The sequence below is a fragment of the Globicephala melas genome, chromosome 1 (genome assembly GCF_963455315.2).
Source record: "Globicephala melas chromosome 1, mGloMel1.2, whole genome shotgun sequence".
Classification (NCBI taxonomy): domain Eukaryota; kingdom Metazoa; phylum Chordata; class Mammalia; order Artiodactyla; family Delphinidae; genus Globicephala; species Globicephala melas.
This window is the reverse complement of record NC_083314.1, coordinates 13,067,907-13,139,995: the sequence shown is the minus strand read 5'-3', so window position 1 is coordinate 13,139,995 and position 72,089 is coordinate 13,067,907.

Sequence of the window (72,089 nt, the reverse complement as noted above, 5' to 3'; positions counted from 1 at the left end):
AGTATAATTGTTTTAAATTGAAATCTCATTCTTAACTAGTATAAATTAATGTATGTTTAATAGATGATATTGTAGTGGCTAGTAAGGAACTGCTAATTCTTTGGTTTGATATGGCTTTTTTCTTAAGTAATTATTTTATAATTAGTACTAATTTATAGTAAAGAAATGTCTTACTAATGAAAAAATACTGAATAATGTATTGACTAAAAGCATAATTAGTCAATGAATTAATGATTTAGCACAATTTGAGAGTAATAATCATTAAATTCATGTTATTTTGACTCTGACATGGAAATATATCATGTACAAAAAATTTTGGAGTACATGGTATTTTTTACAGAAAAATTATGCATTTATATTTCAAAAGCAGAGACAGAAATATTCCAAGTATATTATGGAAAAGCTCTATTTTCTGCTGATTTACTATGCATTTGGGACTTATGAATCTAATTAGGTAAACATGTCAGCCATTCAATCCAGTTAATGTCATTAAACATTATACAACTTAAAAATATATTCCTTGTTTGAAAAGTTAACCATTAATGATAATCATCATCATCATCCTGATTCAATAATCACAAGTCAGGGCATGAATATAAGGCTGCCTAGAATATTCAACCCTAGATTTATTTTAGTTTTGGTGACAAAAATAGGTTTCCTTTACCAGATTCTATTATTTCAATATATGGATTTAAGAATTTCATATTTTCATAGATACATAATACATAATAAGGTTAGAAGAGAATTAAAATATAACAATTTAAAATAGAGAACAAGAACAATCTGTATTAAATTAGAGAATATTATAGTACATGTATAATCATGACCTAATTGTAATCAGTACACAAAAGGTAAGGGATGGATCACTGTGGACGGACTTCTGAAGTCAGCTCCAATGAATGCAGGCTTTGAGCTGGGCCTCCAGTGGTTACATAAGATTCACAGGGAAAATGAAGCTGCTTCAGATTTTGTGAAAAGCACAGGCAGAGGGGGAAATGAGCACAGGCTAGATAGAGTAGCACTGTCTACTAGAAATAATAATGTCAGCTGTAAATGCAAACCACATAGGTAATTTTCTATTTTCTTTCTTTTCCATTATGGTTTATTACAGGATATTGAATACAGTTGCCCATGCTGTACAATAGGACCTTGTTGTTTATCCATTCTATATGTAATAGTTTGCATCTGCTAATTCCAAATTCCCAGTCCATCCTTCCTCCACCCCTCCTCCTTGGCAACCACAAATCTGTTCTCTATATCTGTGAGCCTGTTTCTGTTTTGTAGATAAGTTCATTTGTGTCATATTTTAGATTCCACATATATGTGATATCATAAGGTATTTGTCTTTCTCTGTCTGGCTTACTTACTTAGTATGATAATCTCTAGGTCTATCCATGTTGCTGCAAATGGTATTATTTCATTCTTTTTATGCCTGAGTAATATTCCATTTTATAAATATACCACATCTTCTTTATCCATTCATCTGTCAATGGACATTTAAGTTATTTCCATGTACTGGCTATTGTAAATAGTACTGCTATGAACATTGGGGTGCATGTTATCTTTTCAAATTATAGTTTTGTCCAAATATATGCCCAGGAGTGGGATTGCTGCATCATATGGTAGCAGCATACGGTAGCTCTATTTTTAGTTTTTTGAGGAACCTCCATATTGTTTTCCATAGTGGATGCATCAGATTACATTCCTACTGACAGTGTAGGAGGGTTCCTTTTTCTCCACACCCTCTCCAGCATTTGTTATTTGTAGACTTTTTATTCTGATCTGTGTGAGGTGATACTTCATTGTAGTTTTGATTTGCATTTCTCTAATAATTAGCCTCATAATTTTCCATTTTATAGTGGTCACATTAATAAAAGTTAAAGCAAACGAATGAAATTTAACTTAATATACTTTGTATAGCTCAGTATATTCGAAATACTGTGGTTTGAACATGTGATCAACATGAAAATTATCAATGAGATATTTTGCATGTTTATACTAATGCTCTGAAATCCAGTAAATATTTTACACGTATAGCACATCTCAATTTGGACTAACAATATTCCAGGTGTTTAATATCCACATGTGGCTGGTGGGTACTGAAAGTTCAGCCTTAGATGCTTTCCTCAGGCCTGGCTGGCTATTCGTTCTCATCGACGTTTTTGAGTGAAGAATTTCTTAGTGGAGTCATATAATGGGTTTATGAGAAAATAAGAAAAGCAGGAAATATCCTGATAATTTAGAACAATGTATAAATATTATAAAAGCCTAACCCAAAGGGCTCTTTTGGGACCCTATCTTATTGGACCCTTCTGCTGCATTTGCCACCATAAATTACTTCTTCCTTCTTAAAACTACACACTGATGGTTCTCTCCTATTTCATCTGTTACACATTTTGTGTCTTAGTTGGGTCCTCTTTCTCTGCTCTTCAATGTTGACGTTTTACAGGGTTCTCTTTTTTGATCCCCACTTTGTCCTCACCCCACAGACTCTCCCAGAAGTAGCTCAAGCTCTTATATATGCTGATGTCTCTCAAATCTTATCTCTAGGCCTCACCTCTTTTGTTAACTTTTATTTCCAGATGCCTGTTGGATATGTCTAACTGGCTGTTTTACAAGCATATGAACCCATCATCCTTCCTTCAACACACATATATTCCTCTAGTCCATAGTTCACGTTGTGCCACCACCATCTACTCAATTAGGAACATGATGGTAGACTTCATCAAAAGTCTACAAATAATAAATGCTGGAGAGGGTGTGAAGAAAAGGGAGCTCTCCTACACTGTTGGTGGGAATGGTTGAGAATGTAAACTGGTGCAGCCACTGTGGAGAACAGTATGGAGGTTCCAGTCCAAGCAAATTTCCATCAGTACTTTTCTTCAAATATCCAGAGATGACCCAGACTACTGTGGAAGGGTCCCACCTGAAGACCAAAGTGGTGGTTGCAGGACCCATGTTTACGACAATATGGTGGTTGATTGCCTCAGAATCCTAAAGGAAGACCTTGTGGACCTAGTGGCATGGGGTATTGGGATACTGTGTATCAAGGTGAATGGCCAGAGAAGGAGTTCATCATTTGTAAAATGTGGTGACTGATGTTTTCTTCCATGCTTTTGGCTTCTAAATTTATCTACCTATTTTAGTCCTTTGAATTTCACACTTATGTTTAAAAGTGTTAAAAAGATATAGATAGAGAGAGAAAGAGAGAATTACTAAAATGAGAGTATTGACTATGAATGAGAAAGCAAAAAATGTTAATTGTTATGAGCAGGAGAAAAATATTGGATTGACCAAAAAGTTCGTTTGTGTTTTTCTGTAACCTGAACGAACTTTTTGGCCAACCCAATAGTTTGCTATGCTGTGTTTACAGTTTTGTTCCTCAAGGTTATTGTTTCTCCTAATTTAAAAAGTTTTATAAGACAGAAGTTAATATAGGATATTTCATTTCCTTATTTCAAGTACCTTATCCTTTAGAAAGGAGCAGATTTAGAGATTGCATTTTAAAAAATTTTCTAATGTGAATTCTTTTTTATATTATTAGATATTCTGAATATTTGATTTAAAAGGTTATCTCCAATAAAAGTCATCAATTACAATGCTTATGAAAGATTAGTTTCAGAATTTGGGTTGTGAAAGATATCTCAGATATATATTTTGAATGAATATTGTTTTCCTTTAAAGAAAAAGGAATATATTACCTGTGGGCAAGAAAACCATTTTATGCACTGAGGAGAAAAAATTCAGGAGGTCAAGAAGTTTGGGTATATAATGTTGCATTGAACATATCTTAACACATATTTAACAGTTACCTTGCCTTCAAAGTAGTTTAAAAATTCTGATGTTTCATGTTTCACAAGATAGCGTTTTGACAGGACATTATCAAGTTGTTACCTGCTGATAAGATTTTGAAAACTACTAAGGGAGAAATGAGAAATGGAGCCGAAAAAATTAAGATGACTGAGTAACAGAGTTCTACTCACCTCAATCAGATCGGAATGAACTGGAAATTTAACAAGCACTGGTAAATTCAGTTTAAGTAATTTAATCCCAAAATATTAATTCTTGATCTTATTTAATTGGAAAATAAATTAGTATTATACATGAAAAATTCAACTTGGCATCACCAGCTGGTTGTACCTAGGCTGAGTTCTACTTACATATGTATTTTCTTTGGCTAGAGCAGCGTTTTATTTATTTTGTTTTAAATTTGAATGTGTTTAAATGAAGCATATCGTACCTGCTTCAGCATGTTTCAAAATTTGAAAGCTGCTCACAATATAAGACACATATTTCACATTGTTACACAGACTCCTCCTTCTCTCTCTCTCCCTCCCCCCTGCCACACACATGTACACATGCACGTGCACACACATAAATACAAAACGGTACTTATCCTTACTACATCCATGGAATATATTCTGATATTTCTATTCTATTCTATACTATCCTATCCTACTCTATCCTATTCTTTCATTTAAAAGGGCTGGTTGTGGCCAACTGAATTCAAACTGAAGTCTGAAAAATATGACCTATTCTCTTATCCTTGGCAAATGTCAACATTTTCATTACTTTCCTTGCCCTCAAAGATATTTCCTTTTTTTTTTTTTTTTTTGTGGTACGCGAGCCTCTCACTGCTGTGGCCCCTCCCGTTGCGGAGCACAGGCTCCGGATGTGCAGGCTCAGCGGCCATGGCTCACGGGCCCAGCCGCTCCGCGGCATGTGGGATCTTCCCGGACCAGGGCACAAACCCGTATCCCCTGCATCTGCAGGCGGACTCTCAGCCCCTGCGCCACCAGGGAAGCCCTATATTTGCAGTTTTGAATCTCTAAATAAAGTACAAAAAAATTGTCCTAATATCTGGAGAAAATATTCTCAGAAACTGGCCATGTGGCCAGGGTGACACTAATAATGGTGTAGGGAGAGCAGAATCTTAGATCCAGGAAGGGAAGATAAATAATGTAAATATTACTATTTACAATTAAGCACCAGGATAGCCAATAAAACTTCTACTCTTACTTTTGGCTGCAAGAATAGAAACCCCCAACACAAACTGCCTTAAACAGTAAGGGTATATACTAAAAACAAACTGGATTAAGCAATAAAGATATTTTTTATCTCCTGTGTCTAGAAGTCCAGAGGTTGGGTGACTTTCTTCATGATGGTTCCATGATGTAACCAAGCAGCCATCTCTTTTCCTGTCTTAGCGTTTTACTGTATTGAATATTTGATTAATCCCAAGGCTTGTTCTTATGGCTACCAGGTAACTGCCAGAGATAATGGCTTGCTTTCTTGGTCACAGTAGAACAGAAAAATATATCCTCCAGGCATGGAACACAAGTCCTTATTGTAAACTAACTGGGCCTATTTAGATCATTTGCTCATCTTTGGACTGATAACAACCTTCAGGGGATTGCCATCAATTGACTGACTTCAACTAATTCATATCTACTCCTAGAAATGAAAAATGAGAATGAGATCACCTTCCCCTGAGTCCCACAGTGGAGTAGTAGATGGCATCAAATCCGGGATTCTGTTGAATTCTGTTGAGATTCATCTCTGTTTTACTACCAAGTCCTTCCAATATTTTATTTTTTATTCCCTCATATTTCAGTATGTATGATGAAGATCAGCCTAATTTCTTATTATATTTAGGACTGTAGTCTTGTCTTGTCCAAGTCAATCTCCTTACCTAGGGGTTTGAGTCTCCCCTGATACCAAATTTTGTACATAAGACCATGTTTTCTGCTGAAAGACATCTCCCTGCCTAGTTGGATCTCTGAATATTTCCTGGCCTTTATTTTCCAGTTTCCATGGTTATGGGTACATTGTTGATTTCTGCTGAATTTATTTAATAATGACTGCTTTTCTTTGAATTCTCTTGTTGCATCTTGCCACAATTTCTAAGAACTACTATCTGATCAACTGGAATTCTTTTTACAGTCTGTTTCATATTTTCTCCAAACTTTATTTGTGCTTTACATATTTTTTAATTGAAGTATAGTTAATTTACAATGTTGTGTTAATTTCTGCTGTACAGCAAAGTGATTCAGTTATATATATATATACACACATTCTTTTTTATATTCTTTTCCATTATGGTTTATCACAGGATACTGAATATATTTCCCCATGCTATACAGTAAGACCTTGTTGTTTATCCATTCTATATATAATAGTTTGCATCTGCTAACACCAAACTCCCACTCCATCCCTCCCCCACCCCTCCTCCCCCTTGGCAACTACAAGTCTGTTCTCTGTGTTTGCGAGTCTGTTTCTGTTTCATATATAAATTCATTTGTGTCGTATTTTAGATTCCACATATAAGTGATATCATATGGTATTTGTCTTTCTCTCTCTGATTTACTTCACTTAATATGATAATTTCTAGGCCCATCCGTGTTGCTGCAAATAGCATTATTTAATTTTTTATGGCTGAGTAGTATTCCACTGTGTGTGTGTGTGTGTGTGTGTGTGTGTGTGTGTACACACACACACACACACATACCACATCATCTTTATCCATTCATCTGTTGATGGACATTTAGGTTGTTTCCGTGTCTTGGCTATTGTGAATAGTGCTGCTATGAACATAGTGGTGCATGTATCTTTTCCAATTAGAGTTTTCAGTTTTTCCGGATATGCCCAAGAGTGGGATTGCGGAATCATATGGCAACTCTATTTTTAGTTTTTTGGAGAAACCTCCATACTGTTTCCATAGTGATGCCTTACATTTTTAACACATTTACTACAAGATCTGAACCCCTTCCACGCTTACCCATCTAACGGCACTTCATCCTCCAATGCCTGGTATGGTGCATCAGGTAGATCTCCTTTGCCCTTTCTGAGATGTCTGGACTAAGTGTGCCATTTGGACCTATAACGTACCATTTTAGAAACCATAAAATAAATCCTAAAATTCTACTTTCTGATTTTTGTACAAATTACTTAGCGGTATTTAAGAAATGTCAGAATGGGATTATAGTTCATTAATTTTTTTTACCCCACTCCCTGCCACAGAGTTTATCCTTGAACCTGAAAAGACATTCAGTCAATATATATGCAATAAATGAATGAAGCAATAAATCTTTTGAGCCATTAACCTTCATTGAGTTCTGCAAATATCTTCCAGTACCTATAGGTCTGTTCCAGCTATTCCTAACGTCCTGCACTAACTCTAGACAGCTCTACTCTTTAGAGTCCTAGGTGGTGAAAAAACGGATGCATTTTACTCCTGGAGGCACCAGTGCAATATTTAAATGGTGCTGATGCACCCAACCCTGCTACTCTTCATTGAAGAATATCCAACCCCCAAGCCATGGCCCTGGCATAAATGAAAAAGTTTTTCACAGGACTGGCACTTTCTAAGTAAAGTACATGAAAATATTACTTGTGAGATCAGTTCTAGTTAGTGCAACATCCAGTAACCTCCTTAAAGGAAATGGATTGAGGAACTTCCTTCAAGGCTAAGTGACATACTAACACGATCTAAAGATTGAAACAGTCAAAAGGGCATGACAGGATTATTGATGTTTCCTGAACTCAACCTCAAATCATTTGTTCCAGGTTAAATCACAGAAACACTGAATACATCTTCAGCACATATCTAAAATACAGAGAGCTGAAGTGAGAAAAAAATTACAAACTTATGACCATTTTTAGGAATAGTATGTGAACTAAAAGCCTTGATATTGTAAATTCTTCTTCATGCAAGGATTAAAGTCTCTATGTGGATGTCCAGGAAAGAGCTCAGGAAGATTTTGTTTACTTGTGGAAATATTCAGAGCACACTTTGGAATTTTCATTCAATAGGGTATGTAAGGGAAATCTCGTTTCTATATAACTTTCTTGCTTGTTTTCCTATGATTTCTAACAGAAAAATAATTCCATGATAGCAGACCTTTGTGGGAGGCACAGAATAGGAGAATGAATTACAAGATTGACAGACAGATCCTCATTTGAATAGGCAGTGGCACAAGCTGGAAAACTGTTGAAACCAAAAAAAAAAAAAAAAAAGTTTGTTTAGGATTAATGCTTTTTATGGTCACATTTAACTGATAGTACCAAGATTGAAGAAAACACTAGTTTAAAAAAGCATTTTACTTCTCAAAACCTTACTAGTTTGAGAGATTTAAATGCCCCTTTCTCCATCTCAAGTGAAAGACCAGAACATAAGTAATCTTTTTATTAAATCTTGGTAGATAATCAAATGCAATTTGATTTAGCAACTAAATATTCTAAACATGAGAGTCCTCATTTCAAGTATATTTATACCTATCAATTCATATTTCCTGATTTGTATTATCAAAACACATTCACTCTGCCAGAGATAACAATACTCACAAAAGGATGGACTTTATTTTTATAACCATGATCTTGCTTTGGAATCTTCCTATTTAAAACAAATTTTTCTTCTTTCTCCTTCAACTACATTTCTCCACTAAGAGTTAAGACGTATTGCTAATAGTTGTTATAATCAGAAATGCCAAAGTTCTAATTTTAAGGCAGTTCCAAACTGAATTTCATGATAGACTGTCAAGTATTAAAGAAGTGATATATTGTGGCATTTCCATTAAACACATTCATAATTGTATGTTTTGCTTTTTGTGGGTTCCAGCTTCAGAGAGAAAACTTTCATAACCTAAGCCAATGAATTTTCCAAGAAACAACAGTCTGCATTGTAACAACGTAACTTTTGGGGAATGAAAAACTCAACCTGAGCAAATTTTTCATAAAATAAGAAATGATCAAAAATACTGCTTTCCTTGCTAAATATTATGTTTTAAAATCAAATTAATTTGTACATGTAACTAGAGGTGACATTTCATTTTACAGTTACTTGTTCATGCAGTAAAGAGCTATATGCATATTAGAAATTAATATTGTTAGGAAAAAAGAAAAAATGCCCAAATTTTGTTAATTTTATACTTTTAACCAAATCAAAAGAGGAAGTATAGAATTAGGAAAGGAGTATAAGTAGTTTAGGTTAGCGAGTCGATTCTGAATGCATTCAGACCTGCTTCCCAATACTGGCTGTGTCACTATGAACTGTCAGGATGTTAGAAACATCTTGTAAGCAGGTTGTAAGGATAAAAAGAATTACTGTATCTAAAGTTTTTAGGGCATTGAAAGTATAAATATAGTTGTTATTATTACCTACTCTGCAGTTATGGCACCTATAAGATAGGAGTACAGAAGTAAGCATCAGAAGTGTGGTGGCCATGGTTCCCTCACCGTGGAGAAAGTCATGGTACAGTGAGAATGATGAAAGCAACATAAAAATAAGCAGAGATAAGAGACTAGAAGATTCAAGTTCATTATTTCAGTGTTCCTTATACCTACTTGGATCCCAGAATCTCTTGCAATTTGATTAACTTTTTCCCATGACCAAGTTTAACTGGCTTATATTTCTACCATTTGCAGCCTAACAAGTTCACGTGAAGACATACTGAATGAGTTTAAGTATAAGAAATTGAAAAGTGCTACATAAACACAGTTGGTAGAGCCTGACAGGAACCAAAATTAGTATCTTTTTCTACTTCCATGAGTTTAGAACAAATTGAGAAAGAAGCACATGTTTTTGAAAGACAGAGATACAGATATTACTTATATTACCAAAAAAAATCAAAATTGATTGGATGTGCATGGACTTCCTAATTCTGGACCCAAGAACTAAATTTTCCATTGGTCACAGTCAGAGCTGAGAAACCACATGGTCTCTGAACAGATGGCTCCTGAAACTTAAGATGTGAAGTGGCAAAAAAAAATGTATATTCTATAGTAGCATGGCTGATTCAAAAAGAAAACATAGAGGGAAGCCTCTATCTCCACCCAGGGGGGAAGATGGAGTGAAATATTCAAAGAAAAGCCAACATTATTATTTCAACTGAATTCCTACATGAGGCCATGACATATAGTTGTTATTCCCTAAAATAAAATTATATCCTTGAAACTGGATCATATAATGGGAAGACTTTGGAATTGGATAGAATTTGAATCTTCCTCCTTCACTTCGTAGATGAACCATTTAACTTTTTGAGTATCAATCAATGAATCTTGAAAATGGAGAATAATATTGTCTATAGTCATGCAATTGTTGTGAAGCTTATATGAAATGAGTGTGAAATATTAGATCTTCTATTACATAAAAGTTTTGGTATGCATAATTAAACTTTTAATTCAATAGCAATTATCAAAATATTACTTGACGTGTTAGATACACTTTATACAGGAAGTCATAAATATTATGACTAATATTTATTTTTCTTAAATCACATTGTATCAGACTCCAAGCCATTATATTTTCTAACTGGTGAAATTCAATTTGTCATTATTGGGACTCCTTTTTAACCCCCAAGGTTATGTGAAGATCTTCTATGCTGACATACTTATTACTCAAGACTGCTTACTTGACATTGGAAGATCTGTCACTTGCTTATAGTTCATGATCTTTGCTGAGTCTGGGGATCCCCATACCTTAGGGTTCAGCCAGCCTAGGTGCTTCATGCAAGCTTCTCCCCACCATAAAGAACGGTCACCAACCTGGGGAAGCATAAAGGAAAGGAATCTACAGAACCGCATCTCTAGAAAAATTATGGGATCTCTCACTTCCTGAATGCCTTAGCCTCTCCCCCCTTTATTCCAGCGTGCTTTTGCAAAGATACAGGAAAGCTGCAACGCAAAAGCTGGGTTGAAATGTTGTCTATCGGTAACTGTGTTTTGGCATACAGTGAAAAGCTTTGCTGCAAAGGAGTTCCATGTGTTTAACTGAACTCTTGGAAAAGGAAAAAGGATATATGATTGAAAAGTAAAAAAAAAAAAAAAAAAGTAGAAATTAGTATGTCCATGAATTATCCTGGCATGGTAATATTTCATTTATTTTTCCTATAGACCTTAAAAATGTAATGGTCACATGTCATCTGTCTTATAGAAGATGAAAGTTAGTACTGTATTCCTTTTTCTCTACTATGTTCCTCTTTGGGTAGAAACCCCATTAAGGGAAAATCACATTTTAAATATTTTTGTTTTGCAATTGTTTTAAAGTATGTAGTAAGAAAATATATACTTATCAAAATACATCAAAATTTAAAAATTTAATCCTGATGTTTAGAATGACTTCAATATAGTGTATTCCAGATCACTATGAAATGGAAATCATTTTTAGTGATGTGACAAAAACTCATAATATCTAGCTTCTAAAATTGTTTCTAAACCAGTTGTTTTTCCTTTAAGGGGATGCTGAAATGTCCTGGGTTAAAAGAGAAACTCTACACTTTTAAACATATGTTTTAATCCTTGACTATTTGAGCCATCCTGAGAGAACAAGAGAAATTTTAAACTAGCCAAAAGAGAAAAACAAAACAACCACCACAGCTAAAACTTTTTCTAATATCGGCTGAAGCAGAAGGTTCTAATTCATTGGAACTTATTTATTATATGCTTGAGAGAGTCTTTGAGCTGCAGGAATCTGGGTATTAATACATGGGCGAGCACAAGACAGGCGGGGCAGATGTTGCATTAACCAAAACTCCCTGGAATTCGAGAGCAGCTGTGAAATTTGAGTTGGTCATTCTGGCACGTAATTCATGCAAGCACCAAAATAGATGCTACTCTATGTTAAAAAAAAATATATATATGTATATAAAAAGAAAGAAACTTAATGAGAGAAAAACTATTGTAAATTGCATTGTAAAATTGCTAAAACTAAATTATATCCCCCTAACAATGGAGTAGTCAATCATACTTTATGAGAATTAGGGTTTTCCCCGGGCAATAAACCCTAAATTCCCAGTCAATTGAAATGTAAATCACCTAGCCATCATTTTAAAATCTAATATATCTTCATTAATCTAAATGTATAGCTAGCCAGTGCAGAGTCCATCTCAATCATAATTAAGAATTGTGCTATTACTTCACAAATGACTTCTAAATTCTCATCTGTCAAGAAAATTAAGACCCTGGCATCTCTAACATTCTGTATGGTAGGCTGCATGCTACAATGGAAAGAATCTGACAGAACCGGATTCTCTCGACATCATTAGTTAATAGGAAAGTTTTGGGGGGTAAATTTTTTCTAAATGTCCTGATCCTCAATCCCCCCAACTCTAAAATTGGAATATCTATACTCGTTATGTCCTCTGTCTCCCTCCCTTCTTTTTTGACCCACACTGATCAGTCTTTCATTTCTATCACTCCATTGAGAGAACTCTTGCCCAAGTCACAAATAACCTCTGTAATACTAAATCTGATGATCAGGGCTCCATCCATATTTCACTTCATTGCCAGCAACATTTCACAACTCATTTAACTTGATTTCCTAGGGTGTCACTCTTTTGGTGAAACTCTTATTTCACTGGCTATTCTTTCTCAGTCTCCTTTTCAAATTATCTTCTTCATTTTAAAACAAATAATACAAAGAATCTAAAATACATGTTGCTTTATATTTCGAAAACATGCAAAGGATCTGAGAGTTTTATTGTTTACAATTTAACTATTAGCTTGCCAGTTTTATATATATATTGGCAGAAGACATGTGAGTCCGGGGTCAGAGACAAAAGACAGTTTATTACTCACAACAACAGCAATAGCCAGAGAAGCAGTTACCCCAGCCCCTAATCCCCCAAGGGTGATGTGATGGGAGCTGGCTGCTGTCTTTATGCACGATAGACTCTGTCACAGGAGAGGAATGCTGATACTAGGAAGCCCTAATCTTATACAGGAAGCTGCTAGCAAATCTGCCCATCCTTCTGTCCAGAGAAGAACATTATGTTTATTACTCTGTAATGTAAGCATATATGCAAGCCTTGAGGGAAATACTGTTTCTATCATACTGGAATGGAAGAAAATCTATTGGGGGCAGGAAAAAGAGAGAGAGAGAGAGAGATGGAGGAAGGGATGGAGGGAGAGAGAGACAGAGAGAAAACTCTTTGGGGTTAGAGACATTTCTCTCTCCCCTGATGGCTTGCTTATACAAACATACTTGAAAATGCCATTTGGAGCAAATTGGGCGTTAATGCCTACATACGTGAAACCAGTGGACGTCGTCTCCCAATACATAAACATTTCCTTTTTAAGTGATGAAACTGTGTTATCTGCTTACTCTGATTTGGCTTTGCCATTAAAATTAATATCACTTTTGATGAGTTTCTGATTTCATGTTGGACAATTCCACAATAATATCCACATTTTTCTCTTCGAAATATTTTCTTTTAAAGTAGTTACAAAGAATTAAAGACTATAGTAAATATTCAAATACTGGAAAACACCAGTGGACATTATTAGGTAGATTTTTGAATAATGTAACATTTGGATTGCCTAGAAAGTTTAATAACATTATACAAAATTACTTGCTAAAATTACCAGTTTGAAGACGTATTATTCTCACCAAATATATTAATTCTTGGAACACCACTCATAGGGTTTTCAAAAAGCACATGATGCACTTAAACTTATTAAAATTTATTTTACTTGCAACAATGAATTATTGTTAGCAGCAGATAGAACCACAAACTCACACATGTAACATGGCAGCTGCTATCAGCGTGTGAGAGGCACTCACCATGCTTATAGCAGTTGCCATAGTGACTGCTTCTCACATGCTTCTGATCTAGTTTACACAAATGGTGACTTTAAACCTCATGCCTATGTGTTAGTGTCTTCCATTTTATCTCTCAATTTGATATTAGTGGATTTATTCGTTTTATCATTATGTTGATTGGAAAAATTTAATACTTTCAGGGTTATGATACTTTTTTCACATTTTTCCAATCTCTCAACTGATTTTTCTTAATTTTTGAATTTGGAGAAAAAGCCATATACTAAGGATTACTGAGAAAGAATTCCTGTATAGAAATGCTACCTGACGCCAAGGCTGAAAAGTTTTCTCTTACGTTTTCTTCTAGAAGTTATATAGTATTGTCATCTGCATTTAGGCTTATAATCTATTTTTTAAAAGCAACAAATGTATTATTGTACAGTTTTGGAAGTCAAAGTCCAAAATGGGTCTCACTGGGCTAAAATTTAAGCATTATTAGGGTTTCATCCTTTTGTGGAGGCAGTAGAGGAGAATCCATTTTCTTACCTTTTCCGGCTTCTGGAGGCTGTCCACCTTCCTTGGTTCATGGCTTACTTCCAAGTTTCAAAGCCATCAGTGGCTGGTGGAGTCTTTCTCATATGGCATCATTCTGATGCTAACACTTCTGCTTCCGTCTTCAACATGTAAAGGCCCTTGTAATTACACTAGACTGACCCAGATAATCCAAGATAATCTCCTATTTTAAGGTCAGCAGATAATTAACTTTAAGTTAATAATTGAGTTAATTTTGTGTATAGCATGAGGGAAGGACTGATGTTCATTTCTTTCTATACAAAGCATTTCAGTACTATCTATATGTATAAAGTAAAACCTGTACAAATCTTAAAGTCTTTTATATTCCCACTGAATTACTGTGGTACCTTTGTTGAAAATAAGTAGTCAATATATATGTGGATTAATTTTTGGATTATTTCTTATTCCACTAATCTATATGTTCATCGTTTCACTAATTCCATACTCTCTTGCTTACTACAGCTTTAAAGGAAGTTTTGAAATCAGACAGTTGAAGTCCCCCAATTCTTGTTTTTCTTTTAAAACTGTTCTGGTATTCTAAATTGAATTTTTATATAAATATTAGAATCAATTTGTTAATTTTACAAAAAAATATTCAAATTTTTATTGGTGTTGAATTTTATCAATAGATCAGTTTGTGGAGAATTGATAACTTAATATATTGAGGCTTGCAATTGATGAACATGGCCTATCTCTTTATTTAGGTCTTCTTCAGTTTCTCTCAGCAGAGTTCTCTACTGTTCAGTGAAAAGGTTTTTTACACCATTGTTAAATATATTTCTAAGATTTTATGCTCTTGAAACCAATGTAAAACAGATGGCTTAAGATTTTATTTTATAATCATTAGATTCTTCTATGTAAAAGCAATTAATTTTTATATATTAAACATATCATGTGATTTGCTAAATTCACATATTAGTTCTGGTAAGTTGTTTTCTTAGTATAGATTTCTTAAGATTGTCTAAGTGGTTATGTCATCTGCAAATAGACAAGATTTTACTTCCTACTTTCTAGTTGTTATAGCTTTAATTTCTTTTTCTTGCTTTATTACAGTGACTAGAACCTCTAGTATGACATTGAATAGAATGGGTGATATCAGACATCCTTGCCTTGTTCAAAATCTTTGGAGGAAGGAGTGTGTTTACTAGTTGTCATTGTATATTTTATAAATGTCCTTTTAAAGATTGTAGAAGTTCCCTTCTTTTCTTTGTTTGCTTAGAATTTTAATAATGAATAGATGTGAAATTTTTCAAAAATTTTTTCTTCATTCTTTGACTTCTGGCTTCCATGGTTTCTGATAAAAACTCTATACTTGTTTGCTCCAGTGTTCTCTTTATGTAATGTGAAATTTTTTTCCTCTTACTTTATAATTTTTATCTTTATAATTGGCTTTCAGCAGTTTGACTATGGGGTACCTAGACGTGGTTTTTTTTTTTTGCATTTATTCTGATTGGGGTTAACTAAGCTTTCTGAATCTGTAAATTTACTCCCTTATTTTTTCAAATATTTATTTATGCCACATTTTGCCTTTCATTTCCTTCTGGGTCTCCAAATACTCATAGGTTAGACCTTTAGGCTATTGTTTCACAGGTTCCTGAGGATTTGTTCAATTTTAAAATATTTTTGTTCTCTCTTTTTCTAGTTGTATTATTTCTATTGATTTATCTTCAAAGTCACTAGTTTTTTCTTCTGTCATACCCATTTTATTTTTATTCAGAGCATCAAATTAATTTTTCTTCAGGTATTGTTTTCAATTTCAAAATTTCAAATTTCCAACATTTTGATATAGTTTATTTTCATATTTAGATGCATGTTTTTCTAATAAGAATTTCTGTATTTTTATTTATTATCAGTACATTTGCTCTTCCATCACTGAGCATAGTTATAAGTTCTGCTTTAAAGTCCTTGTTTGATAATTTCAACATCTGGATCATCTTTAGGTTGGGATCTGTTTGTCTTTTTCCTTGAGGATGGATTGCTTTCTCCTGGATAGTCACAATTTGATTTTTTTTTTTTTTTGGTATCCTAGACATTGTAAATGCATGTAGTAGAGACTGTGGATTCATTTATATACCTCTAAAGCTAACATTTTTCTTTTGGCAGTTGATTAACTTATTAGATTTTAATAGCATACTCTGCCATGCCTGTGGTGGGCAGTAGCTCAGATTTCAATTTGGTTTTTAGTTTTCCCCCAAAAATGAATAGTTCAGTATTTTGCCATGGATATGGTGGGCATAAATGACATGAACTTATATGTAGAAAACTCTAAAGCCTCAAAATAATGATTACAACTAAGTTTTCAGGAATGTTTCATGATCCAAAATCAATACACAAAGATTAGTTGTGTTTCCAGCAATCAGACAAGAAAAAGAAATAAAAGCCATCCAAACTGGAGGGGAAGAGTAAAACTGTCACTATTTGCAGATGATATGACGTTACTTGACATATAGGAAACCTTAAGATCTCCACCAAAACACTATTAGAACTAATAAATGAATTCAACAAAGTTGCAGGATATAATATTAATATACAAAAATCTTTTGCTTTTCTATACACTAATAATGAATTCTCAGAAAGAGAAATTAAGGAAACAATCCCATTTACAATCACTTCAAAAAGAATAAAATACTTATGAATAAACTTATCCAAGGAGGTAAAAGACCTATACCCTGAAATCTATGAAACATTAATGAGGGAATTTGAAAATGGTACAAAGAAATGGAAAGATATCCTGTGTTCTTGGACTGGAATAATTAATATTGTTAAAATGTCCATACTACCCAAAGCAATCTACAGATTCAATGCAATGCCTATCAAAATACCTGTGACATTTTTCACAAAGCTAGAACAAATAATCCTAAATTTATATGGAACCACAGAGAACTTCAAATTGCCAAAGCAATCTTGAGAAGAAAGAACAAAACTGGAGTCTCATGCTCCCTGACTTCAGACTATACTACAAAGCTACAGTCATCAAAACAGTCTGTTCATGTCACTTCTCTGTCCAAAATAACTCTAGTTATTACCATGTAAAAGTCAAAGTCCTTACAATGACCAAGAACTGTATATGATTTGTACTCAACCCTAAATACCTGTCGCTCTGACTTCATCACCCACAATTTTATCCCTGTTCTTTCTACTCCAGCCACTCTGGCCTCCCTGCTGTATCTGAAACACATCAAAGACACTCCTGACTCTTGACTTTGCCCTTGTTCCTCTCCCCATCATGGTCTCTTTTAGAGAATCCCAAAACATGCTCTCTCACTCCTTTCAGAGCTCTGCTCAAATATCCCCTTAGCTGTGCCATAGCCCCAATTACCTTGTATAAAATAACAAACCCCAGCACTCCCTATTTCCTCACTTACCACTAATTGAAATATACTATTTATTATACTGTTTATTATCTGTCCCTTCCCAAGTAGAAGACAGTGACTTTATATTTATTTATTTTTTTAAAGTTCTGTTCCCAGGTCCTAGAAGATTAATGAGGATATAAGAACTAATATATATATATATATATATATATATTTGTAAATTAATATAAAAATGAACAAAGGAGGCTTGGTTATCTTGAGCTCTCATTGAAATGTTTAACTAAAATATTGTTAGCCTTTAATAAAATTAACAAAAACATTCTCAATGGCAATACAAGTTTGTTAGTAGAGAAGATTTTTCTACTTTAGATATAAATGTCTGAGGTACTTAGTATTTCAGAGTAATATTTTTTTAAGGATCTTTAAGTTTTACTTTTTAAGTCACACATCAGTCATCTCCTTCATCTACCAAGGTTTTGATTTTTTAAAAAGGAAAGAAAAGAAAAATAAAGAAACATGAGGAGAAAATACTCAAACTTCCTTGAATGTTTTATTGCTAAAAATTTTATATCCAGGAAAAGTGTTTGAGGCATCTATGAAGGCTAGAACAACTCATCAGTCCTTTTCCACCAAAAAACTTTTCATTGTGCTAGATATTATCCATACAGAGTGTTCTAACACTAAGTGGCTAAGTATAGTATGGAGTAGAACGAAGATTTAAAAAACACATTTTCTGTTTTAGAATAAATTAAATATGAATAGAATTTTTAAAAGCATGAAATTCCATATCAACACATCTGAGTGAATTTTATATGGGTTTTGTCGATCTGTGAAGAGGAAGCAAAGTAGAGAGGGGAGCAGTTACTTCTGGGTGGTTTATTTCACATGCATGTCCCATGGTGTTTGAAAGGGCGCCCAGTTCATACTAGGAGCTCCATGAATATTTGCAGAATATAAAAATGAATGTATAAAGAGTGACACAAGAAATTTCCTTTCTACCCCTCTTCCTTTCTCTTCCCCCTCCTCTTTTCACTACTCTTCACAGCATAAACTGTATGTTTTATATGAAGTTGTTTCAGTATGAAAGTCATAGTCTAGTGCTTTCTCCTTAATTTTTACCAATAAGAGTTTTCCCCTAGTTTGCCAACTATGCTATAATGTCTTATTGTCAACCTGGTAAAGGGTGAATGCTGCAGTGAAATGAGAGAGATAATTATCTTTTTAATTCCCCAAGCACATGTCTTTTATACCATATAATTGTCCTCCCCAGGGATTATAAAATGGTGAGTTTAAGATAGTTCTCCAAATGTTTACTATGTATTAACACTGATCAAGGAAGTTATAATACAGTATAGTATAATATATATTTATTTATATATCCATATCAAGGAAATACATTTATGTATATACATACATACATATGAATTAGTGTGTGTATATAGATATAGTTATATATACTGTGTGTATGTGTATATATCTATATCTATATCTGTATGTACCTACCTACTTATCTAATCATATTTTTCACAGTGGGCATTGATTGTTCCTAATATAGTAGTTCCTTTTGATCACAGGTTGCCTGTTTTTGCTTTCAATTACTATAAACCTTTAGAACCTTCCACTTTCCTCCACCTAAAGCAATTATTTTCTTTCTGAAACAGAATAAGTGTCATTTCCTGTTGCCTTTTTCCACATCTTTAAATTGTTTTCATTTGTTGCTGTTGCATACACATTTCTTCTTGGAAAAAGGAAAATGCGTCAGGACTAAACTGTCTTAAATGGAGAAAAAGCGAGAGAGCGAGAGCAAGAGAGAGAGAGAGAGAGAAAGTGGATTTAAGATGTTCTAATCATTTGGTTCACATAACCCTTATGAAAAATGAAAACTGTTCATTCTTCTCTGACTTGCTGTATTACGCATCAAGTGCAGCACCTAGAACCCATCTCAAGAGACAATTTGTCACCGGGTATAACTGCTATGCAGCATAGCAGAATCAAAGAATTCATTATGTTGGTTTTCAGAAACAAACAAACAAAAAATAGTCAAAGATTTCCTTCTATTTCCACCTTTGTAAGGAAATCAGTGGTCTCTCTTCATTCAAGCTGGAGATGAGTTGGCTCTCACTGGACACAAATGAGGATGTATATACCTGTCCTTGTTTGATGGCCTTCTGACTACTCATTCCCCTATGGCTGTAGAGTCTTACTCATTGAAAGATGACAACCTGGACAGTAAGAAATCATCAACACCAATTTTAAAAAGTATCTCTAATGTACAGAGTTTATATGACACTCCAAGTTTGATTGCATAGCCTCCATGAACTTTTAAAGCAGCATTGTTCTAATTATAATCTAATTATAAAAGCAGTTTTGTAATCTTTATAAAGAGTCTAAAATTTATAAATGTAAAGTAAACAAGTAAACATCCTCTGTAATTCCACATTCACTATCAGTGAGAGCAGCAGTGGGCAAGAGTGCCTGCACAGGGTACCCAGTGCCAGATCTGGGCAGTGAGGGTCGAGTCCCAGTGAAGACAGGGAAATGCCACAAATGAAGCCTGAAGACACAAAGTCCAGACTTCAGAAAGCCATGGGGGGTTTATGGAGTCTGGGCTGACAGATGGTGGAACGGGAGGTTTTGGTAACTGGACCCTAGGAGCCCTGAACTCTGCCCTCCACACGTCCTACAGAGCACCTCTGAGTGTTTCTCCCCAGAGCCAGGACCTGCATCCTTATTTCCACCATCAGCACTTCTTCAGAGCACTACTGAATCACAAGCGTTGAGTATGAGTTGAGTTGACCAAGTTGTTTGTCCTGCCAGAAGCAGAAAAACAAAGAGTTAACCCTATTGTCAAACTTACAATTCTTCCTAGCAATTTTGTACTACAGTAATTTGTCACATAATTTTTCATGACTATTAACAATTTTATTTTGTAATGTAATATAATAATACAAATTTACATGAAATGATTTGTTAAGTGTCTTATTCAAAGATACTTGACTTATTTTCGATTTTTGACATAGAAGAATACTAAAATCAATATTTTGAACACAGACATTTGTCTGAATTGCTATTAAATCAGGATAGATTAGTACCAGTTAAATTACTAGGTTGATTTTTTTAAATGTCTTGATATATATTGCCAGATTTATACTCACACCCTGCAGATATTAACAACTTGATCTACTGTACCCTAAACAATATTAACATCATTTGACAATAGCTTCTAATTGTTAAATGAAAATAAATTCTTATCATTGCGCTAATTGACTACCTTTAGTTATTAATGAGGATAAACATTTTTCCTGTTTTTAATAATTATTTTTACTATTTATGTATATTGTCTGTTCATTGCTGTTTTGCAGATGGAAGTTTCAGTGTTTTCCTTGTTGATTGATAAGATCTTTACATATTAAGAGTATTAATCATTTATTTTATTGTGAATAATTTTTACACAGTAGGTTTTGTTTGTTCCTCTTATTTAATTTTTGATAATTCTTGATGTGCAGAAATTTTGTCTTTCATACTTGCATTTCTATTGACTTTTTTTCCTATCGTTTAATGCTTAAAAGGCTATCCAATTTAGATTACAACATCCTTATTTTCTTCTAGTTCCATTTTATGTATATTAGACTCTTTAATCTGCCTCTAATTGACTTTATTTATTTTTCCTATCACAAATAATTTTTCTTGCATTGTGTACTGGCTGTAGTAGTAAAGTAGTAGTAGAACTAATAGTGGTAGTTAATGTGAATTTACTATGTGCAAAACATAATTCTTAGCGAATTACTTGTGTTATGTCATTGAATCCAACAATCCAATGGAAAGTTTATTATTACTATTTTACAAATGAACAAATTGTGCTTACAATAGTTAGAACCATATGCTACAAGGAGTAAGAATGAAGACTCAAATTCTAGTCTCTCATTCTCCTAATGGTCTTTTAAAATTTTTTTTTCTTTTTTTGGCACTGTTTTATATGAGACATTTTGAACACACACACGCACACATCTCAGTGAATAAATACTTATTAACCACTAAATGAGTATTTTTAGGGCATAGGCTTCTTAAATTAGTACCAGTCAAACAACTGGCAAGTGGCATATATGCAGATGGATCACAGCAGCCTGTCACCAGCCATGCATATCAGTCACTTAAGCAAGTTTGACAGATGGTGAAAAAGACTATTATAAATATATATTCTGGATTTTTTAAGCTGCCATAATACGCTCTGTTTTGTCAGTGCAACAATTGGCATATCTTGCCTGTCATTCATTTGACTTTAAAAAATACATAGAGATATTATATACAATCCTACCTTAATTTTACGGTCACTCTTCAAGGGGGTTCAAAGTCTCTCTCTGTAAAAGATAACTGTCTTAGTAATTTATATCTATTCTGACAACCTCACCATCAACCTAGCTAGGCTATGCAGTACTAGAGGAATTGATGGATTCTATTCTGCCTCTAAAACGAGAGATGGAAGTGTTATGCATTAAAAGAGCATGAGTTTTGTGTCAAGAAACTTAAAATCATATTGTAGCTCTGCCACTACCTAGGGGTGGAAATATAAGCAAATTACTTAAATTCTCTGCACCTTCACTTCCTTATAAATTCAAAATAAATAATAATATCTGTAGTATTGATGACTGTGAAAATATTAATTATGTCACTAATGTGATAATAATAAAATAGTGAACACATTCTATATATATACATACATATAATATATATATATATATAGTTATGGCCAGCAGTGTGCTGATAGCTAGATTCTATGCTAAGTGTTTCAAATATGCTATCTTCCATAATATTCCCAACAATTCTTCAAGGTGAATACTCTTAATATCCTCATTTTACTGATGAAGAAACTGTAGTTCATAATGTGCTAAAATCACAGTCAAGATTATGTTGATGTTTAGCTGAGAAACCGGAATTCAAACCCCAGTCTGAAGAAGAGAAAGCTAAATTCCTCACCTTTCCATCCTTTATTTTTTTGCTACGTACGCAACCTGATTTATTCCTGTTCAGTAGCTGGGACAGCTCCTTATGTTGTTTGGCATTTTTTTTTCCCTTAACATTTGATTCAAAATTTCTAACAGAACCAGTGATGTACCAGAAGCCCAAGAAGATGAGTAAAAGGTACTTTTCATTGCATAGATTTTTATTATATTTCTTCTTGAGAAACAAAAGATTTTTAAAAAAGAAGGAACATACATAGTGTGATTTTAAGGTTTCTGGAACCTGAGGTAGGTCTTCCTATAATGCTATATAAAGTCTCCATATTTGTATCACAAACAAGTCCAATTTGGGATTCCAATGGCTCCACAAAGTCCTTGAAAAAAATGCCAACATTTACCGAAAAGAAATAACCATCTTGATTACATATTAACTGGAAGCAGTATTGACAGAGATTAAATTTCAGAAAAAGAAATTCACATAGAAAATTGTGCAATGGAGAAAATAGCTTTATGGGATGAATTAAAATATGATGTGCAACGATGTGTAGATAAATAGGTACTTTTTTCAAGACATTTAATTTATATCTTGGACTGTAGGATTACCTTGGCAAAATCTGCAGCACTATGTACACAGGATTTTGCTCCAGAAGCTGGCAGTTGCTGGGAGTATGAGTCCTTAAAAATCTCTCATTTGAAAATTAGACTTCAGGGATACAGCAAACTTTTACAATGATGTCTGTCCAGGAACAAATATGAAGTTTTCTAGGTTATGGATTATCCAGTACGTGAAAACATGGTGAATCCCGTATTTGAATGTGGACATTTTATGCTTGTGTATGTTAAGGGGGATGTCCTAACAATACTAGTTGCAGCTTCTCATGTTTTCAGGTGTCATGAGCCCATAGTTTTAAACTTTACCCTGCTCTATCAACCGCAACCTAATTGCAGAACCATAAAATTTATGAACTGAGTATTCCATTCCTCATTAGAAGTTACTCCTTTTAAAGTTTTATGGTTCATATTATAGTTTTATGGTGTCAAGTTTCCATACATGTTCTGACAGAACCTGAATTTTTGCTCTATGGCCATTATCCTCTAAATTTTCTATAACTTTCACACATGGAAATACCTTTGTCAAATCTCCAGGACTTTTTTTTTTTTTTCATTAAAAACAGGCAGATAAAGGTTATATTAGTGAGTCCTCAAAAATGTCCCCTGTCTGTGAGTGAACGAAAAATGTCATTATTGTATGGGGTATATCTGTCCACAAATTCATGGTTATAATTTGCTATATATTATTCTTAGTACAAATTTTGAGGTTGCTGCCCATAGCATTGGAGATACTAATTTGGCACAGTGTGAAATTATGAACTGCTGTGATTTGTTAATGTTGGGTCAGCAATTTGCATAATTGTGATTTCTTCTAGGTTCAAACTTTAGCATCCATACCTCTACTTGATCTAGTTGGACACTAAAATTAATTTGTTTACTAATAACTTTTTCTAATAATGAATATAATATGTATTATATTAGGATATAATTATCTATCTATCTATCTATCTATATATATATATACTGATTATTTCTAGTCTTTCATAAAAGGTATTTTCTATCCACTGTCAGTGCCCCTATTTGGGCAAATATCTAGTTTTTTCATACTTAATCCAGCAACCTCTACTCTAGCTATTATATATTAGGTATCTAATGCTATGTAATAAATTACCTATAAATCTTAGCAAATTAGAACAACACAATTTTATTATTTCACAGTTTCATGGGTCAGGAACCAGGAAGCCACAGAACTGAGTGCCTTTGGCATATGTTATCTTGTAAGGTTGTAGTAAAGCTGTCGCCAGGGCTGTTGTCTCATCTGAAGGCTCAACTGGTGGAAGATTCCCTTTTAACCTCACTCACATGGTGGTTTTCAGTTCGCACTACTTTCCTGGCTACTTTTGAGTGACTTCAGTTCCTCACACATGGGGCTCCCCAAAGGCTGCTTGTCATGACGTGGCAGCTGGCTTCCCCGGAGTAAGTGATTCAATAAAAAGTGAGTGAACCCCAAATTGAAGCTGCAATGTTTGTATATGCTGATCATCTCAGGAGTGACGTACCATCACTTCTGCTGTATTCTATTCATTAGAAATGACCACACTCAAGAGGAGAAAATTTATTCTCCATCTCTTGAAGGGAGGCATAAAAATGTGTTTGTGGGCACAGTTTTAAAACCACCAGACCCATTCCATGTGTTACAGTCACAGTGATCATCCGTCAAGGCTACTAGGTTGAACATTCCATGGTATCTTGTTTTTCTAGTATATCACATCTTACCTGTATTCAGCCTATACCTGGCAAAGCTGTATATCATCCAAGCTAGAGAAGGAAAGTAACTTTAATCTTGTATTTCTGATGCAATTAGATGTGTGTGTATAGAATAATCAACTGCCACGTTATTCAAATACAGTATCATAGCAGGAAATCTAGGAAGGCATACACGTCTTCGGGGGGAGTGTGCATTCTTACACTACGTAGTGATGACAGCTTATATTTATTTTCTTCTTATTGTCTGCTGGTCATTGTTCTTAACACTTTAGGTGCTTTATTTCACTTAATTCTCAAATCAGCCCTAAGTACGTGCTATCATATTCCTTATTTTATGTATAAGGAAACCTAGGTTTAAAAGAGTTAAGTAAATTACCCTCAGTCTTAGTTAATAAGGAGATATACAAAGATTAAAATACTGTCTTATCTCCTAATCAACAAGCTCTTCCTTCTTGAATGTTACCAAAGGGATGTGTCCATGGTTTGACATGTCTCCGTACATCAGTTAGAAGAGCTTTCTTCTACCACCACAAGACTTGTGTAACTCTTGACTAACTTGTGTAACTCATAGATAACCTCCATAAGTTTTCCTAGTCCACTCACATAAGTCCTCTGAGTTAAGCATTCTCTTAAAACTACAATGTTAAAAAAAAACCACAATGTTAAAAAAGTTAATAAAGGTGTCTATTGTGTTTGAGGAATAAAAAGAAAGCATAGAAATGATTAACTAGCCCTGACAACAAGGAAAGAGAATGAGACAGGTAATATGAAAGCCAGAAAGAAGAAAACTTTTTCAAGGTGGTGACCGTGTGAAGATAAGAGTGTTAATTCTATGGAATCTCTTTCTCAACCTGACACTGGAAGTTTGGCCACCTTTGCATACAAATTTAGGATGTAAACATCAAATGAATGTGAAAAAAAATATAAATGGGAGAATCTTATTTGAGTCCTTCCTTATTTACATGAGTGTACCTTTCATATCAGGTGTAAACTCTTTGATCTTGGAAATACTTGTTCATATCTTGTAAGCTGAGTCTGAGACATACTATGCAGCTAGATTCAGAAATAAAACCCCATGTTTGTCTAACTTCAAAGTCGATATTGTTTCACTGTAACAAACTGTCTTTCTAAAAATAAGATAAAAGGATTGTTATATTCTCTCAGAAGAAGCAGGATAGACCCTGCTTGGACCCCAAATTCGATCTGGTTGTCAAGACTAATGATACCACACAGGCACCAAAAGGAAATGAAAAGTTTTATTACTTATGTGATGAGGCTTTCATGGGAGGGCAGGGCTGACCTCCAAAGCTAGTCCTAACATGGCTTGACAGAGCAGGGAAAAAAGATGGGCTTGGAGTTTTGATGGTGTTTAGGGAGTGAGAATGCAGTGAGAGTTCCCACACTGGCATGGGCTGTGTGAGTTTAAACTTCCACAGGCAGTAAAGGAGGGAGTACCCAAGATTTCTTATCAACTTGACAAGATGTTCAGCCACAGAGGAAAAGGGAAGCAGGAAGCTTCAAACATGGCAGCCCTCAAACATCAAAAAACGGATTCAGACACTTCATTCACTCCTGATGTTTGATTGATGACTAATATGTACTATATTTTATTTCACTGAATAGGAACTTGTTTAAGTATGTCATTATTGTGCTTTTGAGGCCTAAAGCCAGAGGCCAGTAACGGAGGTACAAGTTCTGTTGAATGTCTGTTCAAGAGCCCCGCGCTGTGGATTCTGGGAAAGCGAAGTGAGTCACTATTGATAATGCTTGGAACTCCAAAGAGAGTAAAGAGTGTCTTGATGAGAACTTGTTTTGTGACTTTAATATGTACAGAGATATATGTAATTTTGATGTATATGTCAAGGATCTATAATGCGAAAAATTCCCAGAATTCTTCACCCCAAAGTGGGCAACCTTGGACAAGGAATTGTATTGATGATACTGGCCAGACCAGACAGCGAGATTATTGGCAATAACCTAAGAGTCAGTAAAAGTGTACAGATGAGGCTGACTTTTAGCCAGGGGATCAGTGCTAAGATGATTACCTGAAATTTGGCCAATTGTGCTAACCTTTGTGTTTGTCTTTTATCAGGGTCATCGTGTGATGAGGAATATAAAGCAGCAGCTTTCCAGTGAGCGTGGTGTTGATACCGTCAGTCAACTGCATGAATTCTCATTGCTGCTCACCCAGTTTATCCCAAGGGACTACCCAGGTACACAAGGGGCTAAGGAGAGCGGTGGCTTCCTCTGGAACCATATGGGGACCTTAATGGGTGGGGCGACAGCGTTACAATTTTAGTTTTCCACTCAGAGTCACTATTCTTTCCAAGTTAAACAACAATCTAAACTGGGCTGTTAAATGGAGAATTAGTGGGGATAATCACCCCTTTTCTCACTAGGTCTTGTATAATGGGTTTCAATTTTTGAAAATAGTATTTTACTTTACTTTCGATTGTGTTAACTACTTTGATGGAGGACAAGGAGGTAGGTATGTCCGTGGAGTCTGATTGTGTCTAGTCAGTTTGTAAGTTCCCAAAAACTTAATTTGATTTTAATTTATTACTCATTGCATCATGTTGTCCACATCCACTATGCAATATTTTAGGGCTAGGGATGTTATGATCTTGGGAATTTAGGCAAGACAATAGTTCCAGTGGTTAAGGTGAGACATACTTGTTTATCCTTTATTTTACACTTGGGAACTCCCCCTAGACTACAGGTAGTACCTTGTTTAAATTTAGTGGAATCTCGGTGTAACTGTAATTTGTGCCTCAGTAATGATTAAGGCCATGAAGTTTTTCCAATTGGTGCTTTTCAGCAGATTTAACATCTTAATTCAGGATCTGTTTTGTAGATGTGCCCAAGCCAATCATTGCCCTTGCATTTTTTGTTGTAGAAATTATGTTAGTAAATTTTGGATTTCTGACTCAGTCAATTTGTGGACCTCTGTTTCAATTTTTTTTTTCTAATTTCCTCATTTGCCTATGCAGGTTTCTGTTTTTCTTTTCTCTCTCTTGCTCTCTTTCTCTCTCTCTCTTCTTTTTTTTCTTTCTTCGGTGGTTACTGGATGAACTTTCAGGAGACTCCTTTTACCCTCCTATTATTTATAAATCCCTCCAGAGAGTCTCACATCAGCATCATCAGGTTTAAGGGTATCCTCCATGGAAACGTTTAACCCATTGGTTGTGCCCCAGAGTTGCCATAGGTGTCTCTCCATATAACCTTGAGGATAAGGATGTTTTCTGGAATTAGAGGTGTAGGCAGCAGTAGCAGCAAAGGCATTGTGTAGAATCATATTGGGATATCAGCCTTTGGGACCGCAGGCCTCAGTAAGTCAAGCCTTCACATGATTACTTCTCAAATAGTGCTTTCATCCTCCACATTGGACAACTGTCCAATGTATTGGACAACTGTCCAATGTATTGGACAGAGCACTCTGTGAAACAGGGGCCAATGCCTGTGAGATGCATAACCAGCTGGTCCCAGAAGAAGGGTCTTTCCTTAGGGTCTAGTAACAGTCTCAATTTATGGGAAATCAAGACACATGATTCAATCCAAGACACAGAAAAGTCTGGGAATAGACACGTGATCCAGAGCCACAGTAAAGAGGATCCAATCCCATACTCCTGTCCCTAAATGTTAGGAATTAAAAATGCTAGCTTAGGTGAGTTAAATTTGTAACAGAGGCTTGGTAGAACTCAGCAAGTGCAGCACAAAGCAGCACAGCTCAAAGTGCTTGGTCGTCAGCAGGCAGCAGAGCCAGTTAGCAGGCCATACCAGGAGAGAAAGACCACTGGTGGGGATTGCCATAGTCTAGACCGTCCTGCTCATAATGCCGTAGTTGTCATGGCCACTGTTAAGACAGAGCATGGGCCTCCACTCAAAATCTGGTTCAGCTGTCAAAACTCATGGAACCCCCCCTTCACCTCACCCCCACCCAACAAATGCACATGCACCACGGGAATACAAAAGCGTTCATTACTTATATAAGGAAGATTTATTGACACGGCAGGGCAGTCTTCCAAAGCTGGTCCAAAATGACTTGAGAAAGTAGAGAAAGGTGACTGGCTTGAGATGTTTATGGTGTTTAGGGGATGGGGCCAGGGTTGAAATTTCCTGTGTCAGTAGAGATTTGTGTGGTTTAAATTCCTATTGGCACCAAAGGAGAGAGCACCTACGTTTTCTTGCCAGATGTGGGAGAGAGGAAAAAGGGGAAGGGGTGAGACTTAAATACTGATGACAGTCAAATGTCAAAAACTGGAGTCAGACTTCGTATTACAAAGATAAAGGCGTTTCATCATTCTATTAAGAGTTTAGAGTATGGTGGTCAATACTGACCTATATGCACAGATTCATGTGATCTTACAGGAGCAGGGAACAATCTAAGCTTTATAAAAGAATTGACCAGAACTTGTCAATTTGGGTAATACTGCTAAATGACCAGCAAAGTCTTTGTGGCAGACCCTTTGTGAAGGTGACAGTAACTTCTCTGCCAAGCATGCCTGTTTCCAATGTGATTTTGTTGCCTCCTTACTTCATAAAAAGATGGAGTCTACTTCCTCTCCCCTTGAATCTGTGCTGACTTGATTTGACCCATAGAATGTAGAAGTGACCAAGAGTTACTGCCCAGGCTAGATATTTTCCCTCTCTTGGAACTCAAAACTGTCATGCTGTGTAGAAGTCTAGTCGAGTCTATTGTAGGATAAGTGGGCCTGTGAAGGAAAATAAGGACACTCAAGATGACAGTCGGCAACAACTACTTGACATGAAGTGAGGCTTCCAGCCATAGCCTAGCCATCAGATTGCAGTCACATGAGTGATTATAAGCAAGGCCAGATAAAGAAATTCCCAGATGGACAACTCATGGAGTTATGAGAAGTTAATAAATTGTGCTTGCTTTAAGCCACTAAGTTTGGATGGGCTTAGATGCATAACAGTAGCTAACAAAGGCATTCTTAAAAACAATTCAGTCAGCGTGGACTTTGAAATAAACAGATGTAAACCTAGGTACCAGCAAAGAGAGTCCCATGCAGCAGACACTACCTACATTCAATAATCTGCATGTGTAAATGTTCAAGAATTTGGGATAGCCCTATGCGTAAAACTGTGTCCCTATTAAGAATGCAGGAATTCTTTATAATTATATTATATATCTTAATTCAATTCAGTTTATCAAGCTCTCAGATTATACTAAGCTTATGTTAGTAGATATAAAATAAATCCATATCATTAAGAAACAGATTCATTTTCTTTTAAATAATCTAGAGCTCACTAAAGAGGAAATTTTAGAAAAAGAAGTGGAAGACAGACTACATATATTCTGCCACCTGGCCCTAGGGGAACCAATTGCTGAGAAGAAATCCTACATGGATTGAAGGAAGTCTGTGAGGTGTAATCTTTATTGTCAGCTTCCTTCTCCCCCCTTTCCTCTTCCTTCCTCCTTCATCCATCTTCTTTCTCTGCACTGTTCTGTGCTCCATTGTCCAGGTAGGTTCTGCTTAAGGGAAGGTAGAGTGAGAGGAAGTCCAGGGATTTTATTCACTCCCGGCTTCTGCCTCAGCCCGGGGTTCTGGCTAAGCTTTGAGGTTAGAACGGAAGATAGAACTGCCCTGAAGCTTTCTTGGGGCGCCTCTAACACCTTTGCCTCCTCTGCCGGCCTAAGGTTGCTAATGGCTTCCCACTGTTGATATTCCCTGGGCGAGTGAACCATTAAGCTTCCCTCAAGCCTCTCCAGGCTTCTGTAAATGTTCCTTTCGCAACACACAGCTCCTCAGTTAAACCCTTTGGGTCTGCCATGTTTTTCTTGCTGACACCTTGGTTGTTAAAATGGCCAAGAAATATCTGTAAGTGAAAAAGTTTGTGGAAAAGCAATGTAATGAAAACAAACAAAAAAAAGTTACTTAGAATTAACCACCTTTGACCCTTCAACCCTTCTAGGCATTTTGAAGAGAATCCACAGAAAATCTTCTATTTATGAGATAAGCCATGAGAGAGGTAAATTGCTCTAAGGAAGGAAAGAAACGGCAGGCAATGGGGATACTTGTGAATGAGGGAGTGGGTAGCTAAAGCCTGGGGCCTGCAGAAGCTGGAGGCGGGAGACAAAGCAAGAGAGACACGGAAGTTGGAGTGAGCGGTATTTTGGGGATACCTTCATTTCCCCAAGAAATCTCCAGCAATATTTTGCGCTATTTTTCAGTGTTTCTCAAATCAAATCTAATTCTTAGATGTGAAAACATGCCGGAATAGGTACCAAACTGAGTGGAATTCAGATTGGGGAGTCACAGTTAAGAGCTGCCTCACAAGAGGATGCATAGAATAATCTCATCTGTGTAAAAATAACAAAATCTATGGCAGCAGATGTACAGAAAAGAAAAATGAAGAGAACAGTGTGCATTGTGCCTTGATAGTGGATGTCGTTTTAGGAGGACAAGAGGGTGGAACTGTGAGGAAATGAGCATCTGTATCTATCGATCTATTTTTATTTCTGCAGAGTCTGGATTTTGTAAATTCAACGTGAGTTAAGTTTCCAATCAGAAAAATAAAACAGCAAAGATGGTACATGATAAATATTTGACACATCTTCTTGGTTGTGTAGGGAAGGACTGCAACGTCCTTAGGGAATTAAGGGAGACTCCTGGCTGGAGTGTTGAGAGAGATGGTATCTAGTCTGATAGGTAAAATGTCCTGAACATTGTGTCCAGCACAGGTATTGTGACATCGGATTTAATCCTGAAGGCACATCTACCCAGAAGGTATTATTATCTCCCTGTTAAGAATGAGGAACATGACACTGGGGAGGCTGAACTACTTGCTGAAGTGCACATAACCTGGAAGTGTCAGAAGTGGGATTTGAACCTGTTTCTGATTCTTTCCAGAGTCTGACATTAAATAGCTTCACTCTATGCTTCCCCTTGAAATTCATGAATACTTCATGGATGAGTGCAGATATAATATAAAAGAACAATTAATGATTGTAGATTAATTTTAGTTGAGCAGAGATCAATGTTAAAAGAGTAAATACGTGTGCTATAACCTTAATTGATCATGTTAATTTACAGAGTTGCTTGTTCTACTTACAACGTCTTGAAATAATATGAGTTACTTCATCAATTTACATATATATTATTTCCCTCTTTTCCCTCTTCCATTAGAGGATAACTAACAAAGTAAGTTTGGGTACATCACACTATGTAATAATTAAATTGATGTGTTTGTAAGTTTCTGATAATTTTTTTGCAAGAGTATGTTAAAAAGAATGCAACTGAATATTGTCAGATAATTCTCTTATGCATCATTTCTTTTTTATGCATCAACTCATCTGCACGCAATGCTTTCTCTTAACGTCTAGGTGGCAGCAGAGGTACAATTATAAATATTTAGCACACTCGACAATTTGCTCATGAAAACCAGAAAACTTTAAAAATCTTGAAGTCTGATGAAGAAATTACATAAGGTTAAAATCGATAAGTGATTTGTGTATTAGAGTATGTTTGGTAATCATTTCATATTATTTATGGTATAAAAATGTTCACAGTTTTAATTTCAAGGGACTACACCTCAATATAAATAACAGTTAATGATATTTAATATACAATACATACATTGAACTAAATTTTTCACTCTTTTCAATTCCTAGATTTGTGAACACCTTTAAACTCTTGTAGGAAAATGATAAATAGGGTGAGGTTGAGTGAGAAAAAGTTTTGAGACCATATGAGTTAAGAAATGCTAACATTGATTCTGCCTCTTAGATTCCTCAGAGCAACCTGCAATTCTGTTTAGGAGGTTAAAAGCATCAACTCTAGCAGATGACATCTTTAAAAGGTATTGTAAGATAGCCCCTCACTAATTACTCATCGATTGCACCATCTATTTCAGGTACTGTTGGATTGAATATAAAGGAAAAGGAAAAACGAGACAGTGTATTAACATAAAGTACATATTCCAACCAGGTAACGTTGACTTTTTGATTTGGTCTTGCTAAGAGTAGACTGTTTCCTTCACATCCACTAAACTGCTTCCTCTGTGTCCTGGCAGGGGCAGCAGGCAGGTTCAAAATGGGGAGCTGAGGATGGCCAAGAAGAGGGTGATGTATGAAGGTGTGGGCACGGCATAGGACAGTACCACAAGTTGGGGAGTAACAGACAGGAGTCTTATGAGCCTTAGATTTGAAGGGTCAGTGGAGTGAGGTTAGGGACCCTGAGCCAGTAGCTGACACTGTGATTGAGGGCTGCTGGACAGGAGCTGAGGTTTTTAAGGATATCTAAAGACATGCAGCCAGAAGAAGCCAGGAGAATAATGGCTATATTTCACTCTCCTTCTGGCTGCAGATCCTCTGCTAAGGCTTCCCTTTCATTGAAACCGACTTGATGTCATTGTATAGGGGAGACCACTGATCAGAGTTTATAAATATCAGCTTCCATAACGCAGGAGGAGGGTAAATAGAAAATATCCTGTATAATCACTGCATTAGTGTGCTAGGCCTGCCATAACAGAAAACCACAGACAGAGTAACTTAAAAGACAGAAACTTCTTGTCTCACAGTTCTAGAGGCTGGAAGTCCAAAATCAAGGTGTCAGCAGGTTTGGTTTCTACTGAAGCCTCTTTCCTTGGCTTGTAGAAAGCTGCCTTCTCACTGTGTCCTCATGTTGGTCACCTCTCTGTGTCCTAATTACCTCTTTATTGGATTAGGGCTGACCCTAATGACCTCATTTAACTTTAATTAATTATTTAAAGATCTTATATTCAAATGCAGTCTCATTCTATGGTACTGGGGGTTAGAACTTCAACATAGAATTTGGTGGGGCACAATTCACTGCCTAACAACCACCAACTATGTGATCACGTGAAAACAAAGGAGACTTTGTGGTTGCTATGGTACTGAGAAGACAATAATGGTAATAGTCATAAAAACTGAGAAACCAGTATTATAATAGTTGTGACTTACCATCATAATTTTAAAACTCCTTGAATTTAACTTGAAAAATTTTACAATGTACTTATTATCCATCTATTCCATAAATATTATATAACAATGTTAATAATCAGAAAGGTGACTAACACAAATACTGATAAACCACATAGAGAAAATCACTGAATTCTTTGATTTCAATAAACGAATGATCTGTTCAAATGTGCTTCTAAATATCCATTGTCCAAGGTAGAATCAGAATGCTCTGTACCTTGATGTAAAATATAGTCTTCTGACCACAATATGCTCAAGAATGTGCCTCAACAAAACTGTACACTAGGCCAAGGTTAATTTTCCACCAACACTGAGGTCCTCATGTTTGAAATCTGTTAAGAAAATATTTGACAAATAGATTTTATACTTAGTAAAATGGTAAAGTTTAATGTGCTATCTCATTTGCATTCAACAGGGGCCAACGCCTTAAACAAGAATTTCCCAAATTCTGATTTCAGAATACCAGTATTCTAAGAGATATTAATCTATATATCCTTTAAAAAAGGATTCTCTATAGATAAAATACAGTTAAAATAATGAACTACAGAAATTTGAACAAAATTCATATTTTTAGAGCTTTTTAAAGTGTGTTTTCATATTTAAGGTTCTAATAATACAAAAATTTTTCTTATCCTTGCCTTAAAGCAAATAATCAAATAAAACAGAGGAACATCAGCCATCACTAGGCAAGAGATGAAGGAAACAAGGGCTTTTCAAGGCCCTGATATTGTTCTAGAACCTTCTATCAAGTCCTTGTAATCCCAGGCAAAGTGCTAATGGTTGGCAAACATGCACCCAGTCAGGTGAGTAAGGACCCTTTATGCTGTGCTAAAGAGCACAGGGAAAGAGTGTACTTGACATCAGAGAACACCTCCATGCTGAGAATTCAACAACAACAAAAAACCTTTTACAAAAGATCAACTTCTGGCTCAGATGACAATGAAAGAGGATCTTTGTTGAATTCAGGAATGTGACTTGATAATAAAACCCATTCTTTCTGGAAATGCATTTAAAATCTCCCTGACTGGAAAGTTTTTTAGGTCTCTTTCTGTCTTGGCAACCTAGCAGACATTTAGAACATTCTAGTGCACTTAATATTGTCAATTTAATGCACCAAATTCAAATTTCAGTAATAAAATCACATAATAATAAATGTAGAATACACTAAAAAGTCAGCTCTGAAACAGTGGCCTCAGTTTTCTCTTTAATTTAACTGTCTCAGTCTGATCTTACAGGACAATAATATGACTGCCATGTTAAAGGGTAGATGTAGAAGGAAGGGAAGGTAGTGTAACGTGTTCTAGGTCCATCCACATCTCTACAAATGACCCAATTTCATTCCATTTTATGGCTGAGTAATATTCCACTGTATATATGTGCCACATCTTCTTTATCCATTCATCTGTCAGTGGGCATTTAGGTTGTTTCAATGACCTGGCTATTGTCAATAGTGCTGCAATGAACATTGGGGTGCATGTGTATTTTTGATTTATGGTTTTCTCTGGGTATATGCCAGAGTATATGCCAGTATATAGTGGGATTGCTGGGTCATATGGTAGTTTTAGTTTTAATTTTTTAAGGAACCTCCATACTGTTCTCCACAGTGGCTGTATCAATTTACATTCCCACCAACAGTGCAAGAGGGTTCCCTTTTCTCCACACTGCCTCCAGCGTTTATTGTTTGTAGATTTTTTGATGATGGTCATTCTGACCGGTATGAGTTGATACCTCATTGTAGTTTTTTGTTTGTTTGTTTGTTTGTTTGTTTTGCGGTACGGGGCCTCTCACTGTTGTGGCCTCTCCCGTTGCGAAGCACAGGCTCCAGATGCGCAGGCTCAGCGGCCATGGCTCACGGGCCCAGCCGCTCCGCGGCATGTGGGATCCTCCCGGACCGGGGCACGAACCCGTGTCCCCTGCATCGGAAGGCAGACTCTCAACCACTGCGCCACCAGGGAAGCCCCCTCATTGTAGTTTTGATCTGCATTTCTCTAATAGTTAGTGATGTTGAGCATCTTTTCATGTGCCTCTTGGCCATCTGTATGTCTTCTTTGGTGAAATGTCTATTTGGGTCTTCCGCCCATCTTTTGATTAGGTTGTTTGTTTTTTTTGATATTGAGCTGCATGAGCTGTTTGTATATTTTGGAGTTTAATCCCTTGTCAGTTGCATCATTTGCAAATATTTTCTCCCATTCTGAGGGAATGGATTAAAGACCTAAATGTAAGACCGGACACTATAAAACTCTTAGAGGAAAACATAGGAAGAACACTCTTTGACATAAATCACTGCAAGATCTTTTTTTTACCCACCTCCTAGAATAATGAAAATAAAAATAAACAAATGGGACCTAATTAAAGTTAAACGGTTTTGCACAGCAAAGGAAACCATAAGTGTGAAGAAAAGGCAACCCCCATGTGTGTTATATTTTTATGTTACAAGAGAGAAGAATCTGAACGCACTATGCGCATTTGGAAGCATTAGGCCCATGAATGGGAATCTGACCAAACATCTCCTGGAATGAACTCATTTTTAATAAATAGTGTATATATATATATATATATATATATATATGCCAGTGAATATAATCTTGAACTAATACTTATTCTCTATAATTATTATATCTAGAGATGCTACCTGGATACAGCTGAAAGTACCACCAACGCAAATATATATTACCCCACATTTTGGTAAGGAAATGAAAATAAAAAAAGCCTTAAAATTCATGTTCATAATGCTTATGCTCCAAGCAAACATAAGATATAATCCAGCGTGTAGAAAGGACTTCCACTTCCTCTAGGGGGTCTTTCCTCAGAGGGGCCACAGGAGGAGGCAGCTCCACTGAGGTTCTGAGGTGATGATTAGGAAGTTCTGCCTGTCAGGTGACACGTGGAAGCATTTCACAGGCCAAATACAGGTGTGCTGAGACACACAAAAAGGAAAAGAATATATCTGAACTGTACATGGCAGAAAAACTATACACATGGTAAGTGTGCATTTGAGCATTTCTATGTGTACGTGTATATTAAAGATAGACAATACACAGTCCAGCTTTAATTTTTAAATTTTATACATATATATGATTCCTTATTTTCTTTCCATGCCCAGGTCTTCTGTTCAGAAAATGATGAACGCCTCAAGAAGGAAAATTCTTTATATATATTTTTTATAGTAGATGTTTCTCAACACACACTCTCTGCTGTGTGTCTAGTACCCCCTAATCCACAGGCCATTTGTTTCTTAGAGGCTTTCATCCATCAGGCTAGAGCTAGCATCGGATCGCTCCGACAGAGAAAGCACGTTATGTGCATAATTTGAACAAGCCAATGCATTCTACACCAGGTGTGTAGTGGAATATTGCAATGCTGTCTTCATAGATGTTACTCATGTAAGCACTGGATATTGTGAGGTGCTGAACCCAAATGGTCCCCATTTAGCCCTGGACACCTGAAGAGCTTTTTCATGCCATGTGTAGGCAATACAGATTAGAACTACGTGATGCCTGGCCTGTAGTAGCTTTGGGAGGCTTGATAGGAATCTGTTATTAATCTCATTATCTAGCATCAAAGAGTTCTAGACTACTGGAGTTGACTAATTAATATGCTGCTGAGAAAGTAATTGCAATGTAGCAAGCACAACTACAGGATAACATTCATCTTTCATGCTCACAAGGAGAATCTGTAAAATCATCTTTTTCTGTACAAGAAGATTTATTATTTTTTACTTTCTGGATGGATCTCTAAAAGGCAATAAGTATGTTTTAAACAAAAGTGAACACCTGTGCTCTCTGAAGTTTTAGAGTCAAAATATTGAAACTTGAAAAGAATCAGAGATCATGTATTTTGAATTTGTTAGTAATTTTTTTATCTCTTCCTAAAATGGAAGAATTTGGAGGGGGAGAAGAGAGGGCCAAGTAGTCTGGGCTTCTGCCTCATCCACCCCAGTACCCCATCTCCTACTGAAGCATCTCAGCATTGACTTGTTTTATGTATTAGGATTCCACTTGAGCTGACGTTTGGATAAGACTTTCTCTGCTAGAGAAATCTGATAGGCAGTAGCATCTTGGATAAGAGCAATGACTCTTGCGTCTCCCTCCCTCCCACCCTCCCTATCCCACGCCTCCAGGCGGTCACAGAGCACCGAGCTGATCTCCCTGTGCTATGTGGCTGCTTCCCACTAGCTATCTACCTTATGTTTGGTAGTGTATATATGAGACGCAAGAGGGAAGAGATATGGGAACATATGTATATGTATAACTGATTCACTTTGTTATAAAGCAGAAACTAACACACCATTGTAAAGCAATTATAGCCCAATAAAGATGTTAAAAAAAAAAAAGCAATGACTCTGCGGAAGCATTGTCTGCATGCAAGTCTCTGTCACTTTAGAGCTGTCAGATAACCGCTTTCTCCATGAATTTCCTCAGCTGTAAAATTGGAATAATAAAAGTGGCCCTTTCCTAGGGATTTCAAGGGGATTCAATCTGTTACTATAAACTGCTAAGAACAGTGTCACGTGGTAACTGCTGTATGTTAATTCTCATCTAGACATTACATAGGCCAACAGAGCTTATAAACTGAGAGCTACAAAGCTGGATGAGAATTTACAGATCATCTACCGAGATCTAAGAACACGAAATATGGTGTTTCTATTCACATGGCTAAGCAGTAACTGAGACAATGTCAGGACCTAGTAATTTTTATAGTAATGTATGTTAATAAAAGTAGTCCTAGTTACCAAGAAGAGGTTAAACATATTTAGTCTACCTGTGGGGTTGCTGACAGTGCATGTTTAAAAAATTCTACCTCAGGGGCTTCCCTGGTGGTGCAGTGGTTGAGAGTCCGCCTGCCGATGCAGGGGACACAGGTTCATGCCCTGGTCCGGGAAGATCCCACATGCCGCGGAGCGGTTGGGCCCGTGAGCCATGGCCGCTGAGCCTGTGCGTCCGGAGACTGTACTCCGCAACGGGAGAGGCCACAACAGTGAGAGGCCTGCGTACTGCAAAAAAAGAAAAAAAAAAAAAAAATTCTACCTCAAATTTGTAAGTTGAAATGTTTTCATTCTTTAAAAGATAAGCTTTCACTTTTTTCTAGAAATGCATTTATATGTGGAAGTGTATGTAGATTTCCTGATGGCGCTAGATGGATGGGGCATTACTCTACCACAAGCTAGTCTGTCTGATCACCTACCCTTTTCAGCTTCAGTCTGACCCATGATATTATCTTTGAAGTGGGGCTTTGAGTAATGTCTGGATTATAGTCAAACACAATGCCTGGAACAGGTCAGGTTTTCCATATGTATTTATGAATAAACAAAGGACAGAAGAATGAAGCTCTTCTTTCTGTTGATCCCATTTATAGCCCACTTTTAGGAATGGTGCCTGAGGCAGGAACACTGCACTGTCCGTAGCAGGTTAGTTGGTGAGCACTGCACAAAGACACCAGGGCAAGAAGCCTTGTGGCCTCTGGAATCATCCTTGACCAACTGCTGTGGAGATGCGTCCACGCTAGGGAGGGGCTTTTTCTTTCTGCTTTGCATAAAGGTGCCACTCCCATTACACATCCATGGAATTGTGTCTGCGGAGCACAGGCTCATTTTGCCATGTCCCACAAAGATGCCTTTCAGGCAAGTAGCTTCCAGGATTTTCTTCAATAAGAGACACCAGGAGCCCTCTTTGTTGGAAAAGCCCGGGACCATATCAGGCAGCAAATCCAAATGGGGACTGATGGTTGCCAATTTGCACCTGCCGCCTCAAGAGTGATTATGGAGGGTGGGTGCGCTCCAGTGTTGAGCCTCTGCAGGTGTTTGAGGTCTCGGTAGCTCCACCGGTCTGGGGGGCCCAAGGAGGGCTGAAAGGATGCGTAACGCGCATGCGGCCCCAGGCAGCAGTGGGTAGCCAGGGCCCTGGAATTGCGCAGAAGTCAGCAGAAGCCCGGTCACAGTACCAGGCATTAGGGGTTCAAGGGGTTAGCCTAATCTAACCAATGGGGGATATTCCCCCTATAGGCAAAACGCAAGGTTACTTGACGGTCTTGGCTGGCTGGAATATTCTCCATTAAGAAACACCTGGGAGCCTTATTTACTAGAGAAGCTCGGGATCTGATCCGAAGCAAGTCCAGATGGGGGCTGGGGGTAATCTGACACTGCCATCTCAGAGTGATATTCGAGGGGGTGGGCTCACTCATCCTGGAGGTTATGCAGGCGTTTGGAGCTTGGAGTTCGCTCCAAAGGCTTGGAGCGCGGGTCGCCAAAAGGCAGGCAGAAGTGGGGCGTACTGCGCAAGCGCGTCCAGCGCGGTTCGGGCTCGCCAGGGAACTGGAGACGTCAGGTCACAGGGCCCGGCTCTTGAAGCACAAGGAGCATGTGTAATCGCAAACCCAGACCTCTCAACCCATTCCCCCTGAAGGCAAAATGCAATGGGAAGCCCAGGACCACATCAGGCAGCAAGTCCAAATGGGGACTGACCGTGGCCAGTTTGCCACTGCCGCGTCAGAGTGATTTTGAGTGGTGGGTGCCCTCCACTTGGTAGCTATGCAGGAGGTTGGGGGCCGGGCTCTGGCTCCACAGTCCCGGAGGGCCACAGCTGCCGAGGCCAGCTCAAAAGGTGCACGCTGCCCATCCCAGGGTAGCCGGGGACCTGGAACAGGGCCGGGGACTGGAGAGGCCGGCGCACAGGAGCAGAGTATTAAGGGAAACAAGGCTTCTGCCTAATTCCAAACCCTCATCTACACAAGTGCACGTGATCATCCTTAAGGCAGAGCAGGTGGGCACTGTACTGCCTTGACGGAAAACACCTGGCCAGGTATCCAAGCGACTGCGGGGAGGGAGCCCTGGTTGCTGGGAAGCCCAGAGCCCAATCAGGCGGGGAGTTCAAAGGGGAACTGAAGGTCGCCAATTTGCATCTGACGCTTCACAGTGATTTTCACTTTCCCAGTGGAGAGTATTTCCCCTCCGGCAAAACGCGAGCGTACTCGACTTCCGTTTCAGGGAGGGGCCGCGCAGGCTCGCCAGGGTTTGCCCCATAAGAGACTCCTTGGAGCCGTGATTTCGCGAGAAGCTCCAGTCCTGATCCGGCAGGAGGTTTAAATGAGGCTTGTCGGTTGTCAGTTTGCAGCTGTAGCGTCAGAATGATTTTCGGCGTGTTGGCGGTCTCCACCGTGGAGGCTCTGCCGGTGTTTGGAGCCTGAACCTGGCTCCACAGGCCTGGAGGGCCCCGCTGCCCGAGGACCGCTAACCAGGTAAGTTCTGCGGATGCGCGTGCAGGACAGGGTAGCTAGGGACCTTTTAGAAGGTAAAAGTCAAGGGAAAAGGGGTCACAGGAACAGGCTCTTGGGGGACAAGAGGAGAGATGGTCGCCACTTTTTCTCTGCCGCTTCAGAGTGATTTTCCTTAAGCGGACTCCCTCCACTCTGGAGTCTGTGCTGGAGTTTGGGCCGCGACCTGACTTCAGAAGCTGGAGGGCCCGGGGTGCCCTTGGCCTGCAGAAGGGGTGCTACTGCCCTTGAGCGTGCAGAGCAGGTCAGGGCGCCAGAACCTGGAACAGGGCAAACGTAGGGAGACGCTGGCTCCCAGGAGCGGGCTCTCGGGAATAGGGTGCACGTGTAGCCACAAGCGCTAACCTACCCAGTGGGGCCTATTCCTCTGAAAGGCAAAACGCAAGGAACTCGACTTCTTTGCCAGGGCAGAGTCGGGCCTTCGCTCCACAGGCCTGAAGGGCCCAGGTGCCGAAGATCTCCGGGCGAGGTGCGTACTGCGCATGCGTTTGCAGCTCTTTTTTTTGGTGGGGGGGTACCCAGGGGCTTGGAACAGAGCAAGTGTCGGGAGAAGCTGGTGAAAAGCGCGCATTTGCTGAAAAAAGGAGTAAGCCCAGTCGTAAAGCCTAACCTACCTAGTGGGGAATGTTCTCCCGGAAGCAGTAACGCAAAGTTACTCCACTGCCCTGAAAGGACTGGGGCGCGTGTGCTGGCCTTGCTCTACTCTGGTAAGAGATACCTGGGAGCCATTCAGGGAGCATGTCCAAATGGGGACTTACGGCTGCTAATTTGCATCTGCCGCCCCGGAGTGGTTTTTGGGGTGAGGGCGCCCTCCACCCTGCAGGCTGTGTAGGTGTGGGCAGGGACATAGCCCTGAAGGCCTAGATTCGGAGCCCTGTCCGCAGAGCACTGCTAAAGGGGCTCGTACTGCGCATGAGCGGGCTGTGCAGTTGCGGGAAGGCTGGGACCTGCAACTCTGCAAAGGCAGGGAGATGCCGGGTCACCGGAGCAATCCCTTGAGGGACAGGCATATGCCTAATCACAAGACCTAATTTACCTATGGGAACCGTACCCCCCCCCGAAGGCAAAACGGAAGGTTGCTCCACTGACTTTGCAGGGCGGGGTCCGGCGGGCGGGGCGTGATGTTCCGTTAGATGCTCCTGGTTGCTGGAGAAGCCTGGGACCTGCTCAGGCCGCAAGTCCAAGTCGGGATGACTATGGGCAATTTGTTGCTTCTGCTTCAGAGTGATTTTCAGGGTGTGCGATCCCTTACCCTATTTTGGTATCTTGACCTGTCCTCAGCCCATTGGTAGCCCACAATTTAATCTGCCTTAACTGCATCTTAATTAGCTGCCGGACTCCTCCAGCTCACGTGTCTACTCTGTTCCCTTATCAAATTTGTTCATAAGATGCCTTGAGTCCCACCTGTACTGCCTCAGACAGTCTCATCCTGCTTTTCTACTCAAGTTCATATCTCCTTCTCTTTTACCTTTTGGGCTGCCATTCCCAGATGCTGATACCTCAAGGAACACTGTCACGTGCTTCTTCTCAACTGCATCCCTGCATCTCCTCCTGACCCTCCAGCTATCAGAATTTCTGGAAATAAATATGGCCTTCCAGTCTAGCCATCCCGTAACAAACTAAATTCCGATTCTAATACCTGGCTTGTATCTACACAGTTTTGTTTATACTATGGGGAAAATAATTTTTGATATAGTTCTGTTCACTAAAATCTTTTAAAAAACACAAGCATATCAAATAATGTTTTTCCATACCACCATTTTTTTTTACAGAGGTTTCAATTACTTTTTTTAAAAACAATTTTGAGTCCAGTTAGTAATTTAATTACTGAGAAGGTGTCAACCGTACCTACTGCCGATGTTCACTGTCTTTGTCTTAAGAATTTAAGTAGGGTTCTGAGTTTCTATATGGGGCAGAAAAATATCTATCTTAAATATTCAATGAATTTTGTCTTACTGTTCTGACACTGAATGCATGTGCAAAGTATGAAAACATAAAAGGAACAGGCTATATGTATATTGTTGTATGAATTTTCTCATCAGTGTGATCACCATGAATCTTGAGTCTTTTATAGTGTCAGGCAGCCTGTCAAAGACCATTAGACAAATCAGTATTCTTAGACTATTTTTTAAAGCAAATGTTTATTTTCCTTCTTTTTATTTCTAGAACACAGATATTCAGTGTTCACTGTTAACTTTTGTTTAGCAGCATTTTCTTCACTAAAGAATCATAATTAATGAAAACCATTTAAAAAACTTCACAGGCTCTTAAAGGTTCTGAGCAATTAGGCTAGGTAATTAGAAACATGATAAAAGAGAAACTTGGGAAAAGGATTGAAACCCCTATGGAACATTTATATCAATAATGAATAAGGAACAGGGAAAACTAGAAGTGTAGTTTACATCTGGTGGGCAAAGGATAAAGCCAGTTATTCTGGAACATGCTTGTTTATCTAGATTTAGTTATTCATCATATGTAGAAAAATCAGATGTGCTGCAAGGAAAAAAAACAGTTGTTCCTTTTCATCTTGCAGGCAATAAAATATGCCTACGCGGGGAAAGGATTTTCTACCTTGCAATATTTTTGCTTTTCAGTTCTTCAAACTATAAAGTAAAGGGAAATTCAGTATATTTCTGAATTAACTAGATAACATTATCTAGTCTTCAAATCAGAAGATAAATTTTAAGAAGAGGGCAATAGCTCTCCACGCACAGACTAAAGCTCTCCATGCAGAGACTAATCTGGAGCGGACGGTTACTGGCACTGCCAAAGAAAACCATCCACGTTTCCTCGATTGAACAGGATGTTTCAGTTGTGTGTTGTTTGGCATAGTGGATGTTCACAGACTTGGGATGAGCAGGAAAAAAGAAAAAAGACATCTAGAAAGATTAGTAAATGTAAAGATCACCTTGGAGGCACTATCTCTAAGCTAAAATGAACAAAACAAAAACCTTGTTACTAAGAGGAGGGAGATATTTTTCTGCTTAATTTTTTTTTTAAAGAATCTGAAAGACCTATAATGGTTAGATTTCTAGGATAGTGAAATGCTGTATGTACCAGAAACAGCTTATGTTGTAGGGGGTTATTGTTTTTGTTTTAGCACTTTGCAATTTCTGAGCCATAATTCTCCTTTTAAACACTGTAATGGTATACTTAACATAAAATATATCATTCTGGCCATTTTTAAGGGTACAGCTCAACTGCATTAAGTACATTCACATGGTTGTGCAACCATCACCACGATCCAACTCCAGAATTTTTCCATCTTCCCCAACTAGAGACTCTGTGTCCACTAAACAGTAACTTCCTTTCCCATTCCTCCACACCCTGCTCCCTGGGTAACCCCCATTCCACTTTCTGTCTCTATCACTTGAGCTACGCTTATTTCACTTAGCATAATGTTCTCAAGGTTCGTCCATATTGTAGCATCTATTCAAATATCTTTCTTTTTAAAAGGTGAATAATATTCCATGGTGTGTGTGTGTGTGTGTGTGTGTGTGTGTGTGTGTGTGTGTGTCTATCTGACATTTATTCATTTATCTGTCAGTGGACACTTGGGTTGCTTCCACTGTTCGGCCATTGTGAATAATGCTGCTGTAAACGTGAGTGTACAAATATCTGCTTGAGTCCCAGAACTGAAATTACTTGATCATTTGGTAATTCTATGTTTGTTTATTTATTTTTTGCTGAGCCAGCATACTGTTTTCCACAGTTGCTGCACTATTTTGCATTCCCCTCAGCAATGCACAGGGTTCCAATTTCTCTGCATCTTTACTAACACTTGTTATTTTGTTTCATTTTGTTTTGTTTTAATAACAGCCATCCTAGTGGGTGTGAAGTAATATCTTGTGGTTATAATTATCTTTTTTTAGTAGAATTTACACCCAACAGCCACAAATTAGCAAGAATAGACCAAAACCAAGGTTATGACACTTTCTCCATCCTTTCTCATCCTAAATTTTATGTTTGCAGACATTTATTCCTAGAGTTGGAATTCCAGAGATCTATATATGGTCATAAATAGGGATGGAGATTCCACTCGATAGTGAATAAAGCAAACTGTTAGTGGCAATTAAACACAGCTGACGTGTAGCTCTGATTGCAAAGGTATTATGCTATGATCTATCATGGCATTGTGGAAATTCATTTTGAAAATAAACAAATTTCTAACCTAAGATTCTTCTTCAATAGGGGTCCATTAAAATAAAATATCATAATTTTGACAGTTAATTATGAATCAGAAAGTATGTAGATTGAAGCGACTTTGGACATCAGGAAAGCATTTGTTGTACTTTATCTGAAAGGAGTCCTGCATGAGTCCGTCTGTTTCATGAACAAATTAGTCAAAAGATGAATGACTTAATTTTGCTCCTTCCTTGCCTCAGGCTTATTTTAGATATCTCAGGTGGTCTAATGGAATTGGGCAATAACATGACATTTAAAAGAATTTTATTTGCCTGGTAACCACTCTTATTGACATATAATTTATAAGTACAGAGTAAGAATTTTTCCCAATTGTGTCAAAGATCACATTGACTTTTTTGGTTTCTTCACTAAGTCCATAATCATCATAATCTCCATTTGATAATTTCAGGTTAAATTGATGAATTTGTTAATGTTGATTACTTAGCAAGCAGTCAGATGGTGTTTTCTGTCTGTATTTTGAATCTTTGAAATAATCATTTTTAAAAACGTATTTGCTAAGAATAGTTTATACCAATACCTTATTTAAGCAATTTAATTTCACTGTTTTTGCTCCCTGAAGTTACATAATTTTAGAATATTTGGACTAGAAGGAAGCAAATTAACCAGCTCAACCCTGTGTACTAATTCTGGAGAAGATAGCATTGATCCCTAGAAAAAGTAAACTTTGTTAGGATGGGTTCTCTGGTAAATCCATACAGGCTTGGATTAAACTTCCTAGCGGTCGGTAGTAATTGGTCGGTTACTTGGTAGTAATTGGTCGGTTACTCGCCTAATTACATGGACAGCCATGCCACTGCCCCAATGCAAGAAAGACTACATGTGGTAGGCAAGTAGGTAAATCGTATTCAAGTATCAGTTTATTTGTTAATATGTAACCATTTTTGTTGGAAATGTTTCTCAAATGTATTCAGTATTCTTGTCCTCCTTAATTGACTGCAAAGAACAGGTAGTTTTATTCACTTGTGTACGTTTGTTCTCACTCCAGAAGAGAAGGAAGATGGTAGCAGTAAGCTAAAACAAAACAAAAAAAACATAACATTATTTGCAAGATGGCGATTCAGAAATAATCCACACCTTGCAGATTTTTCTGTCCCTGAACTTTACCGTTTCATTTCCACAAACCTTTCTGTAGAACTCGTAGTACGGGGACATAGTCTTGAAACATATGGACACAGATGGTCCTGAAAGTGCTGCCTCACAACAGGATGCCTGACCTCAGCGGCAGGCTTTCCATATGCTTCCTCTGAAGGATGCAGCTCTTCCTGGTCTCCAAGCACCTGAGGCGGTTCAGATGCTCTGATATCGGGGTTGTGCGGGTCCCCTTCCTCCAGCAGTGGCGGTGTTTTATTGGACTGTGCGATACATACTTCGTTAGATCACACATCAAATTCACAGCCTCTCAGGCCCACCTGAGTCAACATTCAAGTACGTTGCTCTGGGGAAACAGAATTGTAAAACACCAGAAACAATATTAGTTCTATTTATTTCTCTTTTTTAAAAAAATTTTTTGGGTATAGTTGCTTTACAGTGTTGTGTTAGTTTCTGCTGTACAGCAAAGTGAATCAGCTATACATACACATTTATCCCCTCTTTTTTGGATTTCCTTCCCATTTAGGTCACCACAGAGCACTGAGTAGAGTTCCTTGTGCTATACACTAGGCTCTCATTAGTTATCTATTTTATCCGTAGTATCAATAGTGTATATATGTCAATCCCAGTGTCCCAGTTCATCCCCCCCCCGTTCTATTTATTTCTTTAAAAACTTGATGATTCCAAACCTAGTGTAAGATATTATAAGTACTAGCATTCTGCAAGGGAGGCTTTGTGGCTTATGTCATGTGTAATTGTGAAGAGTGATAAGCCGGAGTACTCAAAGTAGCCAGATCGATAGTAATGAATCCTAATTCTATGAAAATCACCCACTTAATATTCCATTCTGACCAAGACTCTGGAGCCCACTATCTTAATCTTCATTGTGGTGGTAATAATAACTGAGAATTCAGAAAAACCTCGGGGAAATAAATGATCCTCCAAATGAAAACTATTTAAATCCTCCTAGTACTACATTTTAAAGTGAGAGAGACAACGACAATATATTTTTTATTTGCAGTCTAATACCACATTTCTCTCAAATTTCAAAATAGCCACATCAACTGATTCAGATTTTTACAAGCACACCAAATGCTAAACTAGTTATAGAATTTAAATTTATAAAGAACTTCATTTTAATATCCAATATAGTGTATTAGTTTTATGTTGCTGTGTGACTTCGGGCAAGGAGGTGAATCATTCCTAACCTCAGTTTACTTATGTGCAAAATGGGCTAATTATACTCGTACATGAATTAGGATGTTATCAACTGCAGGTAAAGACCAAAGTAAAATAAAAAGAATAATATCCAATAAGTCAATGACATGTTTATGTTGAATATTTCTTTTACTTCATATTAAAAATTACCCATAGTAGGATTTTTTAAATAAATATAAACTATATCATCATTTCCATCAGAGTAGAGATAGTATTTTATTTCATTCATAAATGCACACAATAAGACTAAACTGTGAAGGACTGGCCCTGGGTAGTAGGCATATTCAATTCTCGTCAAGCCTGGCCAGTGGAAACAGTATTTTTTGGGGGGGGGGGGCTTAGGGGTGGAGGGGCACCTGGCACAATGAAACATATTCAAAAAGATTCTTGTGGCAGGATTTTTGAGGGACTCCTCTGGCTAAACATGCTAAAAGCATATTGTTTAATTTATACATTTATTCATGATGTATCGACCCCTGAATCCATCCTCAGAGGTCCATGAAGATCCACATCAATTAAGAACTCGTGTTCTAAATTTATTCAGTGAATCAAGCCAGTCCATGATAGTGATGAATATTTGGGCCATGTTGTTTTAACTCCTCTTAGAATTGCTTTTATTTGCTTTTAATTTTTTTTCTCGCATCCGTCAAATTGATAGGCATTAGAAGTCATACCTAATCAAAACCTTGTTGTGCATATTTTAAGGATGTTTTTCTTTCATTCATTCATGTATTTAAAAAGCATTTATTGAGCACCTATTCTGGAGTAGGCACTGGTCAAAGCCTTAGTGATATAGTGAGGAAAAACGATACAAAAAATTCTGCTCTTACAAAGCATACTTTCTAGTTGTTGTACGGTACAGACAATAAATGGTAACAAAAATAAGTAAACGGCATATAGTACAGGGTAATAAATGTTTTGGAGAAAGTAAAGCAGGAATGTATGAGAATAAGAACCTTCGCAATTTTAGAGTAGCCAGAGAAAGTCCCCGTGGCAAGGTGACCTTTAATCAAAAATATAAAGGAAGGGAAGGAGTACACCATCTGGATATTCAGTAGCAGAGTATCTGAAGAAGAAGAGCCAGCAAGTGCAAAGGTCCTGAGACAGTGGAGTGCTTTGTGCGCTAAAGGCCCAGTCAGAAGGTCAGAGTTGCTGAGAGTGATGGAGGGGAGAGATTGGAGAGCATGCTCTGTCACAACTAGAAATCAGGAGGAAAAAGTGTTTGAGTTTCAGGACTACTACTCACTGGCTATGAGATTTTAAGCAGGTCAGTTAACACTCCTACACTTTAAGTTTCTGTTATCTACACTCCCTATAAATGTGGCCCCTTGATTCCTGATGTAACGTAGAAGGCAGAAATAATTTGATAGGTTTAATTGGTTCCTGAAATGTGTCACAAGAGGCTAAGTTTCATCCCAAGCCAAAGCTCAGAGAGTGTTTTTAGGGAGAACCAGATTTTATAAGCTTCAAAGCACCAATAACTTCCCAAGTCACCTCTAAGCTGTTTTTCTGCAAATACAAGAGACACTCATTGCCAAATTGCCCTATCTCTCTCCCCTCCTTCACTGACCAACTTACAGAGGGTTTGGGGGTTTGTTTTCCTTTTTAACAAGCCGCTCTGTGCAGCTTGTGGGATCTTAGTCCCCCCACCAGGGATTGAACCCAGGCCCTCAGCAGTGAAAACGCAGAGTCCTAACCACTGGACCACCAGGGAATTCCCACTTATAGAGGGTTTATATCCTTGCCGTCTGCATGTCCAGCAAGCCCACCCACTCTAATAAGACTCTTCCTACCAAGGTCATCATTGACCTCTCTGTGGCTAGATCTTATTTTACTTAATTTTTCAACAGCATTACAACAGACTGAGGCTTTCTCATTGCAAGTTCTCTGCTATAGACCGAAAGGTACCCCCCCCCCAATTCCTATGTTTAAGGTCTAATTCCCCAAAGTGATGGTATTTGGCAATGGGGCCTTTGGAAGGTAATTAGGGGAAGATAAGGTCATGACAGTAAGGCCCTTGTGATGAGATTTGTGGCTTTGTAAGGACAGGAAGAGAAAGAATCACTCTGTCTCCACCATGTGAGCCTATAGCAAGAAGGCTGCTAAATGCAATCGGGGCAGAGGGCCCAGAAACCAATCATGCTGGCATCTGGCCTCGGACTTCAGCCTCCCGAACCATGAGGAAATAAAGCTCTGCTGTTTAAGCCATAATATTTTGTTACGGCAGCCTGAGCTGACTAAGACATGCTCTCTTCCCTCATCTTCAGCTGGGCTTCTAATTCTAGCCTGGATGTTCCGTTTCAACGCTGGCTATTCCTGCTTTGCTTCTTTTCAGGCCTGACCATTAAGAGACTGAATTTCCTCAAAGCTCAGATACAGTCCTTTGGTTCTTCTCACTGTCTGCTCCTCCACAAATATGACCCATGATCATGGCTTTAATGGGCGTCTTGCTGATGGATTCATGCGTATCTCTAATTTATGGTTCTTCTTTGATATCCAGAGCCATATACCCAACCACCTGCTTTGATTTCTACTTGGAGTTCTTGAAGAGATCTCCAAATTAACGTGTCCAGCCCTGAACTCATGATCTTAGTGAATGATACAATTATTCTGGATAGAAATCTAGTGGCCCTCTAAAAGACTCCTCTACCTTTAACCACTTACCATCAAATTTACCCCTAAATCCTCTAAATTTTACTTTCTGTAGATCCTTCTAATGTATTATCCTTCCCACCTTCATTGCCCACTACTAGTCCAATCATTTCTTCTAGTTTGTAGTAACTTGCTAATTGGTCAGTCTGAAACTACTCTGCCTCTTCTCTGCAGTGCACTCACAGTGATCTGTTCGACCTGGAGACTCAAGCAGGTTTTTATTCTTTTGCCCTAAAAGCATTTCTTGTGGCTTGCCTACAAGGTCTTCTATGGACTGGTCCCTGCTTATATGTCCTGCCTTCTTGTGTTCTCCCTTGCGGTCTGATTTCTAGCCATACTGGCTTTATTTCTCTTCTTGATCTATGACCTGCCATTATTTTATCACAGTGCTTTTTAAATATTATTCTCTTTTCCTAGGACTTTCACTCCCTCCTTCACCAGATTAACCTTGCTATCGAATATCAGCTCATTTTCCTAAAGGCTCTTGCTGACTACAAACGCTTTCTACAATTCACTCGATTTCTCCCCAGTCACCTTGTCTTCATGTCACTTAATACAGTTGCTATTTTCTACTTATTATGTATTCATGTGGGTCTTTGATCAGTATTTGAATATTCAAGTCGACTGTTAACTTCATGAGGGTAGGGGATACGTCTGCTTTTTTGTTTTGTTTTGTTTGGCTTTTGCTCGCTAGTATCTGCTCAGAAGCTAAGTCAGTGCCTGTTATATGATAAGTGCTCCATAAATACTACTTGAGTTTTGCATGAAAGAAACCTAAAACACCAGTTGCGGTATGGCGGATAAGTACTTGTCAAAGCAAAGAACAGTTAAAACTTTGAACTATCTTACTCTTCCCATAACCAATAGGAACATTTGAGTTTTCAAATCTCAAGTTGTCTTATGTATACACATAAGTAGGTTGTCTAAGCAGAGGTAATAAAATCTATAATTTATAGATTTATAAATTATAATTAGTTATAATTATTATAAATAATAATAATAAATAATTATTTATAATTATTTCAGAGGTAATAAAATCTATAATCAAAAAGTTATGGGAAGGGCTTCCCTGGTGGCGCAGTGGTTGAGAGCCCGCCTGCCGATGCAGGGGACACGGGTTCGTGCCCCGGTCTGGGAGGATCCCACATGCCGCGGAGGGCCTGGGCCCGTGAGCCATGGCCGCTGAGCCTGCGCGTCCGGAGCCTGTGCTCCGCAACGGGAGAGGCCACAACAGTGAGAGGCCCGCGTACCACCAAAAAAAAAAAAAAAAAAGTTATGGGAAGAAGTAGTGATAGTTTTTAATTAATTGACTTAAAAACAATAGACATGCAGTTATCTGGACATCCACATACTTTTGCCTTTAGACAAATTCAGATAAAATGAGATGGAGTAAAATTATTTGAGTTTCAGATAATTTTTAAGATTAACCTTTGGGTTCAGTATCATTTCTGATATTATTGCTTGGCTCTTCTTATTTAGCTGCAAGATCATGATCACATGAGATACATTTACAAGTGATGTCAAAACATTCTTTAATTTCCTGAAGAGTTGGAATAATATCTGGGTAGTAGTGATGATCTTGATTGGTGAGAAAGTTAGGGGTAGTACCTTATGGTTATATATGCATATTAAACTAGGAGTTCCTTAAGGGCAAATAACATATCTTAGGCAGCTCATTTTTTCAACACCAATCCGTAGCGTATGCTAGGCATTTTATTAATATTTATTCTGATACAACTATTTCTTTATGAATTGTATTTAAAGTCAAGCTTGATATTAACAGTACCATAATGCAATGTCATTATGTGTTGTACTAATAAACGTAAGTGCATGCGAGAGATATTCCACATGCTTCCAATTTAAGTAACATTTGGGAAACTGGTTCATTTCTTTCTGGTACATGTGCTCTTGATAACTGTAAAAGTTAACCTGTGAAAAATTTCATGGATCTCCTCAGGCAGTCAGTTTCATAGAAAATTGCCTAGTGGAAAACTCTCCTTTCTGGCATGCTTGATACAATCCAAATTAAGCACTTTCAGAACCAAGTTACAAGTGCCAGGCCTTGGAAATTGGAATATGGCAGAAAACTCTCTCTCTGATTTGCTTCATCAAAGGTTCTAACTTTGGAAAATACATGGAGTGCTGCCGTGCTCACTGACTACCCCTCCTATTCTCTCTTTCCACGTGTACTTTATGACCTAGTTGTCACCAAACAAAAAGCTTGTGAGGCACCCTCTGAAAAATTACAAAAAGGTGTATTTGTTAATAATTCTTTATCTGTGCTACTACTCCCATTCATCTTGCCTGCAATTAATTTTCTCTTGCTGTGGCTGTTATATGTGATATTCTAAGTATCTCGTGCAAAAGGAACTATTCCTCTGGAGAATGTATAAGATTAAAATGTTATAGTCTATCTTAATAAGAAAATTTAATTTCTTTATCAAAAATATTTTTCCATTTTCACATTAAAGTATAATTGTATTTTAATTTAATCTTATTTAAGTTGATTGCCAAAATGTAGTAAAAAATAGTTTGTGATTTAAGGTCACGGAATAGTATCCAGGTATCCCCTATGGAACTTAGCACAGACTGATCTCATGGGAGAGAGATGGAAGATGATTTGATTTAGATAAAGTACTATTTCCAGTTTGCTCTTTTTCAAGTGATTAAAATATAAAATAAGATTACTGTTAATCATAGAGAAAGCACTAGATACAAATTATGGAAGGTAGAAAAGAAGACACAATCTTAATTAAGGCATCTATAAAATACTTATTTTTATAAGCAAGAATGGTTGAAGGCAATGCCTTTTCATTTATTTCTTCAACAAATCTTCATTGAGTTCCATAATGTGCCAAGATCTGACAGTTCTAGCTTTTGGAAATATTTTCAAGGAAGGAGAGCTGGTCCTTGGCCTCTGCAAGCTAATATTCCAGTTGGAGAGGAAGGAAACAAACAAGTAAATATTTAATAGGACCTGAGAGCGTGGTGAGTGCTAAGAGGAGAAACGAGGCAGAGGAAGGAGGTAGAAAGTGATGCGGTGACGGGCGGGGCTGCCCTTTCAGAAAGTGGACGTCAAGAGCACCTAACCTGACCTTCGAGGAGAGAATTGGATGAAGTGAGAGGGTGACAGGGGTTTTCATTCTTTTTTCTTTAAGATTTTTTTGATGTGGGCCATTTTTAAAGTCTTTATTGAATTTGTTACAATACTGCTTCTGTTTTATGTTTTGGGTTTTTGGCCTCGAGGCATGTGGGATCTTAGCTCCCTGACCAGGGATCGAACCTGCACCCGCTGCGCTGGAAGGCGAAGTCTTAACCAGTGGACCACCAGGGAAGTCCTCGGGGTTGGCATTCTGAGGACGGAGAATCCCTGTCAGAGGCAGCAGCAAGTGAACATCCCCTGAAGAAGCAGCACTGAGTTTGGTATTTTGAGGAATAGCAAGAAAACCAGTCGTGGCCCAGTGGCAGTGAGCTAGACAGAGCGCGGCAGGAGATTAAGCTCTATAGGGAAGGGGCCAGGCTAGGGAAGGCTTTATCGATTGTGGGAAAGCATTGGACTTGGTGCTGAGAGACATGTGAAGCCACAGGAAAGCTTTGAGCGGGTGAGGAAGATGATCCAGCTTATATTTAGAAAGCATCTCCTTGGCTACTGTGTGTGTGGGATGATTATCAAGGGACAAGCATGGAAGGCAAACGACACTTTGGAAGTTATTGCCTTATTCTTAGGGCGTGATGGTACTTAAACTAGGTTTGCAGCAGTGGTGTCAGTAAGAATTGGGTGGATTAAGAATGTATTTGAGGGGTTTCCCTGGTGGCGCAGTGGTTGAGAGTCCGCCTGCCGATGCAGGGGGCACGGGTTCGTGCCCCGGTCCGGGAGGATCCCACATGCCGCGGAGCGGCTGGGCCCGTGAGCCATGGCCGCTGAGCCTGCGCGTCCGGAGCCTGTGCTCCGCAACGGGAGAGGCCATAACAGTGAGAGGCCCGCGTACCGCAAAAAAAAAAAAAAAAAAAAAAAAAAAAGAATGTATTTGAAAGGCAGAGCTTATAGCGCTTAACGATGTTTTAGCTGTGGAGTATAAGAGAAATAACAAGTCAGGAATGACTCCTGGATTTAAGATTTGGGGAAGATGATGATGCCATTTACTGGGATGAAGAAGCTGGAAAAGGAGCAGATTTGGGGGGAAAAATCTGAAATCCTGTTTTAGATGTGTTAAGTTTGAGACGTCTGTAGACCTGCTCATTTGGAAATAAGTTCTGTGTGTCTAGAGCACAGGTGAGAGTTGAAGATTGAGACAGAAATGAGGAAAACGTAAGGGTACTCATGGGATTTAAACGGGGGGCGGGGCTCAGGATATGAACACCAATGCGCTGTGTATAAACGAGTGTTTCTCATACGCAGTGTTACTACCCTTTTGAGCCCATTGACTGTTGTGGGGACTCTCCTGTGCACTCGAAGGATGTAGAGCAGGACCCCTGGCTTCTACCCACTGAAAGCCAGGGGCATCTCTTCCCGTCTGGTGGGGACAACCAGAAGGGTTTTCAGACATTTTCAAATATCCCCTGGTAGGAAAAACCACCTGCCAGTTGACCATCACCAGTGCAAATAGCAGCGAGAAGAGGACCAGCACAGGGATGAGAGTAAGCCCTGGGCCCCTCCAACATGTAGAGCTTGAGAAGAGGGAGAGTAGCAAAGGAAACGTAAAAGTCGCCGCGAATGAGGTAGTAGAACACGGTGGAGAGACTTCTAAGTTCAAAGGTAAAACAGCTGAGTTTGTCCTTTACAATGAGATGACAGCTGTCCTGATAAAGTATATATTGCTGATGGCACAAGTACTAGTAATAATATTTCTAGACTAGTAAGTATCGTGATTCTTTTATTTTATTTTATTTTATTTATTTATTTTTTTGAGGTATGCGGGCCTCTCACTGCTGTGGCCTTTCCCGTTGCGGAGCACAGGCTCTGGACGCGCAGGCTCAGCGGCCATGGCTCACGGGCCCAGCCGCTCCGCGGCATGTGGGATCCTCCCGGACCGGGGCACGAACCCGTGTCCCCTGCAAAGGCAGGCGGCCTCTCAACCACTGCGCCACCAGGGAAGCCCTCGTGATTCTTTTAAAATGAAAATCGTTTTGCTGCCCTGTTTCAATGTTTCCCAGTTCTTTTGAAGGAAAAGCCCAAATCCTTACACTGGCCCCAAAATTCCTCTGTGACTTGAGCCCCTCCGCCGTACTCTTCCCTGGGTCTTTATCCTCCAAGGACCCCTGGCTCACTCAGCTCAGCCATGGCTCACGTTCTGCTTTTGTGCCCGGTGCCCACGCCCCACGTTCAGGGCCTTTGCCCTCGCTGTTCATTCTGGCGGGATCGTTCCTCCCAGGTATCCATCCCCAGGGCTCCCCTTCAGCTTTTCCAGTTTCGCTCAAATGTCTTCTCCACTGACCTCACTTTTTCATAAAGCCACTCTCCTCGGGGGAACTTCTAAGCCACTTCCTATTCGACCTTGCTCCCTTGCCCTTGTCACCATTGAACAGTCTGCTTATTTTTACTTATTTTCTGTCTCTCTTAAACGGCATGTTCTGTGAGGGAGTTTTTTGGCTGTGCTGTCCATCGTTCTATTCTTAGCACCTGTAGCAGTGCTTCATACATAACTAATATGTATTGAATCAATGAAAAAAAATAACTGACATTTATTGTGTGCTTACTATGTGCCAGGCACCATTCTAAAAGCATCATAGTGTTAATCAAATTAATTGAAAGGTGTGTCATTTAATTTTGTTATCAATATTTTTCTTTTTCCTTTAATCAACCAATGTATTGCCCTTCATTGTTCAACAAACACATTTAATGGTTATTATAGGTCAGTTACTGTGCTAGGATGTGGGAATAAAGCAGCAGCTACACTTGGGAGAAAGATTAGGCAATCCACATTTCTAACAGGTGCTGGGATGGAGATCTGCCCAGGAAGCTGTCAAAGCTCAGTGGTGGGACACATACATTAGCCTCAGGGGTTAGGGAAAGCTTTCTGGAAGAGATGATCATTGAACTTTGTTGCAAAAAGAGAAGAATTAAACTAGAACAAAATGGGCATATGGAATCTAAAAAAATGATGCAAGGGAACAAAGCAGAAATAGACTCACAGACATAGGAAACAAATTTAAGCTTACCAAAGGGGAGAACGGGAGGTGGGGGGGAAGGTTAAGTTAGGAGTTTGGGATTAATAGATACACACTGCTATATATACCAATACAATAGACAAACAGCAGGGACCTACTGTATAGCACAAGGAACTCTGTTCAATATTTTATAATAACTTCTAATGGAAAAGAATCTGAAAAAGTATATATTTTATATATTTATAAATATAACTGAATCACTTTGCTGTACACCTGAAACTAACACAACATTTTAAATCAGCTATACTTCAATGAAAACAAAATGGACATTCCAGAAGGAAAACCACACGTGGGTTAGCGTAAAACAGTATGGGCCATTTAAAAATCTTCAAAGACGGTTCATTATGTATTTACTGACACGACTAGAAATGAAACTTACATGCTTGTCAAAAGAGTTTTCGTATTCTGGGACCTATACAAGGGAGGAACTGAGAGATTTTGAAGGTAGAAAATGACAAGATCACATGATCACATTTTAGCAATGTCAGTTTGGCATACGTTGACGGTTTGCTGTCAAGGAACCACACAGGCAAGCTGGAGGGTGGCAGTGGAGTCGTGGCGTTTTTCCAGTAGAGTGCAGACCATGGGCTGAACAAAGTGGCACTGAGATGAATAAGGAGGGTGTTATAGAAGCCTTCCTGTGTTAAATTACAATTGGCTAACAATTATTTTTATTTTCTTAAGGCGCATACTAGGATAGGAAGCCAATATTCAGTGCCATTTGTTCTTTGTGTCTAGTGTCTTCTTTGAAAGACTCTATCCTATGGATAATTTGTGTGACTGTATATGGAATGAAAAGTGATTGAGCTTTTAAATATAACTTACGTCTAACATTATAGGATAGGCATTTTTAAGGCATTTTTTTAACATCTTTATTGGGGTATAATTGCTTTACAATGGTGTGTTAGTTTCTGCTTGATAACAAAGTGAATCAGTTATACATATACATATGTTCCCATATGTCTTCCCTCTTGCGTCTCCCTCCCTCCCACCCTCCCTAGCTAGGCATTTTTTTAATCTCAGTTTTATTCACATTTATTAGACAGCCCCTGAGAGCATAGGGTATATATCACAAAAGTTAAATATTCAGAACACTAAGACACATAGCCTATGTTCCCAAAGATAATTCAATGAAAGAGAGAAATCGAAATACATATAAGGTATATATCTGCTTTGGTTTATAAATGAACATAATATAGATTTGGATTTTTATGGAAAAGTGCATTAATTATCAAGAAAACTGACAGCTCTATTATCTTTTTAGTGGGATCCCTCAAGCCCTTATTTAATAAAAGCTTTTTTGTTGGTTCATCTAAATGTTGCCCTTTGATGAGCTTTAGAGTCTATCAGTTTAGGAGTGCAGCCCTCTGATTAATGGGCGGGCTGGGAACCAGATGTCTGTTGTCAGGTCTGAAAACCCAATTAAAATAGAGGTCGTGAGGGTGGAAGGAAGCGAAGGGGTCAGCTGGAGCCTCTTGGAGCAGGGCACAGGCTGGGAGAAATCAGAGAATGTGTGCTACCTTGGCAGATCTGTTAAGGAAAGTAATACATAGATAATTTTATCAAATGCTTTGAAACTCCTGAACCAGATAGGACTCAGGGAGATATTCATCTTCACAAAATTTTCAGGAAGAGTTTGCTGTGAGTGTTGATCTCAAAAGTAAAACGCAATTTTGAAAAATCCATTAAAACTTATGTATTAGTACAGGTATCAAAAGTCTCAGTAACGATTTTCAAATCATATCTGAAGTATCTTTCTGCCTGAATATATTAATATTTGAATAACCCACCTATTTATTTATCTCTACCTACTCAATAAACTAGTGCAAAACTTTCTTACTGCTTCCTATTCCTTTAGCCTCTCTGCCTGTCATGCTATCTTGTAGAGCACTCTAGGTAAATCTTCCTAAAGCAGTGCTCTAATATGTCAACATTTTAAAAAATCTATGAGAACTACCGACTGGTTACTAAATAAAGTCCAAATTTCTTTCTCCCCAAAGTGAGAATTTGTACAGTTTGATCCCATCTTTCTTGCATGCATTTATTCATTTGATAAATATTTATTATGTACTCACTCTATGCCAGACATGCATCTCTGTTCTAAAGATACAACTGCAAATAAACAAAGCCCTCACCCTCATGGAATTCATATTCTAGTGGGAGGAATACAAAAGTAAAGGAAAATAATATAATAACACACAAACACAGAGGATAAAGAATACTCTGGAGAAAAACAAAGCAGTGTAAAAATAGGTAGAGATTGTTATAGTATTGTATGTGAGGGTTTTTTTTTTTTTTTTTGTAAAAGGTATTTTAAAAAGGCTTTATTGAGAGGTTAACTTTTGAGTGGAGGCTTAGAGAGGTGCAAAATGAATTTTGAAGTATTTGTGAAAAGACCACTCCAGGCAAAGGGAATAGCAAACAATAATCCTGAAGAAATATCACGGTTGGTGAATAACTACGCAAAGGCCATGGGCCTGGGGCAGAGTGAGCAAAGAGGCACATAGTAGGTGACATGGTCAGAGAGGTAATAGGGAGGCCAGATCACGTAGGATATTATAGGGTATCAAGATGGTGGGAAGTTTAAGAACTTTTAACAGAGGAGAGACATGATATGGCTTATATTTAAAAGGAACACTCTGGTTCGTGTGTTTGAAAAGACTATGGGGGTAAGTATATGGGGATCATGAATGTATTTATAGCCGTTGAACTTGTGGGTCCACCAAGAGAGTAGGTATAACTATAAAGGGGACAGGGTCTGGGAAAGGAATAACCTTTGGATATTCTAATATCCTCAGGCAGATGAGGGAGACAGCAACAGATCCTTAGAAGGAATGGCCATTAAGCAGGAGGAAAACCAAGAAAAGGGTTATCTCATATAAAGAACGTGATCAAGAAGGCTCAGGGGATCAGCTGTGTTAAATGCCTACAATAAGTCAGATGAGGGCTGAGAATCACCCCTAAACTTAACAAAACAGAGGTTATAGGTGATCATGAACTAGTGAATCAGTGGACTAGTAAGGAAAGAATAAGCACAGACAATTCTTAAGGAGTTTTGTCATTAAAAAATAAAACATAGATAAGAATGATAGATGAAGGGTGACGTAAGGTTTACAAAAAGTGTTTCTTATTAGAAAAATTTCAGCATATTTGCATGTTGATAAGACAGTTGGTAAAAAGTAAAAAATAACAATGCAGGTGCAGAGAGCTCTTGAGAGAGAGTCAGGGAGAGTGCATGAGATGAGAGTTTGGCTTCAGGTGGGAATGGGGGCAGTTTATAGGAATTAGAAACACAAGTGTAGAGATAGATTGGAAGGTGTCCTGGGAGTGTGGAGGTTTCCTTCTGATAGTTTTTAATTTTCAGGGAAATATGAAAAGGGTCTTCATCTGAAAATGAAGATGGATAAGAGATAGGGAGGTTCACGGAAAGAGAAGGTATAAAGTATTATCGAAGACAGTGAGAAGTTAATAAATCAGGCAGATGTAGGGCTAAGGAATTATTGGAATCAAGGTAATGGAGAATGAGGATGTATGCTGGAAAGTTAGGAGATAGAGAGTGGAATGCATGAAATTGACTTTAATGAGGAGGGTCCTTTATTTTTTTTAATTGAAGTATAGGGGACTTCTCTGGTGGCGCAGTGGGTAAGACTCCATTCTCCCAATGCAGGGGGCCTGGGTTTGATGCCTGGTCAGGGAACTAGATCCCACGTGCATGCTGCAACTAAGAGCCTGCATGCCACAGGGAAGATCCCATGTGCTGCAGCTAAGGCCCGGAGCAGCCTAAATAAATAAAGTTTTGAAGTATAGTTAATTTACAATGTTGTGTTAGTTTCAGGTGTACAGCAAAGTGATTCTGTTTATATATATATATATCTCAATATTATATATATATTTCTTCCTTTTCAGATTTTTTTTCCCTTATGGGTTATTACAAGATATTGAAAATAGTTCCCTGTGCTATACAGTAAGTCCTTGTTGGTTATCTATTTTATATACAGTATTATGTATATGTTAATCCCAAACTCCTAATTTATCCCTTCCCCCCTTTTCCCCGTTAATAACCATAAGTTTGTTTTCTATGTCTGTGAGTCTATTTCTGTTTTGTAAATAAGCTCATTTGTATCATTTTTTTAGATTCCATATGTAAGTAATATCTTATGATATTTGCCTTTCTGTCTGGCTTAGTGTGATAATCTCTAGGTCCATACATACTGCTGCAAATGGCATTATTTCATTCTTTTTAATGGATGTGTAATATTCCACTGTGTATGTATGTATGTATGTATGTATGTGTATATGTATATATGTGTCTGTGTATATACATATATACCACGTCTTTATCCATTCATCTGTTGATGGACATTTAGGTTGCTTCCATGTCTTGGCTATTGTAAATAGTGCTGCAGTGAACATTGGGGTGCATGTATCTTTTCAAATTATGGTTTTCTCCAGATACAGGCCCAGGAGTGGGATTGCTGGGTCATATGGTAGTTCTACTTTGAGTTTTTAAAGGAACCTCCACTCTGTTCTCTATAGTGGTTGTAGCAATTTACATTCCCACCAACAGTGTAGGAGAGTTCCTTTTTCTGCACACTCTCTCCAGCATTTATTATACGTAGACTTTTTTTTTACACAGATTGCTTTATTTTTTATTGAATTATGGTTGATTTACAATGTTAATTTCTGCTGTAAGAAAAGTGATTCAGTTATACATATATATATATTCATTTTTTAAATATTCTTTCCCATTATGGCTTATCATAGATTATTGATTATAGTTCTCTGTGCTATATAGTAGGACCTTGTTGTTTATTCATTTATAAAAGCTTACATCTGCTAACGCCAACCTCCCACTCCATCCCTCTCCCAACCCCCTCCCCCTTGGCAACCAATAGTCTGTTCTCTATGTCCGTGATTCTGTTGGTTTCATAGATAGGTTCATTTGTGTCATATTTTAGATTCCACATATGTGAAATCATACGGTATTTGTCTTTCCCTTTCTGACTTACTTCACTTAGTATGATAATCTCTAGGTCCATCCATGTTGCTGCAAATGGCATTTCTTTGTTCTTTTTTATGGCTGAGTAATATTCCATTGTGTATATGAACCATGTCTTCTTTATCCATTCATCTGTCAATGGACATTTAGGTTGTTTCCATGTCTTGGCTATTATGAATTGTGCTGCTATGAACATAGAGGTGCATGAATCTTTTTTTTTAAATACATCTTTATTGGAGTATAATTGCTTCACAATACTGTGTAAGTTTCTGTTGCACAACAAAGTGAATCAGACATATACATACACATGTCCCCGTATCCACTCACTCTTGAGCCTCCCTCCGATCCTCCCTATCCCACCCCTCTAGGTCATCGCAAAGCACCGAGCTGATCTCCCTGTGCTATCCTGCTGCATCCCACCAGCCAACTATTTTACATTCAGTAGTGTATATATGTTGATGCTACTCTCACTTTGCCCCAGCCTTGCCCTCCCACCCCATGTCCTCAAATCCATTCTCTATGTCTACCTCTTTATTCCTGCCCTGCAACTAGGTTCATCAGTACCTTTTTTTGTTCTTAGTTTCCATATATATGCATTAGCATACAGTATTTATTTTTCTCTTTCTGACTTGCTTCACTCTGTATGACAGACTCTAGGTCCATCCACCTCACTACAAATAACTCAGTTTTGTTTCTTTTTATGGCTGAGTAATATTCCATTGTGTATATGTGCCACGTCTTCTTTATCCATTAATCTGTCAGTGGACACTTTGGTTGCTTCCATGTCCTGCCTGCTGTAAGTAGTGCTGCAGTGAACATTGTGGTACATGTCTCTTTTTGAATTATGGTTTTCTCAGAATCCTTGCATCCCTGGGAGAAATCCCACTTGATAATGGTGTATGATCCTTTTAATGTAGATTGTTAGATTGTTAGATTCTGTTTGCTAGTGTTTTGTTCAGGATTTTTGCATCTATGTTCATCAGTGATATTGGTATATAATTTTCTTTTTTTTTTTTTTGCGGTACGCGGGCCTCTCACTGTTGTGGCCTCTCCCGTTGCGGAGCGCAGGCTCCGGACGCGCAGGCTCAGCGGCCATGGCTCATGGGCCCAGCCGCTTCGTGGCATGTAGGATCTTCCCAGACCGGGGCATGAACCCGTGTCCCCTGCATCGGCAGGCGGACTCTCAACCACTGCGCCACCAGGGAAGCCCCTATAATTTTCTTTTTTTGTGTGATATCTTTTTCTAGTTTTGGTATCAGGGTGATGGTGGCTTTGTAGAATGAATTTGGGAGTGTTTCTCTCTCTGAAATTTTTTGGAAGAGTTTGAGAAGGATGGGTGTTAGCTCTTCTCTAAATGTTTGATAGAATTTACCTGTGAAGCTATCTGTTCCTGGACTTTCGTTTGTTGGAAGATTTTTAATTACAGTTTCAATTTCATTACTTGTAATAGGTCTGTTTATATTTTCCAATTCTTCCTGGTTCAGTCTTGGAAAATTGTACCTTTCTGAGAATTTGTCCATTTCTTCGTGGCTGTCCATTTTACTGGAATGTAGTTGTTTGTAGTAGTCTCTTATAATCCTTTGTATTTCTGCAGTGTCAGTTGTGATTTCTCCTTTTTCATTTCTAATTTTATTGATGTGCATCCTCTCCCTTTTTTTCTTGATGAGTTTGGCTAAGGGTTTATCAATTTTGTTTATCTTCCCAAAGAACCAGCGTTTAGTTTTATTGATCTTTGCTATTATTTTCTTCATTTCTATTTCACTTATTTCTGCTCTGATTTTTATGATTTCTTTCCTTCTACTGACTTTGAATTTTCTTTGTTCTTCTTTCTCTGATTGTTTTAAGTGTAGGGTTAGATTGTTTATTTGAAATTTTCCTTGTTTCTTGAGGTGAGATTGAATTGCTATAAAATTCCCTCATAGAACTGCTTTTGCTGCGTTCCATAGGTTTTGGGTCATCGTGTTTTCATTGTCATTTGTTTCTACGTATTTTTAATTTCTTCTTTGATTTCTTCAGTGATCTCTTGGTTATTTAGTAGCACACTGTTTAGTTTACATGTATTTGTGTTTTTTACATTTTTTTTCCTGTAATTGATTTCCAATCTCACAGTGTTGTGGTCAGAAAAGATGCTTGATATGATTATAATATTCTTAAATTTTCCAAGCCTTGATTTGTGACCCAAGATGTGATCTGTCCTGGAGAATGTTCCATGTGCACTTGAGAAGAAAGTGTATTCTGCAACTTTTGGGTGGAATGTTCTATAAATATCAATTAGATCTATCTGGTCTATAGTGTCATTTAAAGCTTGTGTTTCCTTATTTATTTTCTGTTTGGATGATATGTCCATTGGTGTAAGTGGGGTGTTAAAGTACCCTACTATTTATGTGTTACTGTGGATTTCTCCTTTCATGGTTGTTAGCATTTGCCTTATGTATTGCGGTGCTCCTATGTTGGGTGCATATACATTTATAATTGTTATATCTTCTTCTTGGATTGATCCATTGATCATTATGTAGTGTCCCTCCTTATGTAAAACTGTTACTGTTTGCCGATGACATGATACTGTACATAGAAAATCCTAAAGATGGCACCAGAAAATTACTAGAACTAATTGATTAATTTGGTAAAGTTGCAGGATACAGTATTAATGCACAGAAATCTCTAGCATTCCTATACACCAACAACGAAAAATCAGAAAGAGAAATTAAGGAAACACTCCCATTTACCATTGCAACAAAAAGAATAAAATACCTAGGAATAAACCTGCCTAAGTTGGGAGAGTGGGATTGACATATATACACTAATATGTATAAAATAGATAGCTAATAACATGCTGTATAAAAAATAAATAAAATAAAATTCAAAAATTCAATAAAAAAGAAAACCTGCCTAAGGAGGTGAAAGACTTTTACTCAGAAAACTATAAAACACTGATGAAAGAAATCAAAGATGACATAAACAGATGGAGAGATATACCATGTTGTTGGATTGGAAGAATCAATATTGTGAAAATGACTGTACTACTGAAAGCAACCTACAGATTCAATGCAATCCTTATCAGATTACTAATGGCATTCTTCACAGAATTAGAACAAAAATTGTACAGTTTGTATGGAAACACAAAAGACCCCGAATAGCCAAAGCAATCTTTTTTTTTTTTTTTTTTTTGCGGTACATGGGCCTCTCACTGTTGTGGCCTCTCCCGTTGCAGAGCACAGACTCTGGACATACAGGCTTAGCGGCCATGGCTCACAGGCCCAGCCGCTCCATGGCATGTGGGATCTTCCTGGACCAGGGCACGAACCCGTGTCCCCTGCATTGGCAGGTGGACTCTCAACCACTGCGCCACCAGGGAAGCCCTACCAAAGCAATCTTGAGAAAGAAAAACAGAGCTGGAGGAATCAGGTGTCCTGACTTCAAACTATACCACACAGATACAGTCATCAAGACAGTCTGGTACTGACACAAAAACAGAAATATAGATCAATGGTATAGGATAGAATGCTCAGAGATAAACCCATGCACATATGGGCACCTAATTTACAACAAAGGAGGCAAGAACATACAATGGAGAAAAGACAGTCTCTTCAATAAGTGGTGCTGGGAAAACTGGACAGCTACACGTAAAAGAAAGAAATTAGAACACTACCTGACACCATACACAAAAATAAACTCCAGATGGATTAAAGACTTAAATGTAAGACTGGACACTATAAAACTCTTAGAGGAAAACATAGGAAAAACAGTCTTTGACATAAACCACAGCAAGATCTTTTTTGACCCACCTCCTAGAGTAACGGAAATAAAAACAAAAATAAAGAAATGGGACTTAATGAAACTTAAAAGCTTTTGCACAGCAAAGGAAACCATAAGTAAGACAAAAGGACAACCCTCAGAATGGGAGAAAATATTTGCAAATGAAACAACAGACAAAGAATTAATCTCCAAAATATACAAACAGCTCATGGAGCTCAATACCAAAAAAACAAACAACCCACTCCAAAAATGGGCAGAAAACCTAAATAGACATTTCATCAAGGAAGACAGACACGTGGCCAAGAGGCATATGAAAAGATGCTCAACATCACTAATTATTAGAGAAATGCAAATCAAAACTACAGTGAGGTGTCACCTCACACTGGTCAGAATGAGCATTATCAAAAAATGTAGAAACAATAAGTGCTAGAAAGGGTGTGCTGAAAAGGGAACCCTCCTGCACTGTTGGTGGGAATGTAAGTTGATACAACCACTATAGAGAATGGTATGGAAGTTCCTTAAAATCTAAAAATAGGGCTTCCCTGGTTGCACAGTGGTTAAGAATCTGCCTGCCAATGCAGGGGACACGGGTTAAAGCCCGGGGTCGGGAAGATCCCACATGCTGTGCAGCAAGTAAGCTGTGTGCCACAACTACTGAGCCTGCACTCTAGAGCCCATGAGCCACAACTACTGAAGCCCGTGTCCCACAGCTACTGAAGCCCGCGCACCTAGAGCCTGTGCTCTGCAACAAGAGAAGCCACCACAGTGTGAAGCCTGCGCACTGCAACGAAGAGTAGCCCCGCTCACCGCAACTAGAGGAAGCATGCACGCAGCAATGAAGACCCAACGCAGCCAAAAAAAAAAACAAACCTAAAAATAGAACTACCACATATATCTTTTTGAATTATAGGTTTGTCTGGATATGTGCCCAGGAGTGGGATTGCTGGATCATATGGTTACTCTGTTTTTAGTTTTCTGAAGAATCTCCATACTGTTTTCCACAGTGGCTGCACCAACTTACATTCCCACCAACAGTGTAGGGGGGTTCCCTTTTCTCTGTACCCTCTCCAGCATTTGTTATTTGTAGACTTTTTAACGATGGCCATTCTTACTGGTGTGAAGTGGTAGCTAATTGTAGTTTTGAGGCGATACCTCATTGTAGTTTTGAGGTGATACCTCATTGTAGTTTTGATTTGCATTTCTCCCATAATTAGCAGTGTTGAGCATCTTTTCATGTACCTATTGGCCGTATTTCTTCTTTGGAGAAATATATATTTAGGTTTTCTGCCCATTTTTCTATAGGGTTGTTTGTTTTTTGTTGTTGTTGAGTTGTATGAACTGCTTATATATTTTGGAAATTAAGCCCTTGTTAGTCACATCATTTGCAAATATTTTCTCCCATTCTGTAGCTTGTCTTTGTTTTGTTTATGGTTTCCTTTGCGATACAAAAGCTTGTAAGTTTCATTAGGTCCCATTTGTTTATTTTTGTTTTTATTTCTATTGCCTTGGGAGACTGACCTAAGTAAACAATGCTATGTTTTATGTCCGAGAATGTTTTGCCTATGATCTCTTCTAGGAGTTTTATGGTGTCATGTCTTACATTTAAGTCTTCAAGCCATTATGAGTTTATTTTTGTGCATTATGAGAGGGTGTGTTCTAACCTCACTGACTTACATGTGGCTGTCCAGCTTTCCCAACACCACTTGCTGAAGAGACTGTCTTTTTCCCATTGTATATTCTTGCCTCCTTTGTCGAAGACTAATTGACTGTGGGTGTGTGGGTTTATTTTTAGACTCTATTCTGTTCTGTTGATCCATACATCTGTTTTTGTGCCAATATCGTATTGTTTTGACTACTGTAGCCTTGTGGTATTTCCTGAAGTCTGGGAGGATTATGCCTCCTGCTTTGTTCGTTTTCCTCAGGATTGGTTTGGTAATTCTGGGTCTTTTATGGTTCCATATAAATTTTAGGATTATTTGTTCTAGTTTTGTTTAGAATGTCATGAGTGATTTGATAGGGATAGCATTGAATCTGTAGACTGCTTTGGGTAGTATGGCCATTTTAACAATATTAATTCTTCCAGTCCAAGAGCAGGGGATATCTTTCTATTTCTTGAGTTGTCTTCAATTTCTATTATTAATGTTGTACAGTTCTCAGCATATAAATCTTTCACGTCCTTGGTCAGGTTTATTCCTAAGTATTTTATTTTGGGGAGTGCAATTTTAAAAGATAATGTTTTTTTTACATTTCCTTTCTGATATTTCATTGTTGGTGTAAAGAAATGCAACCAATTTCTGTATGTTAATCTCGTATCCGGCTACCTTGCTGAATTCATTTATCAGTTCTAGTAGTTTTTGTGTAGAGTCATCAGGGCTTTCTATATATAGTATCATATCATCTGCATATAATGACAATTTTAACTCTTCCTTTCCAATTTGGATACCTTTTATTTCTTTTTCTTTTCTTTCTGCTGTAGCTGGGACTTCTAATAATATGTTGAATAGAAGAGGTGAGTGTGGGCATCCTTGTCTTCTTCCAGAGTTTAGTGGGAAGGCTTTCAGCTTTTTACCATTTAGTATTATATTGGCTATGGGTTTGTCATAAATAGCTTTTATTATATTGGGATATGTTCCCACTATACCCACTTAGGTAAGAGTTTTTTTTTTTTATCATGAATGGATGTTGAATTTTGTCAAATGCTTTTTCTGCATCTTTTGAGAAGATCCTGTGGTTTTTGTCTTTTCTGTTGTTTATGTGGTGTATCACTTTGATTGATTTGCCTATGTTGAATCATCCTTGTGAACTTGGGATGAATCCTACTTGGTCTGGTGTATGATCTTTTTTATGTATATTCATCAAAGATATTGGCTGCAATTTTTATTTTTTGGTGGTGTCTTTGTCTGGTTTTTGGTATCAGGGTGATGGTGGCTTCATAGAATGTCTTTAGGTTGTTCCCTCCTCTTCACTTTTTTGAAAGAGTTTGAGAAGAATCAGTATAAGTTCTTCTTTGTATGTTTTATAGAATTTGCCTGTGGAGCCATCTGGTCCTGGACTTTTGTTTGTAGGGAGTTTTTAAATTATAGATTCTATTTCACTTCTAGTGATTGTTCAAATTATCTATTTCTTCTTGATTCAGTTTTGGTGGGCTGTATGTTTCTAGAAACTTGTCCATTTCTTCTAGGTTGTCCAATTTTTTAGCACATAATTGTTCATAATTCCCTTATGGGTTTTTTTGTGTTTCTGCAGTATCAGTTATGTATCTTTTTTCATTTTGTTTATTTGGGTTCTCTGTCTTTTCTTCTTGGTGTATTTGTAGACTCTTTGATAATGGCCATTCTGACCAGTGTGAGGTGAGGCTAGAGTATAACCATGAGTGTGATGGGTAGAGATACTGTGAATAATAAGGTAATCATTGGAGTGGAGGTCAAAGTATTCAGAGACAGGGGTTCTGGAAAAACTATCTATATGATGATTGAAAACTTACCAAAGTTATGAGAGTGATTGTGGAGATTAAATTAGAAGCTACAGTCTTGAAGGAACAAAGGGAGTGAACTGAAGTCTGCAGAGGACTGCAACAAGGAAGGATAGTGGGTGAGATAATCTAATGGTTAGAGCTTCAAACCTCCAGTTTTTAAAGGGAAAACCACCTCCAGGCCTAGTAGGATAAGGGGTGTAGAAGAGAAAACAGCCTCTGATTGAGAGAGCTGCAAGGGAAGCCCTGTCTTCAGGGAAGAGCCAGGTATTAGGAGAAGTGAATACTCACAGAAGCAATAGAAGATCTGGGAGATTTTTCTAATAATGAACTGTAAGATCCAGAGTGCACAGTGAAAGGGTTTAGGGATCAGGAGATAAAAATCTGATAAGAGATGAGGGTTACTGGGGACAATTGTATTTCTGGTGACGACTGATACAGTCAGGAATTGATTTGAGTGTGTGATGAAATCAGTGTTCAGTCTTTAAGGGAGGTTGCATGGAAGAGGCTGTGAATATTGATGGGGTAAACAGGAAAGGGGGGAATGGGGGTGCAGACTGCACAAAGGCATGGATATGAAGACATGGGGATCTTTGGAAACCATTTCAGAGGCTCTGTACCCCAGCTACAACCACAGTGCATAGCTCATTTCAAGATCATTGTTCTTTCCATTACCCTGTGCTGAATTGTAATGGGTAACATTGGGAGCCTTGACACTTCTCAGAAGCCAATGCAGGTATGGAAGTTGGAAGAAGAGCAGTCTTAGCAGGGGCACTTGAGCTTTGGGGGTCTCCTCTTCACTCCTGCTTTTGAAGGCATGGAAGTTTAGAGAGCGGATGGGGCAATGATACTAAGACAAGTGAAGTCCCGGAGCCATTTCTTTTCATTATTTTCCCAGCTGTTCCCTATTGTACACATTATCTTCATCCTCTCCTCTGTTTCCATTGTATCACTTCCTTCTTAGTTTTTACTTACATTATTTTCTCTATCTGTAATGATATCTATCCACTTCTGAAAACCTGACTTTCTCTATCACACTTTTCTTCATGTCCTGTCAGTATCAGTTTTTCTCTTTTGCCTTTCTACAGTATTGTATGGCATTATCACCCTCCCAGAGATCACCAGGAGGAAGCGTGGTTTATTTGAAAGGAAAGGAAACAAGAAGGTAGAAGAGAATTAGAAATTCCAGTGATGTTAGGGATTTCCCTTATGAGACTCATTTCTCTTATCAGTATTTAATTACAGTTTTGCTGAGAATCTTAGTAGATGTTGCACACATAGGACACAGCTGAGGTTTATCAACTAGCAAGCACATAGGCATTCTTATCTGTTGTCTTGTGAGCTTTTCCCCTCTGACCCAGGCACTCTGCATTATCAGTACATAATATTTTCTCACTTTGCAGCTGCACACCTGCATTATGGCTATGCTCTTATCTTGAGATGAGCTATCAGAATAGGTATCACTGTGTGTCACTGCATATAGTATTTTATTTATACCTCTGTGAGCTCCATGAAGGTGGGGATACAAATCTTCTTCATACACTCTGTATAATTACACCCAATACGTTCCCCATGTATTTGATAAATATTCATGAATGAATGAATAAATGAATGAATGCTGATTTTTAAAAGATTGGTAAAATTGTTACATAAAAGAGTGAACATATCTTAAGAACAATGTAGGTAACTGAAATATTTTTATATTGGTGAAATTTCTGAACTCCAGAGATAAAGTTGAAATTCTAAATGAGTCCAGAAAGAAAAACAGCAATAACTGTTACGTAACATAGTATAAAAATCAGAGACATCAGATTTCCCATTACTAAAATGGGTTCTTACAAACTCATTAAAAAGACTTTAAAATTATTAAAAATATTTTAAAGCTAGAGTTCTATATCCTGCCAGTGCTGTTTGTAGTGATTTCCTGTCAACTGAGTATAAAAGTATAAATAAAGAAATGGAAGGAAAAGAATATGTCCAGGCTAATCACAAACAAATATATTGGACTATTCTTCAAATAAAAGGAAAGATTCTCAAACTATTAGACAGACAAAGTAACAATAAAATATCATTTTGTACCATTTGAGATAAGATACAGAGCTTTTCTCAAACATTGATAGAGAAAATGTACGTGTTTTTTAATTTTTTTTTTTGTAAAGCAAGATGAAAATATCTCAAAATGTTTAAAATACATAAACCTTTCAAGGATTAAGAATATACATACAAGGATACAAATTGAAAGATTCTTGATAGGAACATAAAATGGGAAAAAATAGTGGCTGAATAAATGATCGTATACCTATACTGTTGTAGAATCATTAAAAAATGAATCAAATTTTTATACTAGTAGACTTGGAGGGATTTTCATGAGGCGTATTAAATAAGAAATGCAAGATGAAAAAGTTTATAATATAATGGATTTTTATAAGGGAGAAAGTAAAACATATGCACTTGTATGTGTACATATGCATATGAATAAGATGTACCTTTCTATGTATTGCTACATACAAGTAGTGGCTTGTAGTTGCTTTTGTATTTGTATATAAACTTTGAAAGACTATAGGGGAATAAACACCATTTTGTTACACTTAATGAATAAATTGATTAATAGATTTAGGCAAGGGACATCAGTGGTTACTAAAATTATTAGATGGAAGACTAATGGTAAACTGGATATTTTCAGGGCCCTGAAGCATCACTCCACAAATAGCTGCCTGTCCTTAAGGGGGAAAAATATAACATTATAGAGGAAAGTTAAGGCCGTCACAGCTCTAGTGTGATCATTTTAGAAATGCTATTAGGATAACCAAGCATTAGGTACATAATGATATGATGCTATAGATTAGAAGAATATGTGATATTCTTTTTTTAAAAAAATTAATTTTAAATTGCACATTTTAAAATTAAAAGTTCACAGCTTGATTAATATGAACTTGATTAATGTTCCCAAAGTTGAACAGTCATGTATAACAAACATCTAGAAACAAAATAGACCACTGTCTGCCCCACAGAATCTGCCCCCTCTCTCCAGTGTTGCCAATTCCGTAGTTCCTCCTCCCCTAAATTATCACCCTTCTGGCTTCCACCACCAACTATAAAGTCAGATTTCCATATGTGTTTAACCTGAATCTTATTTATCTTATAGGTCTAAATTCCCTTCTAAAGAGAACTTCTCTAAGTTCTAAAAAATGGAAGAACATGCTAAATGACAACATGAGTTAACTATCTAACAACTCCAGAAAGTGGTACCTTCTAAAGGACAACTTGCCATATCTCTGCAGTCACAGCTGGAAGTGGAGAAAAGGAAACAATTGTTAAAAATTTAAAAAGACATAAAAATGACAGTACATTGAATTCATGGTCTTGATTGGATCCCAACTAAAACCAGCTGTAAAATACTATTAAGACAATGGGGGAAATTTGAATTTGGATTGGGTATTTATGATAGTAAGGAACTATTTTTAACTTTGTGGGTTGTGAAAATTACAGTTTGGCCATGTAGAGTAATTTTTTTGTTACACATTGAAATAGGGATGAAATGTTATGATATCTATAATATGTTTTAAAATATTTAAGAAAATATAGAGGAATAAGTAT